Source organism: Neopsephotus bourkii, unplaced genomic scaffold (genome assembly GCF_033783945.1).
Source record: "Neopsephotus bourkii isolate Nb327-2 ecotype Australia unplaced genomic scaffold, CSIRO-AGI_Nbou_v1 NB_1831, whole genome shotgun sequence".
Lineage (NCBI taxonomy): Eukaryota > Metazoa > Chordata > Aves > Psittaciformes > Psittacidae > Neopsephotus > Neopsephotus bourkii.
Window position 1 is genome coordinate 233,366 of NW_026902304.1, and position 72,089 is coordinate 305,454.

At 40.3% G+C, this 72,089-nt stretch overlaps 1 long non-coding RNA gene across 1 annotated transcript; it reads right to left on the reverse strand.

Annotated features, from left to right (window-relative positions):
- Positions 1-35,157: 35,157 nt before the first annotated feature.
- Positions 35,158-58,519, reverse strand: LOC133207204 (uncharacterized). Its single transcript, XR_009723981.1, has 2 exons — positions 58,283-58,519; positions 35,158-36,736 (listed from the first exon to the last, which is right to left on the reverse strand). It is a non-coding gene; the product is annotated as an uncharacterized LOC133207204 (long non-coding RNA).
- Between the last annotated feature and the right edge of the window lie 13,570 nt (positions 58,520-72,089).

The window sequence follows — 72,089 nt, forward strand, 5'->3', positions numbered from 1 at the left end:
TTTCAGTTTGCCAGTTTTACTTAAGCAGTGTCAGCCATCAGTTACGAACCCCCCACTGAGTATGGATGAACTCATCTGCTGTTCATACAAGAGGCTGAGTCTGGCTCTGTAGGCCAGGTTCACTGTGCTCACGGTGGCAGTGCTTCCTTAACCTAACTTCTGCTGTATTCTGGTGGCCATGCTGCAGCACTATTCATCCTCATGAAAATCTGAGGGTTGGCATATGTGTATATATATAGTTGCACATATACATACGTTACATGCATGCAGGTATATATGTTTGTACATATAAGTTTTATATGTACGAATGATCTTCCTTACTACCCAACATTGTGCAAAAAATATACCCACATGGAATATGCACATAGTCTTACACAGACAGGGACATACTGTACAAATATTTGTCTGCTTTTTATGGCACCTATCTTAAGTAACTGCTCTCTATATAGTTTTTCTCAATCACATTTAGCTGGTGGAGGTATATTTATTGTTAGTTTTGCATCAAGTTGATAAGTACAATGTCAGTTAGTTTTTCCTCCACTACAGCTCTCTCAAGTCTGTTTGTGGGTTGCAACAGTGCAACAAGGAGAGTTTTCAAATATGTCAAGGGTTTACAAATCTGTCATTAATACGTAAATCTTGCAGATGCGATGAAAAAAAACCATAATTCTGTTTCTCTAGAGAGGAAGTTTGCCAGACCAAACCCTGTTATCCTCTGTGCAAAACATGACTCAAATAAGGTGCTTTTCTATGGTTACTTCTGTTTTCAATTCAGAGCAGAAAGCGGCATGAAATGGGTCAAAAACTAATTCTTTGTGATTTACTTACAAACTCGTAGACATAACCTATGGTCAAAGTCATGCCAACCACTGACTGTGAAAGGCTCAGCAGGACTCTATGCATAGTAATTAACTGCAGCGTCACAAGGAGCAAACACCACAATGTTTCTGCTTTGCTGACATGCTGCAGCTCTGAGCTATACAGGAATGAAAAAAATTTCAAACTGTTAATGTGAATGCATCTATAAAAAGTATTTTTGTTTTTTTCCCTTGTATCACAATATACAGCCAGACCAAAACAAAACAAACTCCAGTGAAAGCAATTCTACTGCTGCAGTGACACAAGTGAACATCTGTAGACAAAAGTTCTTCAGAAAATCTCTTTTAAGTATTTATTTTAGAATTCAGATCCTCTGACCGAGAAAAACATTTTGCAGCTATAATACACTGATTGTACAGTTGCTGAAGAGCCCACATAACAGCAGGGGTGAGGTTTTACAGGCTCCACAAGAATGTCCAAGCTATTAAACATCAAGCAACAGCATTTTTATTTTTTTTTTTGGCCTAACCTGAGAGCTCTCCAGGGAGAAGCCACAAAATATAGCCCTGTACAAGACGTCACCCACAGGGGCCACACTAAGTACGTGGATTAAACTTTAAGTGATTAACATTGATGTTTAATATCTGCTAACAGTGTGAGTGCAGATGTAACCAGTGTAAGAAAATGTGGTCAGTTCCTTTGTTACAAATGCGAAGTGAATCAGCCTGAAAGGGTAATACTTGTGAAGGCAGATCGAATATTGTTTACTGATAGTAAAATCAGGTAGTCCCAGGTTTGGGTGGTTTTTATGTACTCATTAAAAACGATCATCAGCAACACAGAGTGTCATGGAAAATCCCTTGCTAAAGAGAAACAGAAGAGGTGAAACACAAAGAGAGAAGGGAAATTTCAGGACTTGGGGAGGCTGTTAAAGGTGCTTCGGTTCAGGTCATAGCTGGAAAATGTAGCCACTAGCACAAAAAACATAAAAGCAGATGAATGGATGAACAGAGCCAGTGATTTGCTTTATCTTCAACTTACAAATTACTCAGCTGGGACAGGCAAACAAGCTGTTGAGCCAAGTCACACTGTCTATGCCTTATGGTCTTGAAGGTGGCAAAGGTAAGTACAGTATGATATACTCACATGCAGGACAGACTATCCATGTGTTCTGAAGTAGAACATATAAAAACCAGTTATTTTGAGAGTCTTCCTCTCAACTGGGCTTTGGATATCATACACCATGCTCTGGAATCAGGACCATGCACATTTTCTGTAAAAACAAACCCAGCGTGCCTGGAAGATTTTCATTAAGATAGGAGCATTGGCTCTTTAAAAGAGAGAGTTCTCTGATACCAGTCCTATCTTCCGTTAATCAGTCCTGAAGAAAAAAGTCTAGGCTGATGGCCTTGCTAAGAGTGAGACTTAACTGTTTCATGTACACTATTCCAAGCTATCAATGTTTCAAGCTTCTGCACATTGCCCAGCTGATCTCCTTCCTTTCTACAGACTACAATGTGTTTTAACAAAAGTTACCTGGATGCTGGATCCACAGCATGGGTAGACAGGCATTTCTAAGTGTTGAGCTTAGAAATGTATATTTCAAGCAACCTATAACCTCATCTTACGCAGCATGAACCCCATGCCGCCTGCTGCTACTGCTTCCTCCGATAGCAGCACCCAAGAGAAGAAAGTATGGAGATTCCTATTTTAAGAAATGAAAGCTGTATGAATGAATCTCACTCAGTTCTACTCCAGAAATGAGAATGAATAAGCTAGAAAGAATATGTCAACCCTGTGCCATCTACTTCATACCCAGTCTCCTCAATGAAGATGTCATCTACCTATGTAAGGCTTGTAAGGCCTTTGGTGTGGTCTGCCACAACATTCTCACTGCTAAATTGAAGAGATATTGGTTTGACAGTGCATCCTCAGCAAGTCTGTTGATAACACCAAGCTGAGTGGTACACTTGATTCGTGTAGGGAGGGATGCCATCCAGAGGGATCTTGACAGGCTTGAAGAGTGGGTCCATATGAACCTTCTGAATTTCAACAAGGTGAAATGCAATGTTTTGCTGGGTCAGGGCAATTCCCAGTATCAATTCAGGCTGGGGAAGTAAGGAATTGAGAGTGGCCCTGCACAGAAGGAGTTGAAGGCAGTTGTGAATGAAAGCTGGACATGAGCATTTGCAGCCCAGAAGGCAAATTGTATCCTGAGCTGCATCAAAAGGAGCAGGTCAAGGGGGGTGATCCTGCCCCCTCTGCTCTGCTCTGGTGAGATCCCACCCAGAGTACTGCATTCATCTCTCTTCCTGGAATACAGGAAAGATGAGGACCTGTTAGAGTGCATCCAGAGAAGAGCCACGAAAATCATGAGAGTTCTGGAGCACTCTCCTACAAGGAAAGTTTGAGCAAGTTGGGCTTGTTCAGCCTGGAGAAGAGAAGGCTTACTGCCTATAAGACAGAAAAAGACTTTTTACCAAGGCCTGTAGTGAGAGGACAATGGGCAGTGGTCTTTTAAACTGAAAGACAGTAGGTTTAAATTGGACTAATGAAGACAGTTTTTATTATGAGGGTGGTGAGACACTGGAACAGGTTTCCCAGAGAAGTTAGAATGCCCCACCCCTGGCAGTGTTTAAGGCTGGGTTGGATGAGGTTAAGTAACCTGATCTAGGGAAAGATGACCCTGCTCATGGCAGAGGGGTTGGAACTGGAAGATCTGAACAGTTCCTTTCAACCCAAACTGTTCTGTGATTCTGTTTCTCTGATGTATTATGGGTAATACTACTGGGGCTGAAATTCTCATCTTTATATGTAGTGAGCTGCACTTTCAGGGAACCCTTTCCTTCAGTTAATTAAATAAAATACAGGAAATATAAGGCAGAAAAATTAGGATTGAAAGAGTCTTCTTGGCTCACTGAATTCTGCATGAGCCTTCTGAGCTTTAGTGTTGTTTGGGGTATTGATCACGTAAGTGTGTGCTGTGTAGAAATGTATATTTCAAACATACATTTCAATATACATTTTCCCACATTTTTCTTGTGGGAAGTAGCGTGTGTCTGTGCGGAGGCAGTAGTTTGTTATATAGAGAGTTTTCATTAAGCATTAACTTTCTAAGCATTAGCTCAAATAATATTAAAATTATTTGAATAATGTGAAACAATTTACAAAGCAATTACAGTCACCCTGTTTGAGAAAGTAAACAGGGAGATAGAGCTAGTACATAATTTTAAAGTCATGGAGTAGGACTGAGGCAAAATCATATATAGGGTCCAGGGTTCCTAAGGAATTAATTTCCAGCTCCAACTACTAGGCAGCCCTTTCTACATTTATTTTCATTTAGGCATCACACTATAGTTAATGTATTAATGGCTTTGATCACATTCCATTCTATTTATTATTGCTGTGTAATGCAGCAATTCTGTAGGGAATCATCCAGTGGGACATTTCCATGCCATGTCTTCTAGCTCCATAATATGAGCAACAATGTTGAAACCTGCCTTAGCAAAAATTGCATAAGAGAGAAACACTGTGCTGACTGCCTGAAAGGACAGTCCAACAGACACATTGCGTTAACATGAAAGGAAGGAGGAGCTAATTCTTTTAGCAACGGAAGTGATGACCCTTTTCTAGTTGTACATGAGGTAAGATTCCTTCATTTGGGTATTTTTTAAAATTCTTTCTATATTAGGTAACTGTGCCATCCATTTGTGTTTGTATAGCAGAGAGTCAAAGAAATGAGATGTGGAAAAATGCCTTCTTCATCTTCCCAACCACCTGACTATTCCCAAACCTCATTCTCTCTTGGCTGCAATCCAGGCCTTATTCCAGCCTTTTATACTTCATGCATTTTCTGCATTAAGTAAAAAACCAGACATCACCAGCCTCCAGTTTATTTCCTCCTAACATACCAGTTGATTGCTGGTAGTTAAAATCTCACATTACTGCCACTTGGCCTCTTTTACATGCTTTTTTTATTTGTACAGTCATTTCACAGAAGATAAATCACAAATTAGTAATTCCACAGTACAGATAGCACAATGTACTTTCCTGGATCTTCAGCATGTGAAACAAGATACATACCTGTAGGTCTGTCCCTGGGCTGCTTGTGCTGCCTGTTAGTGAGCAGCCTTGCCAGCTGAGGGGCAAAGCAGCAGCAGGAAGCCTTTCAAAAGCCTGCCTAAACGTGTTGCTTATCTATGTGTTTAATATTACATTACATTTAATGGCACGTACCTTTAAAGGTATGAAAGGCATGAAAGCTCCATATTTTTAATAGGTTTTCATATATTTCCAACTACATTTTATTATATTCAAAGGCAATGTAATGTATATATAGCATAATTGTGAACCCTGCAAGTACAAGCAGGGATTGTATTTTATGAATTTATTGCTGCTTACAGTTGGAGCTTGTTTCCAAAGTGAAGGTTTGCAGCATTGACTTCTGCAAAGTCAGCTTTTATTACACACACTATTGACTTTCCTGTGAGGTTGAGACAGTTGGGGTTGTTCAGCCTGGAGAAAAGATGGTTCTGGAGAGACCTTATTGAGCCTTTCAATATTTGTAAGTAAGCATAAGGGACTTACAGGAAAGACTGAGAGAGACTTTTTAGCAGGGTCTGTTGTGATAGGATGAGGGGTGGTGGTTTTAAACTAAAAGAAGAGAGATTCAGGCTGGGTGTAAGGAAAATATTTTTTGTACTGAGGGTGGAAAACACTGGCACAGGTTTCCCAAAGAGCTGGTGGGTGCGCCACCCCTGGAGGCATTCAAAGACAGGCTGGATGTGGTTCTGGGCAACCTGATCTAGTTGATGTCCCTGCTCATTGCAGGAGGGTTAGACTACAATATCTTTAAAGGTCTCTTCCAACCCAAATTATTTTTGATTCTATGACTTCCTGACACACCTGAAGGATGTACTAGTGCATCTATTCCGTGAAGAAAATGTAGGTTTTATTTTAAATAGGGTATTGCCAGCATCTCCACATTGTTAACATGTGTCAATGCTCAAAGTGTGCTCACAGCCTGACTAATGACCAGCCCTTGAGCAGGTGAGCTGATGCATATTTATCCTCTGATCAGTCAGCTGTCTGACAGATCCTTCCAGAACAGGGGAATGCAATATTTGGTGTGCCCCAGAAAATCCCTCTGTGACCCTCCTAAATCACAGAAATGCAAAAAATCCAGCTTTGCTTCTTTTAGCGAGGAAGACAGAGATAATTCCTGTATGAGTAACTTCCCTAGAAAAAGCCTAATTAGAATTTGTGGCATCAGTGAAGTAGTTTGGTGTGTGGTATAGAGGGACTTAATTGAAGAAAAACAAAATGTCTGATTGTTTTTGATATCACTATGGATGAATGAAAAATACTTCAGGGTTTGTTTTTCGTTGTTTTGTTTTGTTTTATTTTCTACTAGGCATTTTAAAACAGACCTTAAATCAAAGACTAATTCTTCCAGCTCAGTCTGAGTGACATTCATATTGTAAGCATCAGGGATAAGTATGACACCTCAACAGGCAAAGCTAAGTAACTGTTATTCTCATGTCTTTAAAATGGGTGAAAGTTCCGTGGGACGTTCCTTTAAGACCACTTTTAAAAGTGCCTATCACTGTGTCATGCGTTCTTCAAGGTGACTTCTCTTGTTTTCAGCATAAATTGGCCAAATACCATCTTCGGTAAACTGAAGGATTAGCATAGAGCTATTTTGGGTCACAGTCTTCTTTAAGTAGTCAGATTTCCATCTGCACTCCAGTTCAGCTAAAGAAATTCCAGTTAAAGAGATTTTCCACAAAATGGAAGATCTAGGACACAACGCACATTTCCATCCCTGCCAAAACTCTCTTGGAGCAAGCAAACTAAAATGTATCCTTGATAACACAGAGTGTTAAAGAGGCTTAAAAAAAGATAAAACTGGTTGCAGAAGTAGAACTAAATGGCAAAAGCAACATCCCCAAAGAAACGCATTTATGGTGGAAAAAAATACGGTAAAGTAAATGCTTTTCTGAGTGAAGTCCTTTGAACTGTGATTGTGATAAATGAGATGTCAGAGGACTGACAAAATACTCAAGAGACAATGTAGCAATTAAATAGGCACACTGGGTACTACAGTAACATTTAAATTATTTTTGGAATCCTTCAGAGTGTTCTATGGATTTTATGGCTTCGGTTTGTGGCAGCTGGAACTCTGACACTTGCAGTGAATTGAGTAGGGCGTGCATACAATGAATTTTAACTGTAAAAAGTAACAGAAAGTCCCAAGTTTGTTGCTTTCAATGAGCTTTAGCTTCCAAGTCATTGTGAACATAGGACTCTTGAAAATGCTGCCCACTGTCACTCTTCCCATTTTTGCCTGCTGTGTCAATATAGACTATAATCCCCCTGGGACAAGGACTTACTACGTATAACACCTCACAGAGCGGAATTTTAAACCATGTAGACTCCAGGGCCTCTAAATGCTGCAGCAACACATACAGTTTGCAAAGCAACGTTTCTATGATGTTAAATACAAAAACAAATGGGCATCAGCAGAGGAAAGGAAATGCATCAGAATTTCAATAGGAATTCACAGAGGACCACTGGGTTACAATTTGGTTATAATGAGAAACCCTTATCCTGTTAGGAACTTCTACGTAAAGTACAAATGCTTACACCATAAACTAACCTGCACTACATACCCAGAAGGCCTGATTTCATCTCCCCAACACCATGGCAAATTTGGAATAACTCAGGAAAAGTATTATAATAAAGTTAGGGTAAGTAAGCAAAGGATCATCTCCTGAGCCTTTTAATTTGATATAGTAGCACCAAGGATAATGTATAAAAAAAAGCCAAAAACACCCCATGACTAAACAGAACTGTGTGTTCTGCCAAGTAGTGTTTCTAGTATTTGTAATGTATAGCTCTGTGCTGTAATACAAGAGGACAGCTTTCCAGCATTAAAACTGCCAGCAAAATTGCTCATTTTCACATTTCTCGTCATTTCATTTCGAAGTTCTTGTTTGTTATGCCATTTGGCTTTTCCTTTCTCTCCCATCAGCTTTCAGAGGACCCAGACCTATACATTGCCAAGGTGCTGCTTCCAGCAAGACCCTGGGTTCCTATAAATGCAGCTTTCTGTGCAGATTAAGAGCAATCTGCAAGAGACGCTGAGCAAGTTCAAAGCCCAGTGTTTTCACTTTGTGAGGGGTTTGGTAGGTATTATAGCATTATGGGTCTGACAACGTTCACCAGCATTATGTACATGACTGAAGTCCTCACGCAGAAGAGCCTAGACATATGGGAAAGCTCCCCATATGGGCTTGCTCTAACCCGAATGTGTTTTGTCTGGACTTAATTTCTTGTATCACACCAGCCTCAGAGAGCAGAAAAATGAATCAAACCACAGCATCTTTGCAGAGATAGAAAACAGGCTCTTTGCCACTCAGTGAGAAGTACACAGGGTTGCTGCGATGGGCTAGTACAAAAGTAGTTTAGGCAAAATATGATAGCTTTGAAAGATCCTAATTATGTTTTCTTCATATTTGCGATTCTTTCTTGGCTTTTTAAAGGTCTTAATGTAAGGGCCTATGAAGATGCAAAAGACTAAACTCCAGGCCCCAAAAGTTTTGTATTTTTAGCCCTGGAGAGCCTCTGTGAATACTGAGAGATGGGAGAAGGCAGTGTGCCCACTCATCATCTTACTCTCTGTACTTTTCCTTAAGATGGCAGAAGGTGTTACTGACTACTAGTATAGAATAGAAATTACTTCTTAGATACTGCACAAGCAAGTAGATGAGCTTTCTCTACATATATCTATTTTGAATCTAAGCTAGGCTGGGTAGAGAGCTGGAGAAGGACAGGAGGGTGAAGCTGGCCTTAGGAAAAGAATGTGTTTGTATTTAGCTCTGCCATACAGCTTCACTCTTTAATGTCCCATAACACTGAGAATCAGGTGAAATCAACATTTGGCAGGGGAGCCCATAACCACTGGGCTTTACCTGTGATGTTTGCATTGCTGGCCTGATCTGTTGTTGCTATCTGTGGGACTGGGGGTGTTGCATGGTTGTTAAAATAGGTCAAGTCCTAGTGGGCACCAGCACTACTGTCTTAGGGGCATTGTCACAACTAGAGGGCTACCAGCTCTAGCCCAGTACGTAAATTTGGATTAAAAAACAGGCATGAAGAGCACAGCCAGTTTTTGTATGAGGATTTGTGCATCATTTAATCCCAAGGCGCAGAAAGTTAGCAGAAATCAGCTTCACAGGATCAGTGACTGCTAGGTACACGAAATTCACATGGAACTAAATCACATCTTAATAAAAGGTGTGTTTCTTATGCTGTGAGGTACAATGTAAGAGCTACATGATATTTTACCCACAAATATGGAGCAACTGTTTCCTCTCCAAGACTGGTATCCTGGGTAGCTCTAAAAGGTCTGATCAGGAATGCTTGTGTGGTAATGCAGGGATATAGTAAGTCTTCTGTGAAGCAGCCCTCAAATATTTCTCTTAAAAGCTCATCTCACCATGGTCATAATCACCTAATAATCTCAACACATACTACTTTGAGAATGTAGAGTATGTTTTATGATATTTGCTTCAGCAGACACCTTGCTTAATGGAGCTATTTTGTGACCACACATCCAAAATAAAAAGAAATTCTTATCCACAACTATAGGGTACATAACTTCCTAGAGTAAAAGTTTTGTTTTCATTCAGAACTGCTTTAAGTAGGAGAAAGGTTACATGAATAGGTAGGAAAGAGGTGGCTCAGTGGGAGAGTTGGAACAGTTTTGATGTCTAAGTTATTTTCCATGTCTAAATTCTTTTTGACAATATCGGTCTGATTTTTTTCCAAGAGCATGTTAAAAGAACGTCAGTTTTATGGTCAGAGTATGAAATCATTAACAAATTCTCAATGGAAATCTGTAGATAGACTGTCAGTTGGGAAAGAAACATTTATATCCCTGTACAAACAGGTGTGATCTCTAATGGCTTTTTGCACTCAGCTGTACTCTTTGGCATTCGCTTACACACACACTGTGTACACCCTGCAAAAATGTGTTTATATAATGAGTTCATACACATATAAAGTATACTGTAGAGTGTGAATGTACACAATAGATTGGGTAATATCTGCGTACTTCGGTGTTCTTGGTGGGTAATTGAGTATAGACTAGCTAAACTCAGATATGTATGGGCATTTGGAGACTTGGTTTGTTCTTAAACTGAAAATAGCAAGCCAAGTTCATGTAGGAGTCAAAGGATGCCTATGATGGGTGTAGCTCTACCATCTGATTCCTGATATTATATAAATTAACAACATTTTAAACTCTGTCACATACCAATCCTCACAAATTAGTATAACCCACAACTCTCCTTCCCTGGGCTAACTCATTTCACTGTTTAAAGATATACAAATGGATAATAAACCAATTAATGAGAGTGAAGAAGAACCATGGAACATGAGGAGCTTCTTTCATTTCTAAACCGAGACCATTGGCCATCCCACCAGTCCTGTGACTACCCCTGCATGGCTGTTGTAACAACAGCCACCTGACACCCAGGTGAAAAACAACTGCATATGAGTAGACCAGGACAAGGTTTGCCTGGCTGCTCTTCTCATTTCACAGTCTAGCAGCTCCAGCATCCCTGCTATGCCCCAGGTACTGCCTCTCTCTCTTGTCCTCTTGGCTCTGTTGCTACCATATTAGCAACTCTGTTTTTGCCTGCCTTTCCGAGGTTGGTCTGCCTCCTCCTCCAGCTTCTACTTGTTCCTCAACAAAAATGCTTCTTTCCTTGCACTGCTTAAGGATGCTGTTGGCCCTTGCTGGTATGTTTAGAAGTGCTTTGATGGCTGGAGGGCATAGCTGGTGCCAGTGTGTCAGAGATTGAGCTCAGATGTCGGCACAGGACAGTCTCTCCATGACTAACCTCTCTCATTCAGTGAAAGGGGAACAAACCTCTGCTTTGGGTTCCATGCATTCAAGAAACACTGATGAACTTCCATGGCCTTATGTAAGACCACGTGGCCACCTAAGCAGATCCGGTTTCTTGGTATTTGAGTAAAGCAGCAGTGGTGTAAGTAATTTGACCTTATTGGTTCACCTGACTTCTGAGCCATGTCAGCTTGGCTGCCTACCCCCAGATTTCTGAATCAGGAGGCAGAAAATTAAAATCACAAACCAGAGCACTGTGTGCATATCTGAAAGAATACTGTTTGGTGCTTAGCCTCTACTGCTCCATGCTTTTGAGCTTTTATGGCAATATTGTTTTAAAAACTTATGTGAAAATGCCATTAATTTTTACTGCTTGCATTTTTCACATCATTCCCTTTCTCTTTCTTCTGGGACTGTTCCAATGCAAATACAACAAACCTCAATATCTGGTTAGTCACTGATCCTTGACATACTAAAGCACCTCGTCAGTACTGGAGTGATCTGAAATGGATGTCAGAGTGAAGCAAGCTTTGGGGAAGAGATGTAGCCCTGCTCGTGTCACAACTTTCTTGACGTGAAATTCATCGCCCTTGAGGAACTATTTCTATTACAGGAGATCTGATATCTTTTACTATGGAGTTCTTTCAAGAAGCTACAGATGGGCATTTCAGATGGCACTACAGTAACACTGACATCTGGCTGCAAGTCTTGTTCATGTGGAAGCCCCAGTGTCTCATCCTAATTTATTAAAGAAAAATTTAAAAATATTATTAAAAATCTACATATACACTGAGATATGGATATTTGTGGATATTTCATTAAAACAATAGAGCATAGTTTCTGTTTACTGAAGCACCCTTTAGCTACTCTTAGTTGTTAGGGCTGTACCCGTTGCTGCGGCTGTTTGCAGTGCTGTTCATAGGGTTCGCTGCACTGGGTGCTGTGGGTAGAGGCAGCAAGATCTTGTTTCTGAGAGGTATGAGATGGCTGGCTGCATAAATCACATTTCTCTGTGGAACTGACCTGAACTGACTGCCATGTACCCAGTGTAACATCGTTCTTGTAGATGATTCCACTAACTTGGTTTAAGTAATGTAAGAAATGGCAAACAACTTTGGAAATTCCTGGTGTCATTCTTCCCTCACCCTTTAGCTATCATATGCTAGCAGAGAAACTCTAAAATCCCTATGATGGCAGTTCCTGGGTTTTATTGCTTTTCAGTTCCAGTTGCTCAGTGGGAAGAGGAGAAACGGGAAATGATTCACGAACCAGAACTAATTTAAAAATTATTCTATCTTTTTGCCAAAGGCTTTCATGTTTCTGTAATTGCATGTGTTCTGGAATTTAATACTGAATTGTTCTGAATTGCACAGACAGCACAGCATAGACTTTTTATTGTTGTTGTTTGAATATTATGTCTGTGTGTTTGTATCTGCAGGCCACTGTAATTTGCTTTTCAAAAAAGGCATGGAAAAAAAATCTCACAATATTTACAGCCAAATTTATGCAAACTGTTTTGTAGGTGGTTTTGATCTTGCTTCTACTATTACACTCCCCATTTTGCTTGTCCACAAATTTATATGCAAATAGTTTTTTCTTCTCTCTGTGGCTACAGATGTGTGCATGATCTCTATATTAGCACATATTCACATGATCCAGCAGACGTGTTGTTTAACCACTTGATTCGAGCACAAATGCAATCTGAAGGTACAAATCAAAGATCTGGTTGCAAAAATCATGTGATAGTCTTTCCCACAGAATGCCATCATAAAAGTGGCAGCATGGTTTAACAGCTGTTATGTTTAGTGTACACTGACTACAGTCTCCTTTCTGAAAAGTACTTATTTGACAGGGACATACACATTACTAGCTATAAGAGACAAAAGTCAGCAGAAACTTAGGATCACATTATTGTGTTCAGCTTCAAGCTTTTCCACCACTTGTAACATCTACTGTTGGCCTACACACCATTCAAACCTATTTGAAGATCTTGAGAGAGGCTTAAACAACATATATGTTCTCTGCAGAATAGAAAAGTTCTCTTTTAGGAAACAATAGTAACTGTGGTTATAAGACCACACTGCTCTGGAATAATGTGATTGGTTAAAAATTTCAGCAGGGTATCTAAAAGGTGAAGTGAAAAAAAAGAAGTGTTTGCTTAAGAAGTAAAAAAAGAGAATATGAGACCAGATTTCTCAAGATTTGCAGCCTCTCAGACTGCTCTAATTTGAGAGGGGAATGAAAATGAAAATTAATATTTCACTTGAGAAAAGAGTGCAAAAGTTGTCCTGAAATGAACCATTTAAAAGCTTTCTTTCAATTATCCATGGATTGGAAAATAATCTCAGAAACTATTTTCCTTACATTCAGTAATTACAGCCAAGTTCTTGTTTTTCAGAGAGAGCTACATCTCCATGTGAAATATCAGGCCTTTTCCAGAGACATTTGTGGGCGTGATCTTTGAAATATTACAAAATTTTTATTTCTCCTTCTTCAACTTGTGTGGTAAGCATCACTGATGCCTCTGACTTCCATTGTGGAGAAGAACCAAGACCATTTGTGTGTCAGCTTGGCATATTTCCAAGATATGGGGTCTTGGAGTCTACTACGGGATCTAGGTTCCTCTGGGAAAAAACCATATTGTTTAGAATCCAGTTTTTGGTAGCCTGATGCTAGAGCATCCTATATTGTTGTTCAAGAAAATTTATGATGGATGAGAACAGTAAAGGGAGTATCAGTCAAAACCACATGGACGTGTGCATCCTTCCAAATATAATTCTTTTCCAAACTAAGCAAGGATTAACTAAAGATGTTTTGGAACCACAAAATGTTATTTTTAAAAGGTAGCTAGTTATTGAGACAGATTAAGACTAAACATGGCTGGGATCGGCCAAAACCACAAAGAGCTTAACTTGTTCACATATTTATGGCTGGAGTAGAATTTGAGGGCCTTCAGCAATCCAAGCCCTGAAATCCTTCAGCATATTTTGCAGTAGGGTGATAGGCTGCTGTTTTTGCTCTGCTCTGTTGATTTTAACAGGCTTGTTCTTTGTAAAACTTGCCCCTTCCTCCCTCCCTCACACATAAGCAGAACAGTTCAGTGTCCCTGCAGGTCACTGAGTCCCAAAGCATTGCCCAATGCTTTTTACAAAGAAGGGATGATTCAGCTGAGAGATGCTCCACAGCCTTGTGACCAAGGTCACATTCACCAAATGGATTCCTGTGACTCTCTCATGCTTCCTCCTGTTCCCAAGGGTACAGATCACCAGAGCAGTCTTTCCAGGGGCATGTATTATCATGATGGAGGAAGTGAGGTGCAAATGAGATTTAGCATATGCATTTGTCGATATGTGGCAGTGATGAGGTCTATGGGAACAGGCGATGACCAGTTCTTCTTAAGGCAAAGGAGAGAGTTTTCTCAGTTTATCCCAGTAGGAGCCCCTGTTTGTTTATTTGAATTGCTTTCTAATTATACTTACATTAAGTGCAATATTGTGACCTTTTCACATTAAAAGCAACAACACCAAACAGCCAGCTCTGACAAATTCCAATACCTAGACCACAAAGATATTTATTCTTTTTTTCCTCCACCACTTGCTGAATCAATTCCATTCATTGTTTCAATGACAGACGTGAGAAAATAGGCAATGCCTACAGATTAAGATGAAATAATCAAACCCAAACTTTTTTTAAATACAGAATATCTGGCAGTATAATGCTGCATTTCTTTCAATAAATCCTTCTGCTGTTGCTCTGCTTTTGCTTCAGTGGGAAAAGGTTGATTCACCTGGGCTGTCATCTTTGTAGGAAAGGTCACTAAAAAGCCTTGACATCACATAACTCTTTTCAAAAAATGTGTTTAAAAATTGTGGCTGTGGTTTTCTCTATAGTTTTAAGGGTCACTTAAAACCCTGAAAACAAACAATCCATATGCATACATATATACACACACACATATATATATATATATAGGGATGGTGCATAGAAATTCATCATGCCTTGCTGCACCCTTTGCTGCCTAAATCAGAGGGGTCCAACTCTCAGCATTTACTCAGTGACTAAGAATGAGACCTAAATCTGGATTCACTGGCAAAAGCAGTAACTAAAAGCCCCCCAACTTTGGACATTTCATTTGGGTAAGTGTCTTTGTAAAGGCAAGGACAGTATATTTCAGAGGAGATATTTATATATATTCTTTAACCACAATACAGAAGTTGCTTTAAATTTAGCTTTCTTCATTCATTGTTCATGTGTCCTGACTGCATGTTATGATAACTGTGAGAAGGTTTCTTAGGGGACTGGACTGCTTCCAGCACAGTATGTTCTGCTGATGTGGTGAGTATCATTTTACCAACAACAAGCCAGAAAGTATATGCTGTAACTGCAGCTAATTTATTTGATTTCCAAGGACACTGAAACAAAATTCGGATTATAGCAAATGAAATATTAAGACAAATATCTGAAAACAGCTGATCCTTCGCCCTGCACTAATGGAGGTAGAGATTGTGACTAACCATCCCTTTTTAATTTGGAGGAAATGAGATTTTCAACTTTTCTTACATCTTTCAAGGAAGAAATAGCTGAAACCAAAGCTCACATGTCCTGTGAAAAGTTAGATGCTTCCAACAATGGCAGAAGAACTACAAGGGAAAGAGGAAACTATTAAGCTCATTCCCGAGTCTCATTACACACCAGTGGGCTGAACAGGCCTGGTGAAATGAGAGGACACGTAAGGTTTTCTTCAAGATAGCCTCAGCGCACTTCCCTCAAGTTCAGCAAATGGACACCAGACCTTTGGTTTGGGATTAGAAGATGAACTGAGTTGTATCCTATGCACACAGGTTGCAAACACTGTGCAGGGATTCAGGGGTAATTTATCCCCTGTAGCTCATATAATATGTGAAACAGAAGTTTACAGTAACCTTTGCCTTTTGAGGGAAAGCAGTTTGACAGTTTAGCAATTTGCATAGGTTACCGCAAAGGAATATAGTATTGGGAAGGACACCAGCAATGCTGGCTCCTCTTCCCTCATCTACATCCTATGACTTCCCTCATACTTTGTCAGGCTCCACCCCACACCACTGAGCTGTTTGCCCTTACTTTCCATTGGAAGGTTGTCCCAGAGCCTCATGCCATCAGGATGAGAAACCTCCATCTGGCTCCTGGTTTAAACATATCCATGCCAACTATCTCCCCACAAATCTTTCAGCTGGCCTTAATCTATACCTTAAACCACTCTTTGACTGAAATGTGCCACAATACTTCAGTCCCAGCTGCCACTCAGCTTTCCTACACTTTGTCACACTTCAGACTTCTTTTGCAAGGCCACAGTCAGTTTTCTCATCTGGGACTGATCTACCACCAGCACATTCTTTTGTTAGGTCTCCCCTCCCATCTGACTTCACCTCTCTTGATCTGGTGTGGATGTAAGTGTAGCCAGCTCTACTGATACCTAGCTTCAAGTGGTCCTAGCCTACCAAAATCCAGACACAAAATTTCCTTTCTTGTGTTTCTCATCTATGTCTGGCAGGCAGTGAAGCTTTGTTTCTTCTCCAAGTACTTTTTCCATTGATCATTACAGCAACTTTGTTCCAGCCCACATATCTATTGCGCATGTCAACCTTTCCTTAGGCCAGGCACTGCTCACATTCATGCTTTGTAAAACACAAAATGTACTTTGGCATGAAACAAAGACATTAATAACGATTTTTAAATTCAGATATACTAATTAGTTTGTGAGTAACGCATTCCATCACCAGTGCATGAGCTGAAAGAACACAGCCAGGAAATCCAGATTACAGTCACAAGGAGGAGTCTTAATTATTCCAGTCTTAGCATGTGTAACTGTAACGCCATTAAGCACTCTATTATCCAACTCTTTTTAAAAGTCAGCGTTAAAACTAAAAAAAACCTAAACCACCCTGTGGATGCCTCTAAATCTAGAAGGAAAATGTGGTTTAGATTGACAATTTGGATGTTGTGGGAGTTCGTGAGTTCCCCAAAGGCTTTCCTTACCCCACTTTAACAAGAAGCTTTGTCTGTGGTATTGATCCTGTATATATCAAGCATGAGTGAAGGGAACCTTCCGTTTTTATTTTGCTAAATCTTTGCAGCAAAGCTGGAGATGTAACTGACTGTTAGCCAGTGCCCTAATTATTCCAGTAATAAATCCTTGGCAATACAACAGCTAGACAAACAGATCAAAATAATGAGTGGTACAGAGACTGCTGTGCAACACTTTTTCCCATTAAAAAGTACTGCTTTCAGTTGCTTATCACTTTGCCAAACAAATCAAGCTGAAATGTTGAGTGTCTGCTGTGAGGCTGATTTTTCTGGGAAAAAGTTCTGCTAGAATGGAAACATTTATGAGAATGAAATGGCAAGATGGGAGAGGGAGGGAGAATCAGCCGCTCGTCCACATTAAAAAAAGTGTTACTCCAGACACTTCACTGATGTGTTGTCACACTCTGGAACTGGGATTTATGATCAAGACACAATAAGCTATTTGATACTAAAGGTGCTCTGTATGGAATTCCAAGATTATGCTCTTAGATCAAATTCAAAGCAGTAATTCCCGTCTGCTGCCTTGGTCAGATACTTAATACTCCAAAAGGGATTTTGATACACCTGAACTTTTGAGACAATAACTTCTTTGAGATTAAATCTGTGACAGCAGGTGCTTCCATGATGTCTGAATCTCAGTCTCAACTTGTTTTCAGATGTGAACCTCGTCAAAACTATTCCCCAAAAAACCAAATCTGAACACCACTTTTCAGGTCTCTGATTAGCCAAAATGGAGTATAGTTAGTTCAAGAAAATGTTATGACTGAGAACAAAAGTAAACTGCAATACTTACTCCAATTGGAACCTAAAGATCTATGGAGCTCAGGATTGATGATCCAGAATGATAGTGTGCTGTTAGAGATGGATACATTCATGAACACAACACCTAGGAGGAAAATGTACTCCTCATTCAAACAATGCAGAATGCAGGAATTTGTCCTAACAGTTGCAATATTCATCATGCACAGCATAGCTAAAACCCTCAAGTTAAAGCTACAGAAGGACAGAGGAGCATTTCTTGCTAGCTCAGAAGACAGAAACTGGGAAGCTCTGGGATCCCTGGAGACACAATGTCTGCTCTGCTGCAGCACAACATGCTGAGCATTACACTGTGTTCATTTTTTGACTGTTTCTCATCTTTCCCAGGCTGATCAGCTTAAGCATCAAGTGCTTTTTTTTTTTTCCTTTCAACAGATGACTGAGTGGATTCCTGGTAAGGATTCCCATGAAGTCCTGTTTGAACAGGTACTGTAAATCTGGGCAAAATTGCATTGTTATCGTTATTATTTTTATTTATTAGTATTAATATTAACAATTTTCACAGTGATATTCATGGCTCAATATGAATAGCTGGTTCCACCTGTGTGACAGGCAACACAGATGATCACAGGCCTGATACTATGAGGTGTTACACAGTACTGGGTGGTGTCCTTTCTTGGGAGTCCCACAATAATCTTAGTTTCATTGGACTGCGCCGCAAAGTCCAGGCAAGAAAAGTCAGGCCATGGCCCAGAACAGTAGGCAAAGCTTTAGGAAATGCCAAAACACTATCAGGAAGAAAGGAGGTTGGTAGGAAGAGAGACCTATGGAGGTAACTGGTTATGACTGCATGGCAAAGAGACAGCCCTTGACAAGGAAAGCTGGGCAAACAGCAGCTGTGAGGAACAGAAGCCTATCCCTGTGGCAGAGCAAGGAGGGTATGGAAGTAGCCTAAGGCCCGCAAAAGTCAGAAATGGGATCAACATCTTCCGCATCCCAGCCAATTCCCTGCTCATTCCTCCTCCCACCCACACTCGGGTGTCTCTGCCACTTGATCCCTCCCTGACCCTTTGGTCCTGAGGTACCGGTGCCATTCAGGGTATTTTTGGGGTGTTTCCACTGAAGCCATCAAGTGAACTGCTGTGTCCCTTACCAGGCATGTCAAGGGCTTGGCTGGGGCAGGTGGGGGCTGAGGTGCAGTGCTGGGCAGCTGGGGACACGCTCGCTGATGGGCGGCATGTGTGGTGGCTGCCAGTGTGGATGAATATCTGCTTTGTTTTCAGGAGCTGCTGGAGGCAGGAAATGGGAATGTCTGTGAGCAAGTTCTGCCTTTGGATTTCAAATCAACTGTTTTGTTTCTTGTTAAAGTCCCAGGCCACTCTCTGGTTGTTTCCTCAGCATAAATCAAAGACATAAGTCCAGCTGTTTTCTTGTAAGGTGAAAACACAGTCATTTTTGTTTTGCTGCTTCTTTTCATTAGTCCTTCATTGGAAAAGTTATAAAATTGAACTCTTCTTATAGCTGTCTGCTAAAAATTGAAATCTCTGCCCTCTCTCCAGAGGCTTCTGGCTCAGCCAGAGGGTTGTTTAGCTTTCCCTAGGCTAATACATTCTCAGAGGTTTGAATTTTGTGGTGAAAGTTATAATATTTTTTCCTCTAAGACTCTTAGTAATATTTAATAGCAGTTGAGTCGGCTAAGTTGATCTCGAGCCTCCAGTAAGAGGTATGGAGGGAAGTAACATTATTTGGTTTAAAAGCTGGTGCTTGGCATTCCAGTGACAAATACTACCTAAACAAACATTTCTAAAGCAAACATCTTAAATAATGGTTGTTATTTTCTTCAAGGTTTTCTTTTATTTCTTTTTTTTTTTATTTTGTTATTTGCAAAATGTTTAGAAGATACAGACTGAAGTGTTTTAATACCTGAACATAGTCCCGTGAGCTAAGGTACAAAAGGCTTCCTACTAATGCCTGAAAGACCAGGAAAGGCTTGCTTTCCTGAAGGATTGTGCACTCTAGTAGGAAAGTTCTTCTGAGATACACGCAAAACTGAGTGAGAGGCACTCAAAAACACATGGTAAAACATCAAGATCCTAAAGGACAGGAGGCTTTCCTAAAATATTGAAGTAGGAAGTAGTTTCCAGATCAACATGAAAATATATGTGTCTATATCTTAGTGTGCTTTCATTTTCTAAAGACAGAAAGAAAGACCTCCTGAACTGGGGTATCTCTTTGCTTTGCGCTGATGGAAAAACTGCTAAAAATACCCAAGAAATATTATCGGAGCCTTAAAGAATTGGAAAGAAATTATGTTACAACCTCAGCTGTAGCCTTCATGAAAGGGCAAAATTCAAAATCTAGGGTAACAAGAGAGGCTTTTGTTCTGGAAGTAGAAGATGAATGTGAGTTAGTTTTGATGACAGAATCTTTCTCAATCTCCAACTCCTCATCTAAAAATTCAGAGCACATATTTTCTGTAACACTTACCCAAATATTCCACTCAATGTCTGACCAAGCCCAGGAAATTCCCATCATAAATCTTTTTCTTATTTGAGAAAGTTGGAAGGTAATTTCCAGGAGATGGAGAATTAATTGTCAAAACTCTGGATTTTCAGAGTATTTATTTACTTGAAAGTTCCTCTTGAACAAACATTTGGAACCAAAAGCATGACATCAACTGAGGGGGGAGAAGCATAGCAAGAAGCCACAGTTTCTTTCATAAGACGTTAAACAACTGTGTGCCACCTGAAGTGCACTGGTTTAGCTGCTGTTGCCGCACTGTCTCGTATAAGGGACTCTGAAATTGAAAATAGTCAGACAGAGCTGTATTTCCCATAGAAATGGGTGTCTTCTTATGCCTCGTAGCTTTGCCTGCTTGTGGTATCCACACCTTTATTTGGGCTTACAGACTAGCCAAAGCAGATGAGAGACAAACATGACTGAATAGCAGGACCAAGGGTTCACAAGATGTGCACAGTGTTTATGCCAGGACAATAAAGAAATGTTTTCATATATTTATGTGCTTTCTAACCAGAAACTATGCAGGCACAGAGAAACATGTTAAAACTTTGTGTATAATGCAACAATGAAGGATGGGAAAGGTTAAAAAAGGAAAAGCTTGAAAAAGGAAAAGCTTAGGAAGAAAGTGTAACTCAATAAATAAATGGAGAGAGTCAGGGACACAGAAAGACAAAATAAATGAGGCTGTTACAGAAACAGGGGAAAACAAAAAACAATAATACTTGATTTCAGAGGTGAAATATAAGCTGCTAAGTAGCACAATTCTTATTTTTATGTAAAGTAGGCTGATAAAGTTTATCCATTAACGTATACAGATAGGTACACATACACATATCCTGCCTCAACACGCAATGAACAGATAGGGTTTGACTGACTTTTATGCATGGCAGGAAATAAAATGAAATGCATTTATCAAGCACATAACTGAGCAGCATCTGCTCACTTTTAAAGCTGTCTGAAAGGCAGAAGAGAACTTCTCCATCTGTATCTCATGGAGGGATCTCGGGGAATATTACCATATGAATTTAATAAAAAGTTGCTGTCATTGGCATTTTTATAAATAAAAGATTTGTTATCTAGGCAAGAGGTGATTTTCTGCTGTCATGGTTCAGTCAGGCTCTAGTTAAGTAAAACCAGAAACCATACTTTCCATATTTTCTTGAGAAAGGCCATGCCACGGATGACCAGGGTCAGCTGCTGGTCTTGGTCTTTTCTCTCAATTTTGGTCTCACCTGCCTATTAATGGATCAAGTCTGAGTAGCAGAGGAGCTCAAAGCCTGTGTAAATGAGTCAAAAGGCCTGTTTCATTCCCAGCTGATTAGGAATTCACAATCAAAGACTAGGTGATATGATTTGAATATATAGCTTATGTTCTTCCAGAATTTTCTGTTAAAATGAACACCAAGGTACAAACTCTGGAAAAGGACCAAAGTCACAGTATTAGAGCCCAATACCATCTACACATTCAATAGGACATGGAGAAAATCAGGTCCTAATTTCAAACACGAAAACCAAGGAAATTGTTGAAATGCAAAGGAACAAGTTGTATATTAAGCATATATTTTATGTTAGAATATACATAATATGCATTCTACTATGTTAGAATAGTAGAATCACAGAATGGTTTTGGCATTATAAGTGTTGTATTTCCACAGTCATTTCCTAACACAGATAAAAAGGGAAGCAAAAAAGTTAAGGGAAAAAAAAAACAAAAGTTACTCTTGCCACTATTTTCAGACATCTGTGCCAGATCTTTAAAAGTGCCAGATCTTTGATCCTCTTCAGCTGCAGAACAGTTAGCCTGCACGAAATGGATATGCCAATTTTGCTCAACAGTATTTGGGCTAGACAAAATAAATTAGGACCAAGCTTGTTCCAGCCCTCTCAGACTTTCTCTGGTCTCAGGAAACACAAAGCATTCTTCACCTTTAAGAGGCATTACCTCATACAGGGCCACTTGTGCTCTGTAGCTGTTTGGTATTTGGAAAAACCTGTGTGGAACAGCTGGGAAGAGAAACTGCAGCAAGAAGTTTGTGCAGGACTTATCATTACTTCTAACCCCCGAGGAAGGAAACATGTTTTCTTCCTCCTTTAGCATAGCTATTTCCTGTAGTCTCTTTCAGTCCTTCCCTTAGTTCTTATTTCACATATATTCTTCTTTCGCCCTTTATTGCTCTTCTTTATCTTGGCTTTAATCCCTAAGAGACAGGCACTTCATCCTGTTCTGTCTTTGCAAGGTGTCTAGCACAAGGACACCCTGTTTTCCTTGGACCTAAGCATTTCTGGCTGTGGTAAGCATGAAGTAAATTTGATTTGCTACAGGGGTGTGCAAGATTTATGGCTGCAAAGAATTTCAGCATGGACTGCTCCATATCTGGAAATCCTGGACACAGACCACAGTGCATGCTCTAATATAATAATAATTTGTAGCACAAATATTGTTTTCTTTCCCAAAAGCAACAGCGAGGAGTTCACAGTGTGGCTCCATGCTGCATTTGAGATGGTAGCATCCTGCTCTTAACCAAAAGAAAATATTTTCTTAAATTGTCAAAAATGTGTTTCTGACCCTTATATTGCCTTTTTTAGGGACTCCTTCCTTTCAAGTATGAAATTGAAAAAGGATAGATTTTGCAAAATGCAGCATAACTGAAAAAAAAGTTTCTTTTACCCTGCATCTACTTGCCAGCACTGAGTGGTTAGTTATTATCAGAGTACGAAAGTGTGAGTTGTAGACATATCCAAATTGTACTGTAATAATAAGCAAATAATGACCAGTTTTTAAAAGATATTCCCTAGAAGACCATGAAGTATGCCATGATCTGACTTGTTTGCACAATTATTCAATGTTTGCCTATACAAACTTGTACTGATGTCTGACCTGCAACTGTAGCTATAGCCTCAGTTGCCACTTTGAAAAATTAAGCACAGAAGTGGTTAATTTCTATTAGATTCTGTGACCCACAGATGTGTTATTTTAGATTTGAAATGCTGGAAATAATTACTTGTCACTCAGTGTAGAATGATGACAGCTCTTGCCTGCTTTCTTAGCTACCTTTTCCATAGTTCTTCATTTAAATGAAAGACGATGCATCATCTCTTACAGACCATAGGTATTCCTTTGCTAAAACAGGTCTGTTTTAGAAAAAGCACCACCAAGCTTCTTGGTGAGGTCTGAAGAAAATGCCAAGCAGGTGAGGTTTGAGTGATGGGGACTGACTCTGAGAAAGGAAAGGAGCTGAAGTGGCTTCGATATCTACTGGAGAACAGAGCCAAGTGCATCCAAGTTTAAGTATTTAATGAGAGTTAAGTGGTGTTGGCCCTGTCTTAATATTTTTAGTGACCTTGTTCTAACAATCACACTGAGCCCTCTTGCTTGGCACAGAGTTGGATTTTTCTCCCCATCAGGGCTTCAAGGGATTGAGAGCTGGCAGGCATCTTTGAGGAACATGGCTGGATCAACACTGGCAGCAGGACCCCCTCTCCTGTGCCTAAATTATGACTTTCTAAGAAAGCAGATGAAGGCTGTGCAAAGTGCAATAAAGAATAACTCCATTGCTGCCTCTCCCTTTCTTCCACTATCTCAGCTCATTCTTCTCACAAAATCAAAGAGTTCCTCCTTGACAGCAGCCTGAAATACAGGCTCACTTGGCTTATATCTTGCCTGTCACCAGGATTAAAATATTTCAGGCCATGGGAGCACAGCTGGTTCCTCACTGGTTAAAGCCCAATGAGACTGGTTTCCTAACAGGGATGGGTTTTATCCATGGCCCTTCAGGTTCTCCCTTTTCCAGTCTTTAGCTCTTTCATGGCTCTGGGTAATAGCTGACTTTCTTAACTGCCCTGAGAAACACTGCAAGAAGAGTTCCATAGTGCACAATCAATGGAGCCCTGGGCTCCCTCCTCCCCTGGCTGTTATGGGAAGCAAAGACTCTTTAGTCCTTAGACAGGAAAGAGGGTCTGTTTTCTTCTTTTAAGTTATTATTATTTGAAAAGTTGATCACAGAACTGCACAAGCCCCTCTTTGCATTTTATATTCATATATAAAAAGCTGCCCTCTGTGGAACTTATGCCCTATTGACAAAGGGCACAGCTGACAGAAAAAGACTACAAAACATAATTTGCAATCTGCTGAGGAGAAATCTTGTAGGCAGCTCGAGTTTTTCTTTCACTGAACACTTTGGCCCCTGAAGGGTCAGTAAATAGCTCAGAGGCAGAACTGAGGTAATGGGTCAGCAGGTGAAAAGATACACAAAGAAACAAACAAAGCAAAAGAAATTGTGCTTTTTCTACGTAGTTATCTTTGAGAGGATCCTTTCTACCAGGAATAAACCTTCTGGAGAGCAAGATAGGGTAGTAAGAGTACACCTTATTGCACTGCATTATGGGCAACCCCCCAAAACAGAAAGGACCTGTCAAATATCAAAGGAAATGAAAACTTACTTTGCTGCTGGATCATTTGGGCCATTTTGTATGATTTAAGCGAGAATTTAAACCTACTGAGGAACTTCATGATGTGATCAAAAAATCAGAAAAAGGGTAATCTCCCTGCCCCACCATTTTGGAGCTAGGTTGATGGAGCGGGACTGAAATTCTGGGTACCTCAGGACTCCCCAACCCTGGAGGCAGCATCTTCTCTGAGGAGATAAATCTTGTCCTCCAGGCATGCTCAGATGAGTGCAAAACATGGGACTGGCCAGGAGTGAACTTGCCAGATAGGGTCACAGTAAATCCCAAGCCTCTCCTGTCTTCCCACAGGTAAGGGAGGCAAGGAAGAATAAGGGCCCCTACAAGACGGATGCAATGAGCACTTTGGGATATTAACATGGATGATCTTTATGCTGATAAATGGTGATAAATGCAAGCCTTTACCTTAATTCAGAGCATCTCCAGCTTCAGAAACAATATATAAGAAGAGCACAACCCCAGAACATCTATATAAATGTAGTGTATTCACAACCTGACACATAACACAGCTGGTGACTATGGACAGTATGTCTCTTTAACTACATTTCAGTTGTGCAGCAACTGCTTTTAATAAACTTTGCCTGGCTTATCTCTTGGAAACTAAAAAAAGTGATTGATGAGCTTCTGAACTAGTGTTTCATTTGAACTGAAGCTTTCACTGACTGATAAATACACCAGACTTGCTCTGGTGTTCCAGCTTATCTGAGCTGCACAGGAATAACACTGAAGAAATATCTCCACAGCCTTCAGGAGAAAAAAAGCAGGAAGATATTTCTAAGGCTTATCAGCCCACACTAGTCTGATCAGCCTTTAAGTTTTACTGCTAATCTTCAGTAAAAACAGATGCAAAAGCTTCTTAATGTTTTTAAGGTTAACTGCAGACCCTTTTCTTCAGCATGGCACCAAACCCACCCTAATTCCCTTTCTCAGCTTGTCAGTTGTACTTCCCCTGCATTTCCCCAGGTCCTCTTCTATACTCCATTGCAGGGGCTGGGCAGCAGAGACAGAAAATACAGAGAGTTGAAAACCAGTTAAGGGCAATACATTACAGGCTGGGAAAGAGCTGAAATGGACTGAACTGGAAGCTGATCTCACCTTACACAAATAAAGTTGCTAACTGTCTAATAATATAGCTCTAACTTTAGTCAGTACTTTGGGTTTCTTCAGGGTCTGCTTCGCAAGCATTAAAAACTTTTAACAATAGCATCTAAGGAAGTTTATTAAAGGGTTAAATGTAGCAGGAACTCCTTAGGAGTTTTAATATTATATTCTTTACCCAAGGCAATAGCTTCTTCAGAGTCATTCCATTCTAATGTGTAAATGCTGAAAGCAATTAGACTGTGTCCTAAGCGTATGAAAGTATTTAGGAGAAAAACTTTGGAAAAAGTGACTTTTCATGAGCAGCTGCCAAATATTTTCTAAAAGTTATTGCATTACTTATAATACAGGAAGTTTTAGTTTTTTAAAGTGAAAGCTGTTTTGAAACATAATTCCAGAAAAGTATTTTGGTGTGATAAACTTTTTTTTGACATTTCAGCATGGGAATGGACAACGCAACAGTGTCCATCACAATGTCTGTTGGCCAGAAAATTGTATTAAATAGAAAATTTCATGAGAAGAGTTTACATTTTTGTTGAAAACTGGAAACTTAAGAAAGGAAACAAACTATTTTGTTTTGAAGAACTGAAATACCCTTTTTATTTTTAAAACTACAGCCTGAAGTGCTCTGAAGAAATGCGTGACTGTCATTACTACTTTGAGGAGAAAATACTCCTTCAGCTCTGCATACTCAACGTGTTTTTTAGACATGCCTTGTGTGGTGTACTGGGTTGCACATTTTGCTGTTATTTCTTAAAAGGCAATAAAGAGCCAGCATTTTTCTGTTTTCTCGTCCTTTGTTGCGAAGTAGATGTGCAGACTCTCTAATGCTGTTTTATTTATAGATTTCAAATCCCTCCAGAAGGATCACATGCCCTCTGATGCCTGCAATAAGCCCACTGGCTGTTTATGGCTAGAAAGTTAGTATTCATATAGAGACTAGGGATAAATGAGAACCAGACCCTACATTACTTCAGTCACTGGGGGCTAGTGTCTAAATTAAATGTATGCTATAAAAAGACTTTGGTATTAGTCACATCTGCTTGATGAAATAAGGCCATGTCTCCTTAATTAAACATTATCAATAGTCTTAAAATATTCTGCTGCCTAATGAAGCCAATTACCACCTGAACTGTTTATACAGTTGCTTTCTCTGGCTTTTGATCCTCTCCATCCCACATATTCTGTCACTGGGAGGCAGAAAGTGGAGTCAAGGGTGCTTGTGATGCAACCTTTCTTAATCATCACCTGCTAACTTTATCAAAGTAAAAATTAAATGTGATGTTCAGAAGCCTAATAACAAGGATATTGTCTCTTTCTAATATCTCAATTTTCACTGCCTAGAAAAAGAAACATGTAAACAGAAAAATCAGGTACTCTCTTAAATCATGCTTTGGCTTGCATCTCTGTCTTGTTGATACTCGAGGCACTGTATAAACACCTCTCTGGCTAATGTAAGTGCTGCCAAATGATCACAGGGATTTTAATTATAGGAAGAAGTAATTCTTCTGGGAAAAAAAAAGAAAATTAAGAGGATGTGAATATTGTATTCAGTCACAAGGGGAAAACAGGGACTGCCTGTCAGAAAGACACAGCTTCTCTTGGTCTGCGGAGGGTCACATCTTTGCTGTGCTTTGGGTCATCTTCTCCCAGGTACAAGGTACACCTTTAACCATTTACATTTAAACACAAATATCAGTTACCTCTTTCTGCTTCCCTTGTTTTTCAGTGGAACTGCAGCTTTCTGCATTGGAAAAAGCAGGGAAAAGAACTCCTAGCAAGCTCTCCTAGCGTGCAGAGCTCCTGAAGGCAGACTGCAAACAGGCAAGGGGATTTGTGTCTGGCATACAAAGGGCCTGCAGTGTCAGCTAGGAATGTGCAGTCTGTGTGGAGTATTTGAACTAGGTATGTTTTATTTTGATATGAATTTCATAAAACTCATTGCAGTGACTGTTTGAACACAGTTGGACAGGAACTGGGCTGAAATATAGAGAATAATCCAATACAACTGAGAAAGTCAGCTGAGCAGGTTGGCTGGGATTTCAGTATTTAAAAAACTGGCAGCCAAAATTTCAAAAATGTCAATTGATTCTGATCTGCATTTTACTCTGTGCTCACAGACAGCTTACCAGACAGGTCCCCACATCTTCTGCTCACATCTTGCATAACCACCCAGCTCATGCCTACATGCAGATGCTGTCAGGCCAGGAAACCAACTCAGATTATTTGGGATATCCTCAGTCAAGTGAAAGAAGTGCACACTCATCTGAGAGCATAAATGAATACTAAAGATATTTGGAGTCAGTATGTGTCATGGTCCTGCATCAATGGTTGGATTTTTCACAGACTGAGAGGGAAATAGACGTATTCCCTTCTTTTTGAATTCCCACTGTCACAGACTGGGACTGTGGAGGTTTATTAACTCACATGTTCATACCTTTTACCAGCTAAGCCCAATAGCAATGATATTGTTAACCGCTAATCTTAGCATGTCTTACATGCACAGAGAACATCTGTACATTTATCCTAGTAGTATGTTTATGTAAATCTTGTCAATGTACTATACACATACACTACACGTGTAGTCTTTCTATTTAAAATTGTGCTTGCTTGAATATAAATATCAATGCAAAATGTAATATTTTATCTAAACACATATTTTACTATTGTATATATTGTGTGTATACAGAATTTGTTAGGAGAGAGATACCAAATGCATTTTTAAGGATGGTCTTACTTGGCAAGATGAGAGTTCACTTAAGACACTGAATGGCTTAGGGATCTGGTAAATGGGACACAAACCTTTAGATCACCCTATTGCAACTTCAGGTCCAGTCAAAACTAAAAGCAATCAAAAATTATCACCATCCTGACAGTTTGGTGGCCCAGAAGCTACAGATTGCTTGTCTTGGTCCGTACTGGTGTGAGTCTGTCAGAGATCAGTCCCGCTGGCACATAGCAGACAGAGAGACACAAAACAAGCGTTAGCTTCCCGTGGCTATTCCTGGCACGGCTGGTGCTGCTCCCAACGGGACTCCTATACCATACGCCACCAAGTGGTACAGAATCATCAGCTACTTCCCCCCTAGGGAGCTTGCTTAATTACTCTACCTGACCAGGGAGAAACTACAACCTCGATGGTAAATCTCAGTGCTAGCTGTATGAACTCTCTTTTCAGCTCCTGTGCATATAAAGTCAAGTTCTTGGCAAGCGGGACTACAGTGTGACAAGAGAGAAATAGTGCAGCCAGCAGGGCCAGGGCAGGGATTGTCCTGACCTACTCAGCACTGGTGAGGCTGCACCTCGAATCCTGTGCGCAGGTCTGGGGTCCTCACTACAAGAGAGACATTGAGGTGCTGGAGAGGGGCCAGAGGAGGACAACAAAGCTGGTGAAGGGTCTGCAGCACAAGTGTGACGAGGAGCAGCTGAGGGAACTGGGATTGTTTAGTCTGGAGAAGAGAAGGCTCAAGGGGGCCTTGGAGCTCTCTACAACTGCCTGAAAGGAGGTTGTAGTGAGGTGGGGGTCAGTCTCTTCTCCCAGGTAACAAGTGACAGGACAAGAAGTAACAGCCATAGGCTGTGCCAGGGGGGGTTTAGACTGAATCTTAGGAAATATTTTTTCACCAAAAGGATTGTCAGGCACTGGAACAGGCTTCCCAGACAAGTGGCTGAGTCAGCTTCCCTGGTGGTATTTAAAAGACATGTAGATGGGGTGCTCAGAGACACAATTTAGAGGTGGACTTGGCAGTACTGGGTTAATGGTTGGACCCGTTGAACTTAAAGGTGTTTTCCAACCTGAATGATTCTGTGATTCTACAATTGACATAGAAAGTTCTCAAACGTAGCTGCTTCCTATAGGGTGCATACCCTGACGAGCAAATAAAACATGTAGTGGTGCCAAAACATTGCAAGATCTTGAACCTGTTCAGTGAACAGAGGGAGACTTTGTCTTGAGGACTGTCCTTATAGTGTCTTTTATGAGCATTAAATTAACCTAATTTCTAAAATGAAACTTTAGTTACCAACATCATCTTCAAAACTCCTCTTTCCTTATCCTTTTTGGATTAAGGTGTCAGTCTCATATTTCGGATCCTTTGTCAATACAGATGAATAGTCACCTGAAGACTGAGTGATCTTCAGGATTATCTTCCTCCGTGTTGAAACCTATAAACTAAGGTAAGCACAAAAGAAAAAATATATACATCCCATGATCATTAAGGCAGGCGTCTAGATTCTGTACCCTGATTGAAAGAAAGGAAAGGAAAATGTGTATTTGTAGGCTACCAAAAGATATTTTTTAATACATGGAAAAGTTTTGTTGTCATTCATTACCAGCTACTCACATTTGGTCCTGACAGAGATGCTGCTAATGTGCCTGGGTTGAGTGAGAAGTACTTGATCAAGAAAACTGACTTTCAGTGTTGTTTGAATTGGTGTAGGATACTTGCAAAATGATTTCAGATGACAGAAGTGTTGTCAGAATACACATCAGTGACTGAGGCATGCCCACTTCTGTGCAGGAAAGTCATCCAGAGAAACAAAAATACCTTCTAGCAGAGAGAGAGCTGTGCCTTGCCTCACTTGCACTGGTGGAAACTGAACACCACTCACTGCCCTACTTTCTCTACCATTCACTCTCTGAAGCATACAGAGACATTTTGATAATTATCACATTTAATTGTAATAGTTGTAGTGCAAAAAAAAAAAAAACCACCTACAGTGCTACCTCTGAAGTGTACGAGAATGGGTTATCTAGCAACACCTACCAAGCAATGCACATCATCTGTTCTAGGTTTTGCCTTAACGCAAGACCCCATGTAGGAAGTGCGGAATGGAAGGACAGAACACACATACATTTCCCTGTACATTTTACGTGGTGTCTGGACGCGTATATCTCACCAGCCTATTGAAAAGTGACACTGCGCATAGACATGCAAGGGCTGGTGCAGAAGTCATGCAGAGCTGCAGTAATATAGCCATCATATGATGGAACTACATCATTTCCTTTCTATCCAGTTACAAGAAAGAGCTGTTATTCTTGTTAATGCATTGCATGCATTTCTGTTCATCTCTGTGGCCCCTGTGTGCTTTACCTATGTTGAAGCACCCAAACTCTTAATTAGATCAAACAATGACATCGTCCCTGCTGCCTACAGGTTTAGCTGTTAGCTTGAAGACCAAGATCTAATCACTGAGAATCCTGATCAAAGAGGTATTGTGCAGCTCCTGATACATGTTATGGTTGTATGAGCAATCTGAAAAAAAAAAAAGGCAAATTTCTGTGCTATATGTGCTTGGTTTCCATCAGCACTGGATTTCCCATGACCCTCTTTCCTTCCCATTTCCTTGTGTTTGTCTTAATTCAACAGGGTTTTTAAATCTTCATTTTCCAGCTTTACATTAATATATTTTCATTGCAGTATTTTCCAAGAGACTACTCTTAAAAAAAGAAAAAGTTTAAAGAATCTAAGTTTTCAGGTATATTGTCATCACTGTTCTCATTTTGCCTGTATATGGACTGCACAGCAGAAAACTAGCTGGATGTCAGGATGAGTGAGAAGATACTCTGTTTAGCTTGAAATTTTGTTCTTGCATGCAAGTTCTTTTTATCTGCCTACTAATGAGATAGGTAATTAAACACTCAAGTCACATTAACATATTATTGTATTAATTAATACAGATTTTCTGGTAGAATATTTAACCTGCTAAAATACGAGCAGTGTCCTGCTGTTCTCTCTGATGTATCTTATTTGGTGGAGTCAATGTGTTTGAGCCTGCACTTGTCAGCAATTCAGGACAATTATTTTGCCTCCTGCTCTATAGTGAGGTAAAATGGGTGTGACATTTATTGGTATAATACATTGAGACTGGTTAGGCTGAATCTTGCTACAGAAGTTAATTGCTTTTGCTAATATTGCTGTCACATGATTGGTCTAGTTCTTGGAGATGTGGATGTACATCTCTGCTTTTTATTTCCTCCATGTTTGAATTTCTGTTAGATAACACAGTCAGAGCAGCATCCAATAAAATCATCTGTTTGTTCAAGGGACTGCAATATACTTACAAATACCCAATCCATGTTGTGTTTAAATAAAATCAGGATTCTCACCTTCTTTAGACTTCAATGTCCCACAGAACTGGAAAGAACTCTAGGCAATGGCCAGATGTGGCATGCAAGATTAGAGATGGGTCTAGGATAAAGGCGAGATGTGAATGCTTCCTAACTTGGGCAAAGCCAACCCCTTGTATTCAAGTCTCCAGCATGAGGAATATAAATCAAGGTTCCTCATTTTAAAAAATGAGGTGGAGTCTGCTGACTTCCCCATTCTTCCAAAATGCCAGTCACTTGTCATCTGTGATTAGTTTCTAGACCAGAACTCCTAACTTTCACTTTCAAAAAAGTTTTGTTAAGGAAGAGTGAATATGATAACATGATTGAAATACCTCAGGATGACTGTATCACGTATCAGAACTCGATGAGCTCTCATTATGTCACTTACTTTTACTGGACAGCCTTCTGCAGCCAGATCACCCTCTGAAAATTGCTTATGGGGCTCTGCAGCACCAATGACACTGAAACTGTCAGTGAAATTTAATGATTTGGCACAAAATTACAGGACTTGGGTCTCTGATATTTGCCTTCCTCACCTGGGGCTTCAAGCTAAACATTTAATAACACCATCAATGAAGTTTTCTCTTCACTGAAATTCAATTAAGTTTATTTAAGCAGACCAGCATTTGACCTCCCCTGCCGCACTTCTCCCTGTAGTGGAGCTCTGCCGCTGCCCACCTGCTGCACAGCAAGACTGTACTTAGTCATGATCCCTGGCACACAGTGTGTGCTTACGGTTGATGGCTTGCTTGAAGGAGAACAGACCACTAATAAATTGCACAGTCATTACCCTTTATGCATACTTGTTCTAATAGGTGTCACAGATTCCTGCCTCCTAATAAGGAAAGGAAGTCGAAAAACACATAAATTCTTCCAAGGGAGTCAGACAGCCTGAAGCCACGTTCAACAGCTGTTACTGTTACCATGAATACCAAGAGCAAAACAAGGATTAGACGGGAGAGGGGGGAAAGAAAAAGAAAAGATGCATTGCCAGGGATTTTGGCAAGGTTTTCTTGGATATGGAATGTGTTTTGCACTGCCCCAATCTATAAAAGCTCAGCACTCCTGCGGCACGTGATGGAATTTGGAGATTAAACAAACAATGGCATTAATTAGTCTATAAACGAATAATTTCATTTATCTGAAGTTTGTATTTCTGTATCTTGCTGGGTTTTTTGAAGCTGTCACTTTAATCTCCAGCATAAAGATTTTGGCATTCAATGGGAGGTTGGATGCTATGTTGTTATTAAACCTAATTCACAAGAGGTTTCAGAAATGTTATCACAAAGTTTACCTTTTGTCTTCTACCCTTAGCTCTGGTCTTTTCCCTGGGGGCCAGCTAATATGAATCGGGTGCTTCCCTGGCTGCCCTGGACCTATGCTGAGTTACACCGGCTACGCCTTTGTCCCTCTGTATTACAGCTGAGAAATCCAAAGGGGAGAGTCATGTCTTCTGCAGAGAGGTGTATTTAGTCTATTCTGCTGGGATAGTTTATGGCTTTGGCAGGGAAACTGTTGACAGTGCGTACTGTAAATATAGTTCAAAGTGAATCTGAAGTCTTGGAGCTGCATCTCTCTCTATGCTTCTTACATTAATTTGTTAAAGGTGCTCAATGTAGGTATGTATGTCTCTATAGAGTTATACCGTTGATTAAACACACTTGATACTCTACTGAAAATGGGAACAGGGCACACCACAAACTGCTGCTGCCTTCTGGCAGCAAAACCAAGTTCACAGCATAGTTGGACACTAAGGTACCCATGGCACATGTCACAAGCTTGCTGTATTCAGCATACTTACATCTGGCCAAATTCTAGTCTGTGCTATTGCTATATGTCTACTTAAAATGTGTGTCCACGTCATGACCCCCTCCCTCTCTTTACCTTCTCTCTTTCCCTGTCAGTTTTGAGTAGATTCAATATTCCTTACTCTTGACTTAAACCATGGAGCAGCACTGCTCTGCTGTATTGAATGTCTACTGGTTTTAATTCTCATTCAAGCTAACTTCTGGTGCAGACAAAGTAATTTTTACTTTTCAGGCCAAGAGTTAATGTCTGCTCTCATCAGAAGACCAAAGGCACAACAGATTCCAAAGGCAGCAACAACTGAGGGTGAGCGTGTGTATTCTCACAGAACTATCCACTGGAAGGGCTTAGGGGAGATGTCTTTTCTAGCATCTCATGATTCTCTGTTTTTCTATGTGTCCACAGCTTTTCCCACCACCACCACCACCCCTTTGCCTTGTAACCCTCCTTGAACACGGACAGGGGTGGTAGATGTTCTGTGACAACTCCCCCATTCCATTCTGAGACATATTTCTATCCCACTTCAGGATTTGGCCTTCTATACATAACCACAAATTTTGCACACTCAGTTAATCAAAACACTGTGTGGCTGAGGTACGCTGTGATGGAAGCATCAGGCCAAGATATGATACTTTTGTCTACAGTGGAGTAAAGCTGTTGGTAGCTTAAACAATGAGTATTAATGCTGGCCGAGATCCTAAAAACACCATCAAGTAATTCCTACCTGAATTTAAAATAGGATTAAAAAAAAAAAAAAATCCACCAGAAACTTTTTGACAATTATCAAAATATCTTTCCTAAAGCATTTGTGGCAAATGAGAGTAACCAGTAATATTACCTAATATTCTAAACCAGTTAAAGTTCCTGTCCAATGTCAGTCTTAACCCAAACTAAAAATATGCTACTTATTGAGCTGGAAGAAGGTTTTGATTTACAATTATGCCTTGATGGATTACCTGAAAGCACAACCTTCAGGCAAACTGTGATTAACTTGACCAAAGACATCTGGGAGAGCCATCTATGGCCTAAAATTATGACCTTGGTATTCTAGGTTGAAACTAGACACCATTTGAATTGCAGCGCTGAAAAAACTCTTCTACAGAGGCTTTTGTTTAGGAGGCGAACAGTTGTTTTAGCTTCAGCAGTTCAGCAGAAACACCTCCTGTGAAGTTACAGGGGGGAAAGAAAGTACATCCTTTTTTTTTTGTTTGTTTTTGCAGCCATTACTTTAAAAACAAAACTCCAAACACTCCCAGCAAAGCAAAAACAATTAATAACCTAATGATTAGCAAATGCTGTAGACATAGGTTTGGATTTCACTTAGCAAGATTTATGGAGTTAAATATGAAAGTATGGCTCTACAAAGCCATGTGCTCATAATTAGCTGGAGTTTTACCCCTGGATACTGTAAAATCACAACATGCTGTCAGAGCCCATTTTCTGATCCTGTTATCAGCATGGAATAAAGTTTTCCACTAAATGCAAAACAGATTTACAGGTGCTAAGCCAGCTATTTTATCAGTGGGAAACAGGCTACCTTTTGTTCTCTAAAAAGGCATTTCATGATTTTACATTGGTCAATTGATCATACAACAAAGAGAAATAAAACAATTTTTGTCATCTACTGAAACAGAAGAAGATACAATGTGCAAATAAACTCAAGAAAAGTGACTGCCTCTCTGAGTGTAGGATATACTGCCTTGCATATTGTCACCTACTGTAAATTAAAAAAACCCCACAAAACCAAGAAAAAGATCAAAGCAATGCCATTCCCTTCTTATTGCTGAGAATGCAACATAAATCCTCAGTGTTCTTACAGGCAAACTCAAAGGAGAACTGCATTCCAGGCAGCTGGGAACACTGTAAATTAAATTATTCAATTAAAAAAGAAGTCCTGCAAAGATAACAGTCCTTTCAATGTATTAATTCCCACATGTGAAGGGCCTCCTCTTGAACCAGCTCCAAAAGGGAGGATATTTCTGTACCTTGTACTCCAGCAGCTGAAAGGGAGGTGAATGCCTTCTTGCTTATTTGCAGGCTGGCACGCAGCAAGGGGCAGAAAGCCTTTGAGGAGTGCTCTGAGTTGTTTGGGGGTAGGCAGGCTGAACCGCTTTTAACAACTGCTTCAGAGTTTGGTGATGGTGCTCAAGAAGAAGCTTGGCTTCCTGCAGTGCGAATGGCTTAACATGATGGTTGATGGAAACTTTATTTAGAGACTCCAAGCCTCAGTGGAGGGCGGCTTTCTGAACTGGAGATTGTTTAGTGACCATTTGTCCTCTATGTTTATCATTTAAAGTCTCTGCTAGTTGAGTCTGCATTGTCTGAAAAACAACCTCTTATTTGATTGAAACCTGCTGTGTGGCAATTCCTCTAGATGCTCAGTAGTTGTATCATGAAAAAGACTCCACAGGCATTTCCTTTCTTCCCCCCTTCCTTCCTTATTGCAAGAAGAGGGAAGACAAGCGTAACATAAAGGGCCTGGTAGCATTTCCTTGAGCAGAAGATGTTTCAAAATTGCCAGGTCTTTGTTCAAGAGCAATTACATCTTCTAAACATGGATTGCTATAAAAGGACTTCAGAGTAAGGCTGTTACTGATGCTATCTGAGATGGTTTACAAGTAGATGTACAAGATGGTCCTTTCCTGGTCAAATGGAGGGTAATGTGAACAAAGTACACCATTCATTCCCACACAGTCTTCCAGGTTTCAGAACAAACTTCTATTGGCAGCATTTATATGAATACTTTACTGTTGTGGTATCTGCAGCACCTTTGCTCTAAAACACTAAATCAAAGGAAATAAAGAGTGAAAGAGACACATACTGATCATGGGTCTAGCCCAGCTAGGAGAAACTTCTATCAAAACATTGGCACAGACCTCATCTGCAGATAAACACACAGATTCATGCACATAAGTGAAGAGAACTCTTGAGCCAGAAAACAGGAGCCAAAGCCTTTGACCTGACTGGCAAAACGATGATACCTGGAACTGACATTGTGTCCTTGTTTACAGACAGACAGCAGGTACATAAGACCTCAGCTCCCAGTGAAATTTTGCGTCCCTCCATATTTATTGCCATATCATTCTTCTTTTGGGTTGAACCAGAATCAACAGAACTTTGGTCTCTGTTTCTGAAGAGTGAACTTCAAAGCACTTGGCTATTTGTCAGAAATTACCACAAAACTACAAAGAAATAACTCAACAGTAAATCAAAAATCTGAGAGAGAAACCTCTCGCAAGGACTACAAAGGAAGAAAAAAATAAATGGCATGGAGAGTTGATTATAACACCAGCAGTTTGCCACGGCAATGGAGAAACTGATACCAGATGCTGCTAGGAGCCCTTTCATTACCTTGAGCAGGACCTGCAGAGCTGTGAAGGGGCCCCATGCAGTACTACCTCTCTATCAGGGATAAATGTGCAGCTCTTGGGCGCAGTGAGTCATGAGTGAAAGAGATCTCCAGAACCAATTATTATTTTATTTGAATGATGAAGTTGGAGGCTGACTCCTTGTAAGATTGCTGCATCCTTTCATCATCTCCCAGCAAGTCTTTTAAAGTTGGCTTGTCTTGAAAAATTACAGTTATATCAGGACTTTCAAAGTCAGCAGCATTACTATTTACACAAGTGAAAATAACAGATGAAAAAATTAATCAAAAATTGTTTAATTCTGGATGCAAGGGTTGCCAGATCTTATGGCCCTTGGCATGTACTCTCTTGTTTTTTAAATCCTCAGACATCTTTGTCTGGTTCTTTAAAACTTATTTTTAATTCAGCTGGCTATTTGGCAATTTGTGTGTTACAGCAAATACATGCAACCATTTTCTTCCACTCTTCTAGAAAGGAAGACCAGCTAGAAACTGGATGGTTTATATTTATGCAATGTTACTCACTCCCTCAAATGAAGAAAACTTACAGTGCACTGAAGGAGGGAGGGATTTTTATTCTGATCTGATTTTTTTGATTAGCATAATTACAGAGAGTTGTACTCAGCATATGCTCAAAGCTGTAAGTATACTGCATAATAAAACCAGGAGGGAGAGCTGGAGTAAGAATGGCCATGATACTGTCTCACAAGTAATAGGTTGGTTTACATTTGTTCTGTTTGGTTGCTTTTTGGGGGGCAATGTGTGTTCTTATCTGTTTGTTTATTTCTTTGTTTTGTATGTTTCTCAGTTTTGTGTGTGTGTTTTGTTGTTTTGGGATTTGTGTTGGTTTGGTTGTTTTTTTTTAAGCCCCTTTTTAGTTGCATTGCGGTTTCTAAGCTTTTCAGATTCACTTGTTTTGTGTTTCCACGGTTCTCTCTGTAGCTGTGAAAGATGCAAATGCTCTTTTGCTAACAAATGAAAGCAGAGATTACGCGGACTCACCAGAGCCTGGCAGCTGAGGTTTTTAGCAAAAGTGTATCAAATGTAGTGGCTGTTGTAATAGAACTGCCAATATGGAAGCTAAGAATCAGGCAATGGACAAACATGCAGAGAGACAGCAGCAGTGAACTGCAGCAAGCCAGGGGACAGACTGCAGGGACGTTATGAGCAGAGCTGGTGACTGAAGAAGTAAAATGTTATCAGTGCCAACGATTTGTATAATTTTGGGAGACACTTGGCAGCCTTTGTGGAAAGGTGAAGGCTACAGCAGCTCACTAGAGGGCATGGGCAGGTTTTCTGTCCTGAATACATACCTCATGTGTGGTGCTTCTCCAAAAAACTATTGTATTGTCAAAACCTCCCAATTATTGTGCTAGTAACTTCCAGAGTGGAAGGGACAAAGATAGCACAGCATCAGTGATGCTGATCTCACTGTACCCCAAGAATATTCTTAGCCCTTGCCAAACTCCTAAATAGGTTCAGTTTCACTGAGTGGCTGAATTTTGTACAGTGCCATAATTTAACTGTGTTTAATGAAGAAAACTCCGTCTCAAAGTCTGTAAGGAAAGGAGAGATTACCTTGTTTATCAGAGAGAGGCATACCAACTTGCCCTACGTGAAGGAACATGGTTAAAGCAGTAGAAACCTATGGAATTTATTATTGAGTGACCTTCCATATTGAAGTGAGAAAAATAGAAGAGAATACTTTGAATACTTTCTATGTTTACCACAGTTTCTGCATTACAGTGGTCACGGTTCCCGAATAATAAATGCTCAGGTTAAAAAGTGACATCATTGAAACACTGAACATGTTAATACTATCAACATAAAGTATGGTGAATGTTTCCTTTACTATTTCTAAATTATCTTGTTGTCATATTTCTTCTCATATTCATACTGATTAAGTAGATTTAAATACTTTGGTTGCAAACCCATAAGCCTATCCATTCATGGACATATCTTTTAGTCAAGTGACACAGACCAAGCCAGAAAGTGGTGTAGATAATGCTATGGAAGCGCTCAGCAAGCCAGAGGAATGAAATGTAACACCCAGGGTTTCTTACTTAAGCAAATGTATTCATTCTTGTACCTTTGTGGCAAGAAATGCTTCATGGTGTTCTTTGTACCAGTCTTAGGTACCTAGTGTTAGCTCTAGTTTGGATAAACCCATACCACAAATGATGAATAACAGTTAGATTTTGTGGTTGCTTTCCTCAGTGAGAAGCAGGTGAAAACAGATCAAAAAAGTCTCACAAATACCTGGTGGAGTTTGTTCTTTTGGCCAAAACAGAAAGAACCCCCAAAGCAAATATAAGCTTTCTATTATATTTTTCTCCCACCTAACTGCAAAACTAATTCAAACTGTAGAAACTATAGAACTGTATTTTGGGGGTTTTGTTGTGGTTTTGTGTGTGTGTGTGTGTGTGTGGTTGTTTGGTTGTTTTTTTGGTTTTGTTTTTTTTTTTTTCTGGAGACATTCACAATATTGAGGAAAATCAGTGAGGTTTTTACTGCTGCTGCTGCAAAATCATCAACGTTTTTCTGAGCCTTCCATTACTTAAGTAATGATCTAGGTTCAGAAAAACTTCACATATTTGTAGCTGAATCAGCCACACAGCGTGATATGGAAGAGCGGCACTAAAGCCCATGGACTTCGCCTGGAGTCCATCTGGTGAAACTGACAGCAAAATTTGGTCTTTGTGATGGCATACCTTCAAAGTTAGGAATGATGCAAGCTATGTAACTGCTGCAAATGAAGGGTCTCACAATACCTTTTTAAAAGGAAGAAAAACAATAGTAAGACTGTGCTAGCAAAATTAGAGTAGAATTTTTCATTCACCCTGAGTATTTTTATGGTGAGCTTTTCATTGGGTTTTTTTGTTTCTCTTTTTTACACTGTGGAATAATGGCACTAGGTAAATGGTAAAGAAAATGGTGGCTTGAGTCCCTTAAAACAAGTTTTCTCACCAGTGATAGGAAATAATTTTTTTTAGAAAAATGAGTGTAAACATAATATAGACACAAAGTTAGGGGTTTTCATTTCACCTGACATCAACCTCCATGGAACTGTCAAATCACTCTGCGAACCCACTCAGAAATTCAGCTTCCATGTCGCCTTAGAATCATAGAATCGTAGAATGGTTAGGGTTGGAAAGGACCTTAAGATCATCAAGTTCCAATGCCCCTGCCATGGGCAGGGACACCTCGCTCTAAACCATATCACCCAAGGCCTTGTCCAACCCGGCCTTGAACACTGCCAGGGATGAAGCATTCACAACTTCCTTGGACAACCTATTCCAGTGCCTCACCACCCTAATAGGAAAGAATTTCTTCCTTATATCCAATCTAAACTTCCCCTGTTTAAGTTTTAACTCATTACCCCTTGTCCTATCACTACAGTCCCTAATGAAGAGTCCATCACCAGCATCCCTATAGGCCCCCTTCAGATACTGGAAGGTTGTTATGAGGTCTCCATGCAACCTCCTCGAGGCTGAACAGTCCCAGCTTTCTCAGACTGTCTTCATATGGGAGGTGCTTCAGTCCCCTGATCATTCTTGTGGCCCTCCTCTGGACTTGTTCCAACAGTTCCATGTCCTTTTTATGTTGAGGACACCAGAACTGCACACAATACTCCAAGCGAGGTCTCACGAGAGCAGAATAAAGGGGCAGGATCACCTCCTTCGACCTGCTGGTCACGCTCCTTTTGATGCAGCCCAGGATACGGTTGGCTTTCTGGGCTGCAAGCACACACTGAAGCTGGCTCATGTTCATTTTCTCATCGACCAGCACCCCCCAGTCCTTCTCCGCAGGGCTGCTCTGAATCTCTTCTCTGCCCAACCTGTAGCTGTGTCTGGGATTGCTCCAACCCAGCTGTAGGACCTTGCACTTGGCATGGTTAAACTTCATGAGGTTGGCATCAGCCCACCCCACAAGCGTGTCCAGGTCCCTCTGGATGGCATTCCTTGCCTCCAGCGTATCAACCGAACCACACAGCTTGGTGTCATCGGCAAACTTGCTGAGGGCGCACTCAATCCCACTCTCCATGTCAGCGACACAGATGTTAAACAAGACCGATCCCAACACCGATCCCTGAGGGACACCACTCGTTACAGGTCTCCAGCTGGACATTGAGCCATTGACCGCAACTCTTTGTGTGCGGCCATCCAGCCACTTTATTCACCGAGTGGTCCAGTCATCAAATTGATGTCTCTCCAGTTTAGAGACAAGAATGTTGTGTGGGACAGTGTCGAACACTTTACACAAATCCAGGTAGATGAAACCAACTGCTCTACCACTGTCCATCAGTTCTGTAGCCCCATCATAAAAGGCCACCAAATTGGTCAGGCAGGATTTCCCCTTAGTGAAGCCATGCTGGCTGTCACCAAGCACCTTGTTGTTTTCATGTGCCTTAGCATGCCTTCCAGGAGAATCTGCTCCAAGATTTTGCCAGGCACAGAGATGAGACTGACTGGTCTGTAGTTCCCTGGGTCATCCATTTTCCCCTTCTTGAAAATGGGGGTTATATTCCCCTTTTTCCAGTCATCAGGAACTTCACCTGACTGCCATGATTTTTCAAATATGAAGGCCAGCGGCTTAGCAACTTCATTTGCCAGCTCCTTCAGGACCTGTGGATAGATTTCATCAGGACCCATGGACTTGTGCACGTTCAGATTTTAAGATGGTCTTGAGCCAGTTCCTCTCCTACAGTGGGCTCAAGGTCTTCATTCTCACAGTCCCTGCATCTGCCTTCCAAGACTTGGGTGGTGCTGTGACAGCCTTTGCTAGAGAAGACCGAGGCAAAGAAGTCATTCAGAACCTCAGCCTTCTCCAAATCCTGTGTAGCTAGTTCACCTGAGAGCTTCCTGAGGGGGCCTACATTCTCCCTAATCTGTTTTTTATTTGCTATGTACCTGTAGAATCCCTTCCTGTTATCCTTAATATCCCTAGCCAAGTTTAATTCTAACTGGGCCTTAGCTTTCCTAACCTGGTCCCTAGCTTCCCGGACAACATCCCTGTACTCTTCCCAGGCCGCCTGTCCTTGCTTCCACTTTCTATAAAACTCTTTTTTCATTTGAATTTTCCTCAGCAGCTCCTTATCCATCCAAGGAGGTCTCCTGGCCCTCCTGCTGCACTTCCTTCTAGTTGGGATGCAACACTCCTGAGCTTGTAGCAGGTGATCCTTGAAGACCAACCAAGAGTCTTGAGCCCCCCTGCCCTCTACGGCTATATCCCATGGAAACTTACTAAGCAGGCTCCTGAAGAGGCCAAAGTCTGCTCTTTTGAAGTCTAGGGCAGTGAGCTTTTTGCATGCTCTTCTCACTGTCCTGAGGATCTCAAATTCAACCATCTCGTGGTCGCTGCATCCAAGGCTGCCCTGGAGTGCCACATTTCCAAGAAGCCCTTCCCTGTTGGTGAGCACAAGGTCAAGCATGGCACCTCTCCTTGTCGGTTCCTCTATTACTTGCAGAAGGAAGTTTTCTTCCACACAATCAAGGAACCTCCTGAATTGCTTGTGCTGGGCCGTGCCGTCATTCCAACAGATGTCAGGGTGGTTGAAGTCACCCATGAGAACGAGGGCCTGTGAGCGTGAGGCTTTTTCTATCTGCCTATAGAGTAGTTCATCCACAGATTCCTCTTGATCAGGTGGTCTTTAACAGATCCCCACAGTAATGTCTCCCATAGCTGTTTTCCCTTTAACCCTGACCCACAAGCTCTCTGTTAACTGCTCACCAGTCCCCAGACAGAGTTCCATACTCTCCAGCCTATTCCTAACATAAAGGGCAACTCCCCCTCCGCGACTGCCAGGCCTGTCTTTTCTAAAGAGCCTGTAACCTTCCATTCCAACACTCCAGTCATTGGAGCCATCCCACCATGTTTCTGTGATGCCTGTTGTATCATACCCCTGTAGGCGTGCACACATCTCTAATTCCTCTTGTTTGTTCCCCATGCTACAGACATTTGTATAGAGGCATCTGAGCCGAGCTCCAAATGAAGCCGGCTCATTGGCTGGAGCAGCCGGAATATCTCTCCATTGATCTGAGCATTTATTATAGGTGCTGGCAACTGACTGGGTGTGTTGGGATGGAATGACGCCCCCCTCCCGCAACACATCTAGTTTAAAGCCTCCTTGACCAGTCTGGCAAGCCTCCTACCAAAACTGTTCTTCCCGTTATTTATCGGACCAGCTCCACCAGCCCCCGCTAGACCTGGCCTACAAACTTGGGTCCCGTGTTCAAGACACCCAAACCCCTGGCTATGACACCACACTTTTAACCATTTATTAACCTGGCTAATCCTCCTAGCTTTTTTTAGGTCCCCTGTATCCTGGAGAATTGACGAAAAGCCTATCTGAGCTCCAGAGCCCCTAACCACCTCTCCCAGGGCTCTGTAGTTCTTCTTTATGTTCCCCAGGCTACTACTATCTATATCCCTAGCCCCCACATGTATCACCAGAAGTGGGTAATAGTCTGTGAGGCTTACTAGTGCAGCCAGCCTCTCTGCCACATCCCTGATGTGTGGCCCTGGTAGGGAACACACCTCCCTTGAGACTGGGTCAGGCCGACAGACGAGTGCTTCTGTCCCTTTCAAGGTAGAATCCCCTACTACTACGACCCGCCGCTTTTTCCTGGCAGCACCAGTAGAAATCTTTTTTACTAGTGCATCAGCTGGCTGTTTCTGGCGCAAGTGCATTTCCTCATGAGCCCCCTGCAGGACAGCAAAGCGGTTCTGTGTGTGGGCAACAGGTTTAGGAGGAAGTCCCTTGCTTTTAATTGTCCTTTTCCTCCTTTTTTTGTTGTTGTTGGTTTTTTTTTTTTTTGTCATCAATTCCCAGCTTCGAGGGTTAACAACCTCCTTCTTTCCTCCATGAGCTACAGGGGAAGCTTGAGGCCCCTGCACAGTTTGGGCCTGGAGCAAGCATTCCTGCTTCCTCTCAGCTACCCTGACATCTTGTAGCCTATTGACAGCATCCTGCAGCTCAGCCCCTGCTGCAGGAGTACCTCCACCAGGGAGCACCGAGTGCAGCCCTGCCCATTGTGTACCTTTCCCTCACCAGATCAGTGCAGGCACTCTCTACACCCCGAAGTCTGCAGTGAAGCCTCCCCTCTCATCAGCTCTGTCTGGGTGTCTACAGTGGGGGTAGTTCTGGGGTACCCAGAACTGAATGTAGTACTCAAGAGGTAGGTATACCAAGCCAATGTTTGGTGACATAATGATATTTTCTGGGTTATTTCCTATTCTTTTCCTAGTGGTTCCTAGTATTTTCTTTACTACTTTGGACCAAATATGATCACATTCACCTATCTTTTACTCTGTTATCTTGCCCATGTGCAAAGCTGAGTAAGCATTAAGGGAGAACACCAGCTGAATTAGTTCAGCTTGAGACAAGGATAATTGAGGGTTAATGTTTTATAGCATGATCTTCAAAACCTCAAATAATAAGAGTGGTATGAAAGAACGTAAACTGTAAACAAGCTGAAGCAATATATACAATATAATGATAAAAGATATGCTATAATGAAAATATTTTCTTTCAAATATAGCACTTACTATGTTGTACCACAAATCCACAGATAAGACATTCAATGATATCTGAACTCGGTATTATTAGGGAAAAAATAGAAAGGAAGAAAAGAATAAACAAAATACAAATGTTTTGGGAAAACATTTAAACATTTGAAGATCTGCAGAAACCCTTGAGACAGCCAGGTAGTTTGAAGGCAGTATCTACTTTGAAAACATGCTAAAATATGAGAATATCCAAAGCCTAACAGAGAAAAAAATCTGGGGAAGATTGAATACTCGGTTGAAAGAAAGAATCTTTCTACAGCAAGCCCACTGGAAAAATACCACGACGGAAGGAAGATTCTCTTTAGGCAATAAAAGCAATCTGTAACCAGAGGGAAAGGTGTTTTTTAAGCAAACTTGGGCACAGTTTTGGAGTGCTGATGGAGTTTTGAGTGCTCCAGACAGGACACTGCTGTCCCTGACAGGCTGGGAAGCAGGACTTTCCATAGCAGCTGTAACAGCTGCTACTAGGTATTTTGAAAAACTGAAGCTCACTATTGGACATATTTGTCTAATATTGTGAAAGCAGATACAAGGATTCAGATAAACCCCATCTCCAATGGAAGTTATGCTGCATTTCCACCCCAGATACGGGGGTTACGTCTCACTCCTTTTGTAAATTCCTGCCTGATAGGAAGGATTTTATTCATTTGTCCTGGGTTCCAGGTCTTCACCTACAAAATGTGGTAAGGTTTCTTCTCTCTCAGGAGTAGGTATTTATGGTAGTGACGCATGTACTGTAGCTATTGTGGTACTTGTAATGGAAGGTTCTCTGTCCAACTTTTGCACCTATTCAAACTGGTCTGTGACTCTCTCACTGCCTGGTAAATATAAAATTAAAGTTGACAGAAGACTGCAGCAAAATCAGGCCAAAGGCAAGAAGCCAAATAACCACTTGGCTGTACGCTGAAAGTTAGAGCATGCCTAATGTCCCCACATTTTCACAACAATTATTCATTCTTTCCTAGAAGCAGTTGGTTAGTTAGCTCAAGAGAATTAAAAGAAAAACCTGAGGCCTAAACAGAGAGCCATCAAACACAAAACAACACTTTGTAAGACAGGTGAAGAAAATCTAATAAAAGTAGGAAAACCTCTTTTTGTAACTGAAATGGTGAGAAAATTGAAAGAAAAGATATTCATACGCAAAACCCAAAGGAAAACAGGTTTGTCAAAACAAGATTTCCAGTAAAATAAGTTTAAGAAGTCAGACACTGTGGAAATATATAACACTGAATTCTCTTCTTACTTAGATGCCGCCAATTCTTCAGTGTAAGTTGTGGAAGTGAAAATGCCTGAGTGTATAGAGTTTCACTATCAATCCACTAATTAAGCTACCAAGCAGTTGCTTCTTCTATAGACCTTGTTTGAATTTTGCAATCCAGTTTCAAAGTAAGTTTTCTGAAAAATGGAGCACTGAGGATACCTATTTCAACGTACACACACCCTTCTCATATCGCTGTCTTTGTTGTGTACTGTTTCACAGTCACATGCTCATATGCCCCCCAAGGAAATTTCAGAGTGCAGCCCAATCTAAGGGAATTTTTATCCTTACATTTTGTAATAAGATCGAGGTTAAGACTGCTGAGACACCTTGGAGTTGAGAAAAAATTGTTCTCCCACATTAAGACAGAACTAGTAGTCAATTCTGAGAATTAGTTATCTGAACCACTTTAATTAAATTAAAAAAAAAAAGAGTTGATCTTAATGGAAACATTGCAGTCAGTCAAAAATAGGAAATAAGGTTGCCTGATGCTAGTGTACAATCATTCCCCAGTACTCAAAATATAAGTAAGCTGTAAAACTAGTTACTAACCCTGTTAGGGCAGGTGGATTTGTAATGAAGATGTCATAGGAGAGGCAACGTGAAACTGACATGAGCTGCTTATCCCTTGTAACAGCCCAGGCTGACAGAAGGTATGTTTGTTCCAGGAATATGAAAAAGGAGGAACATAAGGTCTGAAGGCACCGTAAGGTTATTTTCTTCATACTATTTTCTCTTCTCTCCCATTGAAGGTATTGTGCTTCTGAAATTAGTCCAGGTAGAAAGAGCAAAATTGTTCATAAAATATCATATTAAAAACTGCTATAGTGAGGATATCAAAAACATAGGCAAGGCAAGGTGCAGGTGGCAATAACCCCAAAGACTGGGATGAATGAAGTCAGCAACTGACTGCATCTTGGGCTTTTTGGCAACAGTCTGAGCACAGATTTCAGGGTGAAGCTTTATCCCAACTGTGGTATTTCATAGCAGACTCCATTTATGTGTATCTTTGCTAGGGGAATTTTCTTTGAACTTTACATAGGGGCCCAGCCTTCACTTGGTGAACATTGATGCTAGTCCCTGGGCTTAAAAATAGCAGATTTATTTAAACAGTCTGCAGGTTTGGCTCTGTGATTTTATCTCAGCATCTGAGAAAATCATTTTACTTACTCTTCTCAGAGGTATTTGGTGAATTAGTGTTGGTAAATAAGTGTTATTTTTGAAGGTGAGTGTGCTAATGAGGCAGAAAATCCTCTGGAGATGGGGAAACCAATGCCACAAGGTGTTCAGGTGTTCGTACTTCCTAATGACTCACTGATACCTCACCTGAAAATCTGGCCTGAAAATAACTTGTTCCAGTAGAGTGATTCAGGCTACTTCTGAAGGAGCTGAAGTCAGTGCTCCAGGGCTGGAAGGACAAGTGGGGAAAAAACATCATCATTTCAAGGAAAATCTTAGCAAAACAAGCATCAGGTTTCTGGAAGTATTTTAATCACCTTTTTTATTTAACAAAGTTGGGGGAAAAAATGCTGGTTTATGAGCTTTTTTCTCCCTCCAAAATGTCGTTTATTGCTTTGGGGGCTTTTTGTCCCCCCCCTTTTTTTTTTTTTTTTTTTTTTAAACCATGCTTTATATGCTTGCCAATAAAAGGGGAATATTACACCCTGGAATCTTCCTGTGTAAGTTAAAACAGTGCTTGGCAAAATGGGACTGGAATAACAAGTAACAGCTTTCTTAAGATAGGGTCAATCGATTCCAGGGGAGGCTATTTACAGGATTATATACAGTCCTCTTGGACGAAGAAAATCTCTTAAGTGCTCTCAGTTTGACATACATTTTTTCCATCATCTGGTTAGAATTTTTGTGCCAGTTAGCTTGCAGCCCTGCTATTTCCTCCGCATGTGTTCTGCAAACCGTGGGTAGGATACACTCGTTATTTTGAAGGAGTTGGGAGTGAGATGCAATTATGGGGGCCTAAGCACACAAGAGATAAAATCTCCTTCCTGCCAGCCAGCATAGAGAGTAGTCTGTCTGAGCTCAGAGGCAGCTGATCAGATCTGAGCCTGAGTATTTGGGAAAAAAAAAAAGAGTTCTTAACAGCCTGTGAGCCCCATTTGTTTATTTAGAAAGAAGCCATTGTATTATTTGGTTATTCTAAGGAGGTCTGCAAAGCAAATGCTGGCTTCAATATGATGAATTTCAAAACCATCCAGCCTGTGTTCAAGTGAAGTGGCTTCATATTGTGCTGCCTCTTGACATCTATCGAATCCCATGCAAGCCTGCCAAGGTCTTTCAGACGTACTTTTGACATTTCAGTGCAGCTTATACCTAGTCTTCAAATGAAAGGTATGTTTGAATGAGGGCAATTTTGGTAATTTGCCTGAATTCTGCATTTATGCTTTCTTTGGCCTAATCTGTTTAATTGAGAGTTGTTCCCTGTCTGGCTGCCAGTATTAGCAGAGCATATGGGTAGCAGATTGGTTTACCTATGTACTGTAGAAAGTTTGTTTTTTCACACTCTTAGAAGACTGGACATGGACTTGCATGTTAAACTAGCATTTGTTCAACGAAACCTCTTCAAACCTGAGTGCTTACCATTTGCCTCAGTACGTTTCACTTTTCAACATGTAGACGTTCCAGAGTAATGATTTTAAAAATTATTTTCTGAGCGAAGCCTAGGTCAGGTTCGGACCCAGTGAAGTACTCAGTTTCCATCCTTAAGGCCAGAGAAATTTACAGTGACATTTTCTCTCACTAGGATATTGAACAGCTAAGTGTGCAGTGGAGAACTATAGGGCCCTCAACCATTTTGATTACAAAGTAACATCAGCTTACGTGAAAGTTTTCAATAAATTTTAACACTCTCGCGAGTTTGAAGAACCTGTAAAACTCTTTCTTTCTGATACTGAATGCTGAGTTTCTTAAAGGACCTACTTGAAACTAACTTTAAACGCTAAGCTGATTGAATTTATCTGAATCTGTGAGGAAGATGCTTTTGTGAACATGCATCCATTTGGGAGCAAAGGGACTTCTTCACATCTGACAAAGGGGCTTGAATCCTATTGGTGCAGAACTTAGACCATGGGAAATACCTCTATTTCATTCATAAGTTTCTGAAATCACCTGGTCTTTAGGACATTTCTCACCCATTTTCTTGAGATAAATAAGTGCTACTGGAAAGGAAGACAGAGGAAAATAAAATGTTTGACCCTGACACATTCACAGCTGCTCACTGCCTACTGAACCTTTCAAGGCAGCCGCCTCAAACAGCGTGCCCTCACCTACCTGACGGGTTGATGTCTAGAAATATTGCATGTTACTTAAAAAGGCATCAGGAACAATAATACAGGCACTGTTTGGCTTGCAATTTAGCATGTGCCTTTTAAAAACAGCCTGTCAGAAAACTGAAAGGCAACCTATCCTCACCACGTCACAAACCTCTGCAGAAGGATATGCAAACAGCAATGCTATGCTTCTTTAAAGGACTTGGTATTAATTTGCTCTAACCTCTATGCAAACAAAATTTCTCAATTAATCCATTCTACACTGAAGAGTAGGATAGAAAAGCTGGTGGACTAGTGAAGAATCTGAATTCTCACTCTAAGTACAAAACGAACTCATTGCAGTGAATCCCTTGACTGCTGATGCTGAAGTCAGACAGCATTACCTTCTCTTTTTACAGAAAATGCACATTTCTATCTCTCTATGGCACTGAGTCCCAAACTAAGGAAACGTGCTTCACTAATGTGCAGGATTTCTATGGACAATTCCTTCCTCATGCTGTATCCCTTGGAAATACTACCAGCACGAATGTTCTTTTGATGTGCACTCTCCACTGCCTAGGAGCTGTGGATTGAAGCCACAGCCTGCAGTTTTTAAACTTATTGTTGAAGTGTTTATAGAGATCTTATCAGAAAGAGCAAAATTCAGTCTAAATTTCTACTCTGTCATCCAGGCAAAGTAGACAGGACTGTATTTCAAGGTAGCATCTGACTTTTGCTGACTTGATGAACAACGTTAGCTCAATACTCTTTTCCTACAGGCATTTAAGGTTTTTTTATACTCATGTTTTCCTGTTGCCGTTAGTAAAAACATTGCTGTTTCCTTGTAGGCTTAACTATTCCCCCATGTAACAGTTCACCCATAAACGTAGGTGTGAAATCACAGAAAACCACTTTTTTGGACTTAACAAATGTAGTGAGACTAGCTATATTTTTCCTTACTTGGTACATTTCATGTTCAAAACACTTTATAAATGTAAACACTTTGAACTCAATTCTGAAACACAAGAGGTCTATTCATGACCTCATTTCATCTGAGGAGAAGCTAGTCGAAGACAATATGCCTGAAATGCTCACATGAGTCATGACAATTGTGACAACAAAAGGTGTATCCTAAAACCTCTTAATCCTATGCTGTTGGTATCAGGCAATGCTTCCCACCACCCCAAGTGGGCCTATACATAGCAAATGTCATTAGGAACCTTTTGCAAATTAATCATGCTACAAATGAGACAATGTTGTTTTCCGATTGCAGCCCTTTAGTGAAAATTTCTCTCTTCAGCCTGGGAAGACTACTTCCAACAGCAAATAATGACTCAGAGTAACTTCAACTACCATAAAGAGGATACCAAAAGTTTGACAAAAGGTAGAAATTTCTTTCATTCTGAGTGCTTAGATATTTCAACTAGCCTTTGGGAAACTACATATTTAACAGGAAAATGCCATAAACTGGGAATTCAATAACTAAAACAGGCACAGGAATAAAGAATACATAGTTCCGAGATTAGTCAGAGAAACAAAACTTATGAAGGGCTTGATAAATGTGGCTCTTTCAAAGGCTTAGGGGACCCTATTGATGTAAATTAATTACACATATCCACCAATTAGAGCAACTTAATGAGTCTATCAGAACTCAAGCAGCAGGAAAAATGTCTGGTTACAGAGTAGCTTTAGATGAGTATATGACCAGGTACATTGTGTTGGAAAGAAAGGGTCTGAAACTAGGGTTAGCAGCAAAGGAGGCTAGCATCCCACCGGGCTTACCTGTTAGCAAGTAGGTCAGGCTGAATGGGAGACGGATGGCTGTGTACATATGGGTAGAGAGAAATGGGAAAAAGACCAAAGCTAAACTCTGTCTGAGAGAGAACTAAGCACAGAGATTCAGCAAAAAATGTTGGTTTATATTTTGTTTTAGCACTTGCAACCATATAGGGTTAAAAGGAGAAATATGAATTAGGACTCTACAGAAAATGAGAGCAAACAATTTTCAGTTCTGCACTTCATGTGGCTCGTGGCTACCTCAAACAGCACTACAGGGCAAAAGTGACACTCCTAATGATTGTCTCCATGGGTAGATCAGGAATTCACTTGCAGGTTTTATTTTGCAAACTGTAGACTTCTTTTGAAAGTGGATCCTTTCCCTTGCTCTGCTTCCATAGTGTAGGTGTCTATTAGCATCATCTTATGTGTGTTATTTGTCTGTAAGTAATCCCTCAAGCTTGTATAAATACACCTACTTGCGCAGTATGCCGGAGCAGAGCTATACATGTTATAACAGCTGGCATTCGACTGCTTAGTGAGTAAACATTATGTCCAGGGGTTAAAGTGGACTGGAATAGTTCCAGCTTACATCTGCTAGAAAGCTACTGGGTTAAATGTTTGATTCTTATCCTCAGCTTTTGAGAAGGTAAAGCATGTCTGAAAGGTGAAGAACACCAGTTTGCTTCTTGGGAAAAGCTGTATCTGTGGCAGCCTTCTGTGTCAATAAGGATTTCAGACTTTCAGTACCTGCTTCCATGGTAGAATATCCTTTAAATATCAGAGGATATGCACCTTAACTTTATGTGTACTTGGTGTATAGTATAGAAATTCAGCATGATACAAGTTACATCAGAATTCTAAAGCTGTATCTGAGGCAGCCTTCTGTGTCAATAAAGATTTCAGACTTTCAGTACCTGCTTCCATGGTAGAATATCCTTTAAATATCAGAGGATATGCACCTTAACTTTATGTATACTTAGTGTATAGTATAGAAATTCAGCATGATACAAGTTACATCAGAATCCTAACAAGCTATACAATCACGGTAAAGCTGTTGTTAGATGATATGCTGATACCACAGGGTGCTCTAGCCCCTTCAAATGGCTCCTGATCCCAGTTCAGAGCTCATTCTGCCTCCTTGGATGGCCAGGGCAATCCTGGGCTTGGCTATCCTCACTGGCACATATGCAAGCTGTGAGAAATGGCAGCTACAGAGCAACTCTCCTCTGCTAAGTAAGGGTGTTGTGAGCGATGGGAAGACTTGGAAGCTGAGAGAAAGGAAGTAGGCAAGTTGGGCAGCAAATGCCAGGTCTGGGTGGAGGTGACAAACAGTTCTCTGCAGAAAGGAAAGATGGAAACAAGCATGAGGTGTGAAACAGAGGACATTGAAAGGAGCTTCATCCTCACAGAAGGAATAACACATCTAGTTATTCTCATTTAAATCATTAAATTATTTAGGCAGACAGTAACTTTAAAAAAGAAACACAAGTTCATGAGTGCCTGGTTATTCTAATTACTGCAACAGGAAATGTTATTACTGTAAATAAAACTTGGAACATTTACCCAATAAAGTAATTCCATCATAATCCAGAGACAGAAGCTGCAGTTCTTTTTAACCACACCTTAATCACTTTTTTGTTATTACTGCATATCCATCCAAAGCTGTTATTGGATCCGTCTCCAGCTGTCGTCACACTGCTATGTGGGTTTCAGGCCAATTCTTGACTATGTCAGTGGGAGGACCTGTGTTTCATCTATACTGGAAGATGGACTAGCTCTTTTCAACATGCTGAAAAATGAAAATAGCATTACTAGGCACTGCTCTAGCTTCCACACTGACAGAGGCAGTTTCTGAATAGCTTTTACCATGCAATCACCAGTGACCTTTTCGACCTTGCTCTTGGTGTGACCAAGGAACTCTCCAACAAAAGAAGTTCACCCCAGGGCTGGCATAGGACAATTTTGGACCTTCTAGACATCTGCTCAAAAGATTAGGCTAGTATATTTAAAATCATCCACCCATGTTTTGCTCTGCATTGCTCCGGATACCAAAGACAGATTACAAAAGAACCAAAAAAGAGCTGGTCTAGACAAGGTGCTGGACAAGATGGCTTTCAGATTACTAATACCTATAGTTAGCTGGATCTCGCTGCAGATTTTTTGCTTATGCTTTGGTAACTCAGGAAAAGAAAAACATTGCATTATCAGCAGGTCAACTGGATGAGTGCTGGGAATAGTGTTGGACCTGCATGTGGATGATTTCAAGGGGGACACTGATGCTATAGCTGATGTTTTTCTTGCTTCATACCTATTTGCTTTAGTAACTGCAAAAGATTAAATACCTATAAAAGGTTGGGACTCAAAAATCCATTCTGGTTAACACGAAGCTTTGCATTAGTTTCAAAAGTACCTCTATACACTGTGTTTGAAAAAAAAAATAAATTTGAGCATGTTCCATATAATTATTCCTGTGACTCATATTCTGAAAATGTATTTTCCAAAACTGGATCAAAAGTAATATTATATAATTAGACTTCACTTCTACACTACAGCATCTGAATGTCTAAATAACATCTAGTAGAAAGATAACTCATTAAAGAAATATCTGACAGTAACAAGCATGTTCCAAGAGAAGACATGCAGATGTCCTCTTCTGCCTTGCAATTGATGTTATTGAAATACATTAAAAAAAAAAATCAGTATTTTTTGATGATAATGCTTTCTGTGTAGCCTACATCTTCTCATGAAAATCAATCTGAAATCAGCTTTCTGTTTTATAGGAAAAAAACTACTGGAGGAAAAAAGTGTGCTGGTCATGACATAAAACTGAAGTCAGGAAACTGAGATTTTACTGACTGTCAGGTCTTTTCCCAATTTGAGTAAATTTTCTGATTTCTAAAAAGCGTATCTTCTTGTCTGAAAAGTAATCTTTTAAAAGAGTTTTCAATTTTGTTTGCAAGGAGCTGATCTACCAGAGTAATGGTCATCACAGAAAGGCTCTTCAGCAAACAAAGCTTTACTGGAGGTTGGAGCTTTACCCAATAAAAGGTGATTTAACCAACAGAACTCAGGATGAAGAAACTAAGGCCAGGGAAAGATGAAACACAGGAAGTAATGCATGACTCATTTCCATGGAGATTCTTATTCTCCATCCCTCACGTTAGCAAAGGAAAGAGAAGGAGAGGTAAAAACATGAAAGAATAAAAAGTAGCAGTGAGCAGGATAGAGAGAAGAAAAAAGGACAAGAAGGCCAACAACAACAGAATTATGTGTCTTGAGATAGGCTGTCAAAGTGATAATACTCAGCTTTCTGAAAATCATAAGCTACCTTAATTCATTGAGCATCTACTAGATGCATTACAGATGCTAAATAAGCTTCTTTGGCTGCTCTGGTTTCAATTATAATGGAAATGCTACAAGCTGCATGAAATGGTGCATAGCCTCCTTTGTCCCACATGTAGCAAGGTGATTGAATTACTCTTGTCTCTGTATCCTTGAGGGTTACATCCCCAAATCTGAGATGCTGACTTGCTTGTTTCAGAGCCTAGCAATACTGTAAGCTTTACTCAGCCCTGGCTAAACACTGCGTTGCAAGCTTTGTCTAATTTATACTCCCAAGATACAGCAGTGGGCTACATCCTCAGTCTCATTTCATTATAGCTACTAAAACCTTACACAGTGGAAAGTTTCTGAATCCACTTAATTTGTCTTGTGTCTATATAATGTTTTCTGGTCTTAGTCTATTTGGGTTATTCAAAATATAAGAACAAATAAACCCAAGGCATGTATCTTATCAACAAATGGATACCATGGATCATGCAACATAACTATGACTTTCTAATATTTCCTTGTCTTCTGTGCCAAAGCTTCCTTCAACATCACAGGTCTACTGTGATACACTGCCTCTGCGCTTGCAAGGTCAGGTCATCAGTGTACCTCTCCCATAAACTTTTTGGTGTAGCTATTTCATGCAATATGTGTGTTGAAGGGGAAGCAGTCAGCCTATTCCAAGTGATTTCTGATTGAGTGCTAAGGATAAACCGATGTGGGAAAAATCTAAACTAGGCAGACACTTATAAATTTGAAAACGAGTGAGTTTACCACAGAACTGATCAAATACTGGACAAAAATGCATGCATGTACTGTGAATGTTTGTGTGATGGCTTGAGTTTTCCTGTCCGAGCCTCAATGGAGTTTGTATATTCACAGGTATTCATATCCTGACCAGGGGATCCTGTCAAACATGTATTTGGTGTTCCACATACTCAGCTGTTAGTATGTGTATCTGTGACAGACTCTGTACTTTCACTTTAGTAGTGACCCTTGGTTAAGCATTTTGAAGTTGGTACACTAAATGCCAGAGGTTGCATAATGCATAATTCACAGACAGCTAATTCTTTACTAGTAACATTCAGCTGATATTTTCATATCCAGTGTAATTTGCAGACAATTGTGCTGTTTCCAGAATACAAAAATCTCAAGAAAAATTTGGGGAGAATTTAGGGAATATTTGGTGTTTTCATGCAGTAGATTTTTTTTTTTTTTAGGTCAGCATTTGGTCTCTTAATGATATAGCAGCTGCTATATCATCAGAAAACCCAGCACTGAATAGTCCGCATTAAAAACATTAGCCACTTGGGTTTAGAATTTTTGCTTGGATACCCTTTGGACAAAAAACTAAAACCTAAAGCCTTTTGAGTGTTCATGTTTTCAGCATTCAGATGAAAGATTTTTGGTGAAACAACAGGGTATTTTTTACAAACAAGTAATTAAAATCCAATTACCAAAAAGTAACTACAAGATGTTTTCAGCTATCTCTATTCACAAGTTTGACCCCAAAATAGCTCAGAATATATTGAACAGAGTATGTTTTCATCTGTCTTCAATTACACAAGTCAGCCACTGAAGACAAAAAGAGTCAACACTCTGTAACCAGCTTTCTGCATTCCATTACAGTACTCTGACCTTCCAAAGTGAAAAAGCTGTGAGTCATGACCAAACTCATGAGATGGGCTTAAAATTGCAAGATTTCAAAAAATAGATTTGGGGAACTTTAATTCATATGTTCAAGAGTTGTTTTATTGTTGGGGTGTTTTGGGGGGTTGTTGTTTTACTAAGCTACCACAAGAATAGGAACACATATTTTTTTAATAAAAGTTCCAATTCTTTGTAAGAACACATCTAGAAATCTGTGAATTTTAAGGAACACCAGATATCAAAAGGTTTGTGCTAAAATCACAAGAGTTGAGAGCACTATCAAGAACAATTTCTGTGCAGCTGACCGATGGTGCTCAACTTCTGCTGTGAGACTGGCATTTATAGTTTGAAGAAGTTTAGAGTTATGGTCCAGAGCGAGTGCTATTGTGAAAGGAAACCAATAAATCACCTGTAGAGAAACTGTGAGGCACACAGGAAGACAGAAGACTGCCAGGATGAATGCTGGGATTCCCTGCATTAATGGAAAAGCAATGCACAGTGCTAAAAAGTCAGTGGAAATGTCAAAGAACCAGACACTTCCATTCTTCTTCCTAGATTTAAGAGGACAAAGGAAAACACTCAGTTTTGGTGCAGGGATGACATAAGGGAAAGCCCAAATTAAATAATTGGGGTTTTGAAGATTACTTATATTGTTCTTCAAATAACAGTGTCTCAGTCTGTAGGACATCTGCTTTCTTTCTCCGTCTGCTCAGGCTGACTTCTGGGATAATAGAAAGATATCACAAACACTCAATTCACTTGTTTGCAGCAAAGGGTCTTTAAAGAAAACAGCTTTTGGTGATTTTTTTTTTTCCCAACTTGGATTTGAACATCCAGCTTTCCAATCCAGAAAGCAGATGTTTTAACAGTGACTGGGTAATGATTTTTAGCATGTTTTATATGATCTAAACATAATCCAACCAATAGAAAACGCTATTTGATGTTTAACGTTGAGACTCTTTCCTCTAGTGTTTAACGCAGAACAGCTGGAAACTGAAACATTTTTGGCACAAAAATACAAAAACAGAAAGTTTTTTTTCCAGTACAAAATTGTTTGCACTCTTTGTCCTGACAGTGCCACCTGATTCTCCCTGGAGGGATTAAATTTCTCCACATTCATCATATCCAAATGGTGCAATGTCAAGAGACCGGCAATACCCTTAGTTTGCCCATCCATGACTGACATTCAGTACATTTTTGTCTGAGTAGATGAGGAGGTTGACGTAAAGGTAAATTCCAGACTAGCATCTTAAGACACAAGCCCTTTTGTGTACTGACTTTTGCTTTCACTCTAGACTCTACATAACCTCATTTAGCATGTAAAGCGGTTTCAAGCAGGAGCTTGCAGGTTGGCACATTGTAAAATATCCTGCCCCGTAAGCTACATGCATTCAGTTCTTAATAATAATGATGACGATACTAATAATGATAGTGGTAACAATAATGATGATAATAGTAATAACAACAACAATAATAACAATCATAAATCATCTAGCAAAAATGCCAGGCTTAACAATAAACACGTCAGGATCCAAAAGTGCATCTGACAATACTGGTTCATATTACAGCTGATGTCAAAGCTAACACATTGTTAATCTAGTAAAAGTACACTGCAATTTATCACAGCATGTCTGCCTTGCCAGTCCTAATATTTTATTTAATAATTTTGAATTGAAAAAAAAAAAGTCATGATTTTTAACTGGTATTTAATTGAAGTTAACCAGTGGGAAAACAAAATCCAAGAATCTGGGAGTATTTAGAACTCATGACCAAGGCTCCTGGCTCAAACACAGTTCTCAAGAGTCTGTTAAAATAAAAGATGTGTACTGAGTTTTCAGATTCCAAATACTTACGAAAGTCTGTTCCCATACAGACATTTTGTGTTTCCACACTATCCATTTAAAAGATTCTATTTTTCTGTTGGTGAATGCAAGTAAAAAATGAGTACAGTGTTATTACTTATCTGTTACCTCTGGAAACTGCCCATAGGATTTGAAAAACATGTGGACAATTCAAAGCATGTCTCTCTGGGTGACCAAACCCAGAAAGCAGTGAGAGTTTGATGCACTGTTTCAGAAGAGAAATGGCATCTTTCAGAATCATACCTACCATGCTCTTCTGAAACAAGAATCTGTGCTTGCCAAGTAAAGTTACAAAATGTTATTTTTCTACAGTGTTCAAAGTTAGTTCTTGGTATGTGAACTCTAATGTCTTCTTTCAATTTGCAGATAAACTGCAGTTCATTAAAACTGTATGGTTTCAATAAGATTTCAATTTCCAGGTACTTTGAGAATTTCAGAAGTGTCTTATCCCTTCTAAAAATATGTTTCTGTGAATCTTGAGTCACACTTATTTTGCAGCTATGCTAAGGATCCCAAATGAAGTCTTGAATTGGGATGCAGTCTCACAGTTCATGTACAGTTTTGAAAAATAGACTCCTTGTAACTGTGCTGAGCATGTACTCACATGTGGAAGCACAGAAATTACTTGTGAAATTGTAACTTTTATTGCTCACCTTATTTTAGTTGGCTCTTTCATTCAGGTACTCTTCAAATTTTTATCGTCATAAGGGGTCTCAAGTGTTCTTCTGTACCTATAAGGCAGGCAGTGTCTTCAAAACACGAGCCAACTTTCTAATGCTTAAAAAATATTCTAAAGTAAAATGCAAGCATTCTTAGCCGTATTTGGCTTTATCCTGCGTATAACTATCTATATTTTCAAGGAAAGAAGTGGTCTTTTTTTTTATTTGGTGAAAAACTGGCTCAGTTTACCCAGAGAGGTGGCGGATGCCCCATTTCTGGAGACATTCAGGGTCAGGCTGGGTGGGTCTCTGAGCAACCTGATCTATCAAGGTTCGCTCACTGCAGGGGGTGTTAGACTAGATGGATGGGAAAGGTGCCTTCTAACCCAAACTGTTCTATGAGTCTATGACTCTGTTTTGGCTACAGTGTAATTTAGTGAAAGTATTAAGTATTTCATTATTTTTAAAAACTTTTCTCATGCTTTAGGATCTACATTTTTAATTCAGATGATTCTTCTCTCTCTAAAGGTTCACAGTACCTTCAGCTCAGATGCAACATGGAATTTCCCTAATGCTCCATTTCTTAGAAGCACTATGGCATGATTAACTTCTTATTCAAATGAATAAAGCAGACACGGTTGTTAGGTTTCATGGATAGAAAGGGAGAAGCACTTTCACAGCACTTTGAAGTTTCCAAGTGTTTTTTCCTTACTGATGCAGCCGAGCAACTGGAGTTTGCTTAGAGGTGGTAAAAATGAAATAATTTATTTTTATTGCACATTCCAGCCTAATACACCGTGGAATACATTTACCCCCTAAAGAACAGGCTTAGGGCTAAAGTACTTGCCATGGTGAAAGGGAAAACAAATTGTGATGATGATTGCACTTGATTTGTTGAAATATTTCACCCTCAGCACCGTGTGCGTCAACACAAACAGAATAGCACCACCGCTTCCTAAGGATTCACTGAGCACATGATCATCCATTAACTGGGAAAAAGGCCAACCCAGATTTGTAGTCAATATGTTTGTTTTAATTTAAAAACAAAATGTGGTTACTAGCTAAAATAATAAGTATACGGTCCACTCCTAATGGCCAGCATCACCACCCTAACGAGAGCCCAAAAATCCCTATATACCTCGGTAAGGGTAAACAGAACTTGATTTGTGAACAATTGGTATAGATGTGCATAACCTGAAGGAACATTTCAAACCACCCCATGGAGAGACACCTAGTGTTTCCTTGAAAATACATTGTTTGCTAATTAGCTGTAATGCATGCATGCATGGAATTTTATTAATAATGAAGCCCATGCCAACTTCATTGAAAGGCTGAGACACATATCAGGTGAGCTCCAAGCAGTGACTTTCAGACACCAGACAATTTCAGCAGAAGCTACACTAAGTCACACAGATGAATTCTCTTCCTTCCCAATCTAAGGATGACACCAGTCACATCTTCAAAAGGGGAACTGGTCGTTTGAATTTTCTGTAAGACAACAGCAGCCTGGTGTGGGGTTGTACCTCATTTATACACAATCTTAATTCATCTTTTGCTGCTCTATTCTTTCTCTCTTTTCTGGTCATGGTGTCCCAACAGCAAAATAACAAGCAGCAAATATTGGATATTTGTGAAAGACAATTATTACAAGGTAAAAGTGATTTAGTCTGTTTGACTTCAGTAGTAGAGATTAATTGGTGGAGATTATACAGACTAGGACCTTCAACCTAAAAAAAGAGATATGATAGAGGGGTAATGATGAAGTCATAGGAGCTGTAGAAAAAGCAAGAGGGGAATGGCTATTCATTGCTTTCCACTCTACCAGACGTGTGGACATAGCAGGCAGCAGATATAAAACAAATTCTTTGCACACTTCTTTACACAGAGAAAAATTAAGATGTGGACCCTTGTGTATGTGGTACAGCTCAGAAGAACACAAATCCTTTCCAAAAGGAATTGGATGACCATGATGGGCCAATGCAGTACTATTGCTGATCAGGGAGGCTGGGAGCACTGATTCATAAGAGCATCATCCTGCACATGCTCTGCTCCTGACCTGCTACCCAAGCACTGTAGAGCTAGACATCTCCATTAGGGCCTGTGTAAGTGTCACTCAACAACCTGTGAAAAGATTAACACAGAGCTAATATAGTAAGTCCCATGGAGCTCTCTTAATCCAGTCCTGGTAGCTTAGTTCAGATTGAAGAGGTTATCATAAACAAATATAACCCAGAGACACTCACTCTGATTTACGAAATTGTGCACAAGCAGTGGTGGGGAGGAGTCTGCATTCCACTCTCTGACTCTTGACACAATTTAAAGCAACATTTTCTGATATTATCTAAATGGAGAAGGGTTTCCAGTGAGTGAGCTTTGATTATGAAATTCCAATGCAGAAGTTTGACTTCTGCTTCCCCATGTACATGTTGGTGTTCAGTTTAGAGGCTGTGTGCATGGAGCAGGAGGCTGACAGTATGCAAGAGGAGTAAGGACCCATTGCAGTAATTGTATAGAAACAGAGGAACTCATTAAATAACTCTCTGGAGAAGAAACTGTCTACTTTATTCTAGAAGCTCTTACAGAAGTCAGACTGCGAAGAGCACAGTTATTGAGTAGTGTGCTCAGTCTTCAGAGCACCATCACAGTCAAAAGCCCTTTCAGTATTTGTGTATGTAGCCTTTTAAAATGGTTTTGGAATTCGTTCTGTATTTTGCTTGTTGTTTTTTTTTTTTTTCCCCACACAATCTCGGTATGGTAGTACTCAGATATTATTATGAGACAAATCATAAAAGTTAATGAAGAATGGAGGATGAAAGAGCACTATACTACACTGCACTAAAAAATTTAAAAATAAAGTAAAACAGACACTCAAGGACCAAATTCAGGATAATCAAAAGTGTTTCACATGAAAAAAATATTCAGTGTCTGAACAGAGATAAATCTCAGATTTCCTTGTGGGCTGTTCAAAGGATGGGTCACGTCTTCAAAACATTCTGTGATCTGCATTGTGGCGCTATGGCTATTCCATGACCTGCTAAAAATATTTCTAATCCTTGTTTTCATAAAGGAATTAGATGCAGGAAAAGAGCAGAGAAAGCTGTAAAATATAATCAGAAGTTGGTGTGCATGCCAAGACCCTTAGGACGTTATGATCAAAGTACAGCAATAGCTGCAGATGCCATTTCCCTGAGGCCCAGTGTCTGTATAACAATCCCAACAGTTTTTACCAGGCAATAACACATTGTTTACTGAACACTAAAACTGCAGTGATAATAGTCTGGATTACACTTAATGTTGGTCTGTTGAAGGTATGACTCCACTCTGAATACTGTCTCCCCCACAACATGGACAGCAAGACTAGTTCCCTGATGCTGGCTTCCATGACACAGCTGCCCCTAGGGCCCCAGGGGAGCTGGACATGAGTACTCCTGAAGTCAGTCATGAAATTACCTTTAATGCTATGCTGGTTAGGATTAACTAGAATTCCTCTCATCCACTCTTTGGTCTTCACCGTAGGGGTGCATGCCACACAAAGTAGCTATCTTCTATATGATTAATGGGAAAGTAAATGGAGAGGTGGCAAAACGAAAACATCTCTTGTTTGCACAGAGATCCAGGAAGAAGACAGAGGACTTCTAATTCAGGGACTAATGACTTCTAAAATCTAGGCACATGCTCCCAGATGATTGCTGCATAACTCAGAATTCAGTATATAAGCTCCCACTCTGGTCAACAGAAAGAGGTGACTGTCTTCAAAGACAGGCTTAAGAGACCCAGAGGCTGAGCAGGTAAACAGCAGACTACTCCACCGAAAGTGCTGATAGCAAATGGGTGCTTAAACACGCACACACCTCTTAGATGTCCCACTTCAACATGCACGTTATTTACCCAGTCTAAATGCACAGAATCCATACATCCAGGCACAAACTGACTGGGACTTCAGAAATAACATGGCTATTTCTAGTGGGTTCCCCTCTTTGTATGATGGCATACTGGCATGAGCAATCAGCCAAGAAAGGAGGTAGTGGGCTGTCAGGTCTCTAAAACCGCACTGGATGAAAACCCTGCACTTCTGACCTGTAAAGAAAACTTGTGCTAACAGTTGTTCTTGGAGAGGTCATTCCCAGCTTCCCTATCGAAGCTATACCATCATGCAGATGGGAATGCCAGAGTAATGAGGCCAGAGAAACAGCCAACAAGAAGGTGCATGCTCCTGTCTCCCAGCTCCTGGGTAAATATTTTAACCACGAGACTATTATGAAAAAGACCTGACCACAATCATGGGAATATTTCCAAGGAAGAATGACCAGGGATGTTCTCCTCTGAAGCCAATTGTCAGAGACCACCATGTGCTCCAAGCTAAGGTACCCCTGGTCATGTAAGGGATGCTGCTCTCGTTTGCAGTGTTTTAATGGGAGCAAGAAAATACATGCTGCAGTCTAGATTCAGACACGTTAGGAAAACACACCCAGCACAGGAAGGGAGGTGATGCTTACAGAGAAGGAGTTCTAGCTCACAGATGGGGTTGAGTTCTTAGCCCAGGCACTGAAATCAATAGTATAGGTGCTACCTGGAATGCAGAGAGATAGCACAGGTAAATCAGTTGCTCACAGGCTTCCCAAGAACCAAGTCCTCCAAAACGTCAGATGGTTGTTACACATCCACAGGCAGGCAGAAAGAGGGCCCCTGTTTTGGAAAGCAGTGACTCTCTTTTCTGCCTTCCAGGGGAGCATGGACCAGGCCCTGAAACAAAAACAGTTGTAATTTGTCCAAACAACAACATTGTAAACATTCTTTATGCCAAAAGTAACATTTGGCTATGAGTATAAGAAGCTCGTAAATTAAACTTCCCCTGGCAATGTGAAATTATACATTACTTATGCCTTTAGTTGATCTGATTTCCTAGTGAGTATGTCAAACACTAATTAAGTACAAAGGGAGGCCCCAGTCTGGCAAACACTTACTCAAGGATGACTCCCTTCATTTTAGTGGTGCAAAAATTCAGTGTGAGTGGGAAGCAAGGTACGGGAAATGTGGGCAGGAATCTTCACAGGAAAGAGGCTTTACGTACTAGCTGAGGTATTCTGTTTGCAGTGGACTTATCTCAGCGTCTTTCTTTTAAGTTTTAAGAAAAAACGGTTTTTGCTTTCAGTGTCATTAATGAGACTTCACTTGAGAGAATGTTTTTTGAGCATACCTTACTCCTGGCTCCTGGCCAGCCCTAAAAGCAGTTGCGGTTTCTTCACAGAAATACAGATCTTCACAAAAAAATAAAACTTTTCAGCTTGTAATTCCCCAGTGGTCGCCTCTCCAGCCAAATCACCCTTGGAAACATATTTTAAACAATTTGAGAAGAGAAAAATATTTGGAACTTTGCCTGTTTTGCTAAGGCTCAGAATCAAATTACACAGACAGAGCTTCTGTTTTTTTAAAAAATATTTTATGTCTATACTATTTTAAAGTGCATGGAAAGTAGTATTTTTTTAAATAAAATAAAGCTTACTGGCGCCAGTATTACATCAGTGACTGTAACCGTTGTGTGCATTGTATCCCTGGTAAGGATTTCTCAATCTTAATGCAACCGACTCAGGACATCAAGCTAGATGCAGAAGGAGATGTGAACGCAATTAAGTCCTTTCCTGAATTCTTTAGGAAAACAACAGCGCTATTACTATTTGATTTATGTTTCTCAGGTGATGTATGCCACATCCTTCATCTTTTAATGGAGAGTATAACTGAAAACTGGGATCTAAGCCCAGTTTCATGTTAGAACATTATTTTTTTTCATTAGCAAATAAGAGCCAGAAACTTGCAACACTTACTTAGACGAATAGTCATCAGCTTGGTCTGCAGCTTAGTGCACATGGATGGAGACAAAGGGGCCAAGTCCTTAACTGATGCAAAATGGCAAAGCTCCAGGACTTACAGAGACTTCAGGGGAGCTCAATCAATTTATACTTGCCGAGGATCTGCCCCAAGACATCTGCCTATATGTATGTAGACTATGCGTACGTGTGTGATAATTGTGTGACATACTGTACTGCAGGGCATTTGATAAAGAAATATCCAAGCAATTTATCACAGAGCTGTGATTGCATCACCTGCCCATTAATCAGTCTCCCCGATTCAGTCTGGCATTTCTGGCTCTTAAGCTGCTTCAAACAGCACCATTTATATTTTAAAGCCAACCTGCCACGGAAGTATTTCCTCCCTCCCCCATCAACGAAATGGAATTTCCTCAGAAATTATAGTTGCATGAGGTCCAAGACAGGCAAAATTAATTCTGAAAAATATGAAATTGTCCTCGTTTTAAGGATGTATCTATTGTCCTGGTCAATGAAACAGAAATACTTTAGCAGCTTTCCATCAGATCAGCTTACTGAAATGTAGAGTCTGAGATGTTCGCCTTTAAAACAGTGAATTTTTATTCATGGAAGTAACCTTGAATTATTTTAGATATGTTATAAAAGTACTAGTCTTCATTTTTCTCTTCCTCGTGGCAGTCAAGACACTCTGCTTAACAGGAAGAGTCTCCTGAAAATGTTTTTTAAAGTTACAAAGTATTTTAGAAGAGTCTTTCTATAACATACACGGCAGGAATAGCAAATCCCAAACTTATGCTAATGAAACTGGACCACCACAGACCATACATGCCTCATTCTACATTCTCAAACATGTCAAAAGATTGTTCAGGCTGGAAAGTCAAGCTCTCAAGATTCAGGAATGAGAAGTTGCAAGATTTCCCAATCATAATACCATTTGTCCAATCCATATTATATACGATACCACACTGTCACACAAACCACCCTCTGAGCCATCAAAGCAAATGGGTATTCTTTATTTCTTTTTGGTCTTCCCATTTCTCACATGGGCTTCCAGTTTATTTGGCACCGTGTACTTAAACTCTGCACTCCACGGACAAGTATTGACTCCCTCTTGGCTGTCCTAGGAATGCTCTCACCATAACTTTGCGAGAGTCGTACAGCCTGGGAGTATGAAGAAAGAAAAGGGAACACCAGACTTGCAAGAAATAAGTTGCTGACAGTTTATTTTTTCTTGCATAGCTAGAACCTGACTGCATACTGTATGTATGGGGCATTCGCAATCAGCCTCACTCGCTCCTGTGAGATGCCAGCCATTCTGCAAGCCTGTCTGCAGATGTGTTCCTTGAATGGGCAGGAAAATATGCAGCTAATGGCTGTACAAGAAGGGACTGCCTCAAAAGGTGGTCCAGCAGGAGATTTAGAGAAACAATCCAGTTGCTTAAGAAGCCCTCATCCACCTTAACCAGGAAACTGGCCCTTTTTTTACTGCAAATCCCTATCCAATGGAGACAAAGAAAGACCATGGTGCCCAGTGCCTGCTGGTCTGCAGCGGGCTATGCTAAGCAGAGAAGGAATTAAGCGAAAGTGTCTGCTTAATTCTTAAGTTTCTCCTGAATTATTTAAAAACAAAACAAAACATGGCCAAATATTTGAGACGTGTTTTCCCCAGTCAATACAAGTAAGCAAAAGGCACATCCTGGCATGAGGGCAGCATGTTCTCTTTGCACAAAATTTAAAGGCTTGTTTCATTTGTAGGGTTGAAGAGTAAACTGCAAATAAATTAATTTAAGCATAAACATCATAGTTTATTTCCTCTAAAGCTTCTCTAAATTCAACCTGAAGTAAATAGCCAGAATGGAAAACTAATGGCCTGCACAGTTAAAACAATCTGCCATGCTTTGCAGTAACTATAAGGGCCTTATAATTGGAAACATACAGAAACCGTAGGTGTAGCCTATAAAATGTGGAACAGGAGATAGAGCTTTAATAAATCACCAGATTACAGCTTTGCTCAGAGTGTGATCTGTATCCATTTAATCAGAACTTAATATTATGGCCTGTCATTCTTTTCCTGCATTCTTTTCACATCCCACATCATTGACACTTTGCTACAGACCATGTGGAGAGAAAACAATGCAACCGGAATTTTCTTGAGGTATAAATGACAACAAAAGAAGGGTGAACGACTATGGAAGAAAGGGAGCAAGGGCTAGAAATTAAGACACTGATATGACATGCATGGAACATTTATTTAATGAATGTGTTGTATACAAAGAAATATAGAGTGTCACAGGTTGTGCAAGCTGAAAGACTATTGGAGGGCACGGCAGATCTTTGGATTGATTGGAGAAGAGTGAAAAGGAAAGCAGCTGAGGAGCTCTGAAGCCAGGGGCTGAGGAAGTAAATGCTGACAAGTTGGACAGGATATAGGTACCAACTAGAATACCACAACTAACCCTGCTACTCCCTCTCCTTCACTCCTACTTCTCTCTCTCATGTCATGTCTGAGAGAGAGAAGGTGAAGTTTTATGACATTAATAAATTTGTTTTCAGGAGTCACAACTAACTACCCCATATTAGGTGGCTAGATAGTTATGTAACTACAGACACAAGGCAACCACCTCTTCTTCTGTGTTTGCATTCAGCCCTTAGCAATGAGATGGCATATTTGATACCCCTATGTCCTGTGGTGGCCTCCCATTTTATCTCGATCTTGCCTGGCCACTTACTATGGAAAATGTAGACAGACAATAACTGACAGTATGAGATAAGGTTCAAGCTCATTAATCCCCACAATTTATGACATCCTACAACCCATATCTGTTTGGATGCCCTCTGTCCAGCCAACACAGATAGACTGCTTCATTCCATAACAACTGCACCTATGTGGTGTCTACCATACACCTTTGGCTGTGCAAGCCAGCTCCTGTGCCAGCTACCAAGCCACTGTGCACAGTCCCTCCAGGTGAGTACAGGGGCAGCTCTCCTGTACCATGCAGAAACAGGTGGCTGCTTCCATTTGCAAACCCAGCATCTTGATTCCAGTCCGAAGGGAACCAGTCTCATGTGGGAAGATGAGCTGTGAGGATGTTGCTGTGAAATGTTCATTACCACTTTACTGCTGTCTTGTCTCATACCATGTCTCACATGGTTTTACCAATGCTTGCAAGGTTACTGAAGGCCAAGCCCAGGTTATACCTGCATCTCTCTGTATTAGATGTTACTCAAGGCCTCCATATTCTTTGGTCCTTTACCTTCAACCTGGACTTCGTACTCTTTATAAGGAGAAAGGTGTCCTTTCCCATTGCACTCCAGACTTTCTGATGACTCTCAGAATCCATTAATTATATTTGTGGCAATAGTTCATTTCAAGAATTTCCTGATCCTTCAGTACTCCCCATATGGCAAGCAGAGGCAATTCTTCTTTATGTCTCAGGACAGTTGTAGAAAACATGGTACAGCCACGTAGTGCACAGATGTAAACAGACTGATCCTGAGCAGGACCAGCACTTAAACAGGTAGATGATATTTCATCACTGTGAAAAGAACAGTAGATGCTGATGCATCCTGGTAGGGATGAAAAATGGAGGACTGCCAAAAGAGCACTCAGAGCAGATGGACAAACACAGACATCTGCACACTGACTTAATACTCAATAAACCAACTGCACTTTAAAAATAGCAGCAAAGAACGTGCATTATCTCACCAGCTAATACATGCTAAAATATTGTCATGTAAACAGAGGTCATTTCAAATGAACCATCCATCCTCCAATACTACCTTGTAGGCAAGTCTTTAGCATATGTTTTTCCAAAGAGTCCTTGGCAGTTCTATATCCCAAGCCTTAGCTCTTTTAGAATGGACAGAAAATTGTTTTGGAAAAGGACCAAACATTAACTGTTAAAACTCAAACAAAGAAGTATGAGTCAGGAAACTGGTCTTTTTTTTTATATATCTGAAATGAGAAATAAAATTCAGTTTGGAAAACATTTTTATTAAAAACTGTAGCTGTCTGTACTCAGAAACACCCTGGAGGTCTAAAGATGATATCAGTATATAAATATTCAGGGCTTCCTGAATATTTCTTTTCAGAAAAGTCTTCCCCCCCCACACACCCACCCTGTTACAATTTCTTTGACCTTTAGAAAAACAGTCACTATTTGTAGCTTGATTTTTTCAAGATGTTCTCCGGTACATAAAGATGGCAGGGAATACAATTTAAAAGTAAACTCATGAAACACCATGTAATAGTCAGAAGATAGCATTGCTTTAGGCAACATTTTATTAAGGGAACAGCCATTCAAAGCATTCTGGAGCATATTGTATTCTATTCAAAGGCATTCACTTCAGTCAATGCTACAGCAAATGTATTTTACAAGAGAGATGCTATTTGAACTATCCACAGGCATATGTATATAGCACAGTACTCAGCTGTAACAGAGATGATTCTTCCTCTGACTTTACAGAGGACTCTCAAAAGGACAGACACATAAAAAGGTCTTTTTTTTTTTCCTTTAAAGGGAACAAGGCTTTCATGAGTTCCCATAGAACAGCTGCAAAAATATCTTCAGTTTGTCACCTGGAATTCCTGAAGGTGACTTGTGGATTTGTGGCTAATGAAACACTGCAAAATAGCACTCACCATGTTGTAAAATACCCCTAATGGTTTATTAGACTCTTACAGTGTAAAAAATGGAAGATGCCCAAAGCATGTTATTCTGTTATAATTATACAAAGCACAAAGTTAGAAAGAAACACATTCAGAACAGAACAAAACATAGGGTGATTTCTCTGTGTCCTCAGAAGTGGATTATGGATGATTTATGATACTACAACTCAATCACTGGAGACCTGGGGTCAATTAAAGATTCTCACTGATTAAAATCATTATGATTTCACATGATTTACAGTGAACCAAAATTAAAATATGGTCACCAAAAACTTATTCCTCTTGACCCTATCCAGCCCAAGAATTTGTTTTTGAAAACCAGACTAGCTCACTCCACAGAGAAGCTATCTGATGAGAGCAGCAGCAGGTAATCAGGTAGGGTTGAGAGCAGTGAGAGAGCACTAAGAGAACTGCTCTTTCCAAGGTTCAGAAAACACTGTATGCATTAAATACCAAAGTGGACTTTTTATAGTTTTGGTTTTCTACTTTTACAAGACAAGATTTAGTAAAGTACAGGGAATCACTCAGTTTTTAAATGAATTACCTTGTACAGTAGCACTTAGCTGGATAAAGAGGAAAGCTGTTCCCTCCAAAACAACAGAACAGTTCGATAGTTTGACTTTCTGGAAAAAAAAAACAACAACCAACCTACATCTCTATTTTTGTCAAATACAAAGCAGTTTTAATAATTGTCATTTACTGATTTAGCTTTAATGTGTTCCAATAAAAAATCATAGAATCAAAGAATAGTTAGGGTTGGAAAGGACCTTAAGATCATCTAGTTCCAACCCCTCTGCCAAGGGCAGGGACACCTCACACTAAACCATGCCACCTAGGTCTCTCTCCAGCCTGGCCTTGAACACTGCCAGGGATGGAGCATTCACAACCTCCTTGGGCACCCATTCCAGTGCCTCACCACCCACACAGTAAAGAACTTCCTCCTTATATCCAATCTAAACTTCCCCTGTTTAAGTTTTAACCCATTACCCCTTGTCCTATCACCACAGTCCCTAATGAAGAGTCCCTCCCCAGCATCTTTATAGGCCCCTTCAGATACTGGAAGGCTCCTATGAGGTCTCCACGAAGCCTTCTCTTCTCCAGGCTGAATAGCCCCAACTTTTTCAGCCTGTCTTCAGTCTGAGATAACATAGCAGACAAAAATAATCCAGTCCTATACATGGGAGGAAAAACCAAAAAAGCTGTCAGGGATATGGCAAATGGCTTCACATTCCTGGGGAAATACTGTCCCAAATTGCAGGACAGTGCTTGCTGAAGAAATGGGTACCTGGGTTTCTTACAGCTGTGACACAGCTGCAATTGGGTTTTCACCATGTTGCTAGTGTGAAGAAGAGTTTCTCTGTTCTGTTTCCAGGGCATGTTCCATGAACAAAGCCTATTTCCATCAGATTTTCTCAGGGACAAAAGACCTGTTCCCACATAAAAATCTTTCATGACATAGATGGACCATATAGATACACTTCTTCAACCTTAAATGTGCCCAGTTTTAATCATTTAAATTGTAGTCCTGGGAGGAGGACACTTACGGCTTTTTGCTGGGTATTTGTACAAGAGTGATTTTCATCCACAATGACCAAAAATGCCTAGTTGCTCTAAAAGAAGTGTAACTTGCATTTTTATTCTGCCTTTACAGGTGTACAGTCAGAATGAATTTACTTATGATATAGCTGGACCTGTCCAATGTAACTTCTCACATTCAGGGACATCCTGCAAACATGAATATTACTTGGATTACACTGACTCTAAAAGCCCAAATGTGGAGAAAAATTATGATGCTTTTCATATACGATCAGGATATTTTCCTTATCACATTCATGTTTTCTAAGAAAAAAAACAACTTTTTTCTTTCACTGAGCTGTCAAATCAAAACATGTAGAAGACAAAGGTATTTTGTTCCTTGCTAAATCATCTAGCATAGCAAATGTTAATGTGATAATGGTGACAGTGATAGTTCAATATATGTTAATTACTTATCCAAAACCAAGGGAGAAGACTGGAGAAGAAAGCCATTTCTCTTCATCATTATCCTACTGTTTCTTCTCCATTTTCTTTCATTCCTACCTTCATAAATTAAAAGAAAAATTTTTTTAAGAAACAGATGTTTTGCCACCTGTTGCCCAGATCTTCTGAGTATTCTTCTAGATCTAGTCCTGAAGGTCCGTTACAAACTAGGCCTGGTGTGGCTGAAAAGAAGAGTTTGCACCAGTCACTTACAAGTTACTGGCCAAGGCTAGATGAACCCTGCCTAATTCTGAATCCCCTTGAACATCAAAGTCTAACTCACACTTCAGGGTTAGCGGAGTCACATTCCACCTAAAAGACTAATACTGCCTAAACCATCCACAACAAACTTTTTTGTTTGACAGTTTTTGCCCTATTTTCTATTCTCAAATGATGTGCAAGCAACTTGTATTTTGTCACATTCTTTTATAATTCACTAAGCACTTTATGTGAATTCATTCAAATAATGGCTTGCTCTGAACTATCTGTTCTGAGCCAAGCTGTAAGCCTTGAACATTTGTAGTATGACATTTAGGCTGCAATTTTCCACCTGGTGGTAATTCTGGTCTCCAGAAGGTTACCAAATCCACTGAAAGACTTGAAGATGGCCAAATGATCCTGAAGTACATTCTCATGGAAATACATTTAGGTATGAATTTGCACAGTGTTTTGCCTCTGACGAATTATTTTGCAAAGGGAAATTCAGTTAAGAAAGTTAGGAAAAGGCAATTTGAGAGGCCATAGCAATATCAATAAATATGGCCAAATAGAGCACATCTTCTCTGACTGTTTTTTTTTGTTCAGGTTTTTTTTTTTTTTTTTTTTTCTGGTGTTTTGTTCGTTTTTTTTCATTAGTATCAGCAGGAATAAGGGGAAATGGAAAGGGAAGGGAAGGGAAGGGAAGGGAAGGGAAGGGAAGGGAAGGGAAGGGAAGGGAAGGGAAGGGAAGGGAAGGGAAGGGAAGGGAAGGGAAGGGAAGGGAAGGGAAGGGAAGGGAAGGGAAGGGAAGGGAAGGGAAGGGAAGGGAAGGGAAGGGAAGGGAAGGGAAGGGAGGAGGGGAGGGGAGGGAAGGGAAGGGAAGGGAAGGGAAGGGAAGGGAAGGGAAGGGAAGGGAAGGGAAGGGAAGGGAAGGGAAGGGAAGGGAAGGGAAGGGAAGGGAAGGGAAGGGAAGGGAAGGGAAGGGAAGGGAAGGGAAGGGAAGGGAAGGGAAGGGAAGGGAAGGGAAGGGAAGGGAAGGGAAGGGAAGGGAAGGGAAGGGAAGGGAAGGGAAAAAAAGGGAAGGGAAGGG